General features: G+C 47.9%; 4 protein-coding genes across 4 annotated transcripts; 3 read left to right on the top strand and 1 right to left on the bottom strand.

Moving 5' to 3' along the window:
- Positions 1–34,568: 34,568 nt before the first annotated feature.
- LOC123097919 (pentatricopeptide repeat-containing protein At5g59600-like) lies at positions 34,569–36,199 on the top strand. The gene has a single exon (XM_044519768.1). The coding sequence runs from the start codon at positions 34,616–34,618 to the stop codon at positions 36,017–36,019; it is 1,404 nt and encodes a 467-aa protein (XP_044375703.1). The 5' UTR covers positions 34,569–34,615; the 3' UTR covers positions 36,020–36,199.
- A 12-nt stretch (positions 36,200–36,211) lies between these two features.
- On the bottom strand, positions 36,212–39,415 carry LOC123097921 (hsp70 nucleotide exchange factor FES1). Its single transcript, XM_044519770.1, has 6 exons — positions 39,127–39,415; positions 38,888–39,033; positions 38,445–38,495; positions 37,272–37,493; positions 37,080–37,182; positions 36,212–36,999 (listed from the first exon to the last, which is right to left on the bottom strand). The coding sequence occupies exons 1-6, from the start codon at positions 39,210–39,212 to the stop codon at positions 36,462–36,464; spliced, it is 1,146 nt and encodes a 381-aa protein (XP_044375705.1). The 5' UTR covers positions 39,213–39,415; the 3' UTR covers positions 36,212–36,461.
- A 155-nt stretch (positions 39,416–39,570) lies between these two features.
- Positions 39,571–46,333, top strand: LOC123097922 (uncharacterized). Its single transcript, XM_044519771.1, has 3 exons — positions 39,571–39,922; positions 40,072–40,265; positions 46,086–46,333. The coding sequence occupies exons 1-2, from the start codon at positions 39,632–39,634 to the stop codon at positions 40,207–40,209; spliced, it is 429 nt and encodes a 142-aa protein (XP_044375706.1). The 5' UTR covers positions 39,571–39,631; the 3' UTR covers positions 40,210–40,265; positions 46,086–46,333.
- A 2,380-nt stretch (positions 46,334–48,713) lies between these two features.
- On the top strand, positions 48,714–50,226 carry LOC123097918 (E3 ubiquitin-protein ligase RDUF2). The gene has a single exon (XM_044519767.1). The coding sequence runs from the start codon at positions 49,021–49,023 to the stop codon at positions 49,861–49,863; it is 843 nt and encodes a 280-aa protein (XP_044375702.1). The 5' UTR covers positions 48,714–49,020; the 3' UTR covers positions 49,864–50,226.
- Positions 50,227–71,450: the final 21,224 nt, after the last annotated feature.

Below are 71,450 nucleotides of genomic sequence, written 5' to 3'. Positions count from 1 at the left end.
AGGTGCCTGCTTAGCTGGTTTGGGCTGGCAGTTGCATGCAAACGGCGGTGCAGACTTGGCTGATGCGGGCCTGGCAGTGGCCCTGCTGGCGTCTTCGGCGAGAGCCTTGCCGGGGGGCCCGACAAGGGTCTTGCCGTGGCGCGCTGTCGTCCCCGGCAAGAATCTTGCCAGGGGTCTCGTGGCTCTCCTCGGCAAGGATCTTGCCGAGGATCATTGTCTTCTAATCCTCATCTGATCTTGAATATGTCTTCACAAAGATCTGCATGCCACCACAGGGGTGCCTCCCGAGCCCTGGCCCCACGTGGCCGATGGTGTTGGGGACGTGGGCTCAAGGGTGGCTCGCCCTGTTGGTGTTTGACGAGCCGCCCCGGCAAGGGGCTTGCCGGGGTCGCTGAGGCTGCCCCGGCAAGGGTCTTGTCAGGGGGAACCTGCTTCGTCTCTCTGTTCTTTGTAGGCTTGGTCTCGGCGTTGCTCTGGCTGTCTTGGGATTCAGTTTTACCTCAATTTACCTCCCCTGCTCTGCTTGGTGTGGCCGTGGGCGCGACTCCGACTGCCCGTGCATAGGTAAAGGGGTACAAAGGTGCGCCCCGTCTTTTGTACACCGACAGGAGCCCCCGGGCCTGGGCCACACACAAGCGCGACACGTTGTTGGGCCAGGCCCAAAACGGTGCGCGGGCAGGCGGGGCGGTTTTTACCGCGGTAGAACTTTTCGCGCGCTTCGCTTCCACGACCCGCGCGCGGCGTGGCGCGGCATGGAGGGGTGCGCGTGACGTGGGCGGCATGCGTGGGGCGGTTCCCGCACGCATGCGTCACATCGCAGTAAATGGGCAGCGCGACCCGCACCTTCCCCATAAAAAAGGGGGGTAACCGCGAGCGCACTGTTCCTTTTACCCTTCGCGCAATCCCAATCTCGGAAGCCTCCGCTCGTCTTCCTCTTCTTCCCCAAGCTTCTCTCTCGCTCGCCGCCGTTGTGTTCCCGCCGCCCTCTGCTCTGCCCTTCTCTCCCAGCCGCCATGGCGCCGAAATCCGTCAAGGGCAAGGGTGTGGCTAAGAACGCCGGAGCGGCGGAGCCGCCGGAGAGTGCGCTGGCGGGGCAGCGGACGCAATCCGCCTTCTTCCCCTCGACAGTCGACGTGTTCGAGCTTCGAGAAGCCTTCAGGCCCCTGTGGGGGGTGAAGACGGGGGGAGAGAAGTCGGGGCATCCATCCACACGCGTCATCCCCGCCAACTGCGCCGAGGCTGCCCCAAATTGGTACCCCTTCTTTGTTGACTATTTTTCCTGCGGGCTTTGTCCTCCCTTCTCCGATTTCTTCAGCGACATCATGCACACCTTTGGCTTCCGCCTCTTGGATTTTACCCCGAATGCGGTGTCGTGCATGGCCCTTTTCGCGCACCTCTGCGAAGGCTTCGCCGGGGTGCACCCCAACACGGTGCTCTTTCGCCATTACTTCTCCCCTCGGATCCAACCAGGGGGCGCCATCTCCGATTGCATCACCTGGATCCCAAGGTCCAGGGGGCCATATCGGGAGGGTGCCATGAAGGAGAGGTGGGAAGAATGGCGGGGCCGGTGGTGCTGGATCGAAGAGAAGGACTCGCCGGCATTCTGCGAAGTTCGCCGGGCGCCGCCGGCCCACAGAAGTGATTGGAGCGATGTCGACGCCGACGACGAGAAGCTCACGGTCACCACCACCAGGATCCTTCGGTTCACCGAGGCCGGGCTCACCCTTGAGATGATCAGGGCGGACTTCATCCGCCGCCAGATCGCTCCACTGCATAACAAGGGGAGGCCGGCCTGGCTCTTCACGAACCCCGCCGACATCATGCGGCTTCGCCCCGGCCTCGACCACAACTTCACAGTGATGGGGCATGCCCATTTCTGCCAGTGGCTCTTCCAGCTCGATGTGGGCCGCGACGGCGAGGTCGAGCGGACCGGCAAGGTCGCGAGGGCCGCCGCGAAGGCCGGCAAGGTCTTCAAGGGGCCCTTGTTCAAGCTGCCAGCGGGAGTGGTCCCGCTGTGCAATAATTCACGCCGGACCGAGATCATCGCCATGATGCCGGACTGCAACGTGCATGGCCCTGACCTGAGCTGGAAGGAGCCGGAGGACGTCGAGGTGCAGCAGTTCTTTGACACTCTGCACGAGGGGTAAATCAACGCTGACGCTGAGCGGCTGCTTGTCTAGGACACCACCCAGGCGGAACTGGACTATATCGCCACCAGGGCGAGGGAGGCACAGCTTGCCGAGGAGGCCGGCAGCGTTGGTCGCATGGAGGACAAGGCCGCGACGGCCGCGGAGGAGGAGGAGCTCGCCCGGTGGGTGGCGGCCGCCGGGGAGGCCAGCAGTGCCGGCACCGAGGCTCCTCTGGTTGAGGGAGCGGCCGACGAGTCGTCGGAGAAGTAGGCCGGGGCTGTTGACCCTCCGACCACGGGGAGAGGGCGAGTCCTGTGGTGAGCCACTTCCGGCGAGCCGGTGCGGTCCGCCAGGGCCGCGCGGCGGCCAAAGTCCCCGAAGGAGTCCGCGCGCCAGACGAGGGCCGCGGCGGCGAAGAAGGTGGTGAAGGTTGCGGCAGCGAGGAAGAAGGCATCTGCTTCTTCTTTGTCCACGCGCCCGCAGACTCCACCCTCCTCCCCTCCTCCGGCGGATGCCGACGCGAGGGTCACTTTTGACTATGGGTCCCTCAGCCCGAGGAGGAAGAGGAAAACAACAGAGGAGGAGGCGGACGGCGAGTAAGTATCTGGCTCCTTCCCGTCATCTCTGCCTCCTCAATCTGTGTCGCTTGTCTTGACTTGTTTTTATCCTGGCAGGGATGTGGAGACGCTCTCCCAAAGGGTGAAGAGGGCCAAGACCTCGGCGGGCGGCCAGCCCCCGGCTGGTACTTCAAGGGCGCCACTGGTGGTGCTGAGTAGCCCGGACAGCAGCCCCCAGCCCAGCCCCCGGCGTAAGCTCACCACCCTCCCCTTGTCGACACGTGTCAGGGGTACGATACTTTGGTGCTGACCTTGTCGGGTATGTAGGAGGAGAGCGGCAGGAGCAGGAGCCGCAGAGGGCTACTCCCAACACGCCGCCCCCATCAGCCACGCCGCCCCGAGGGGCGTCCCCAGTAAGGGCGCCAAGCACCGAGCCCACGCACATGGAGGAGGTGGAGGAGAACTTGGGTGCTGGCGGCTTTGCCTCGACGCCAAATGTTGGCGGGGAGGGGACTTCTTTTTCCCAGCCTGGCACCGGCGATGGTAAGTCGCTCGCCTCTCGTCCCTGTTCCTTTTTCTTTCTTGCTGACCCTTGGTCTTGGCCTTGCCTCACCCCCTTCTTTGGTGTCCAGATTCCTCCTCGGTGAACCCAGAGGACGTGGACGCCGTCATCGAGGACGTCGCCAAGGCCGCCGAGGCGGACGCCGAGAGGATTGCCGCCGAGGAGGCCTTCGAGGGCGCTGCTGAGGACACCGGCAAGGGGCCTGCCGGGGAGGCCGGCAAGGCCGCCACTGAGGACACCGGCAAGGGGCCTGCCGGGGAGGCCGGTAGGGCCGCTGCCGAGGAGGAGGAGGAGGTGGCTGATGACCAGCCTTCCTCCTCTGCTGCTTCCGGCTCCGGCAAGTACCTGAGGGTGAGTGACGACTTGTTCATCCACCTTCTAGGCGCGTCGAGCACCAGGGCACCCATCGAGGGAGAGGTGTTCGACGACGAAGTGCTTGCCGCCGCCGGGCTTGAGGTTGTCGACGAGCCGAGCATTGGTGGTGACGGCTCGTAGGAAGAGCGGCTCCTCCACGCCATGGGCGCCAGTTTCCGGAAGCTCCAGGCGCTCCACCGTGCCCGCCTGGACAAGGCTAAGTCCAGGACGGCGATGGTGGATAAGGCGGAGGCGGACCTCTAGAAGCGTGTCGCCGAGACGCAGGACTGGTTCCACCAGGCTCGCGACGAGCTGAAGGCCGCCCAGGGCGAGCTGGCCAAGCGTGATGTGGAGCTCACCATGAAGCTGGCCGACATCGAGAAGGCCCAGGAGACGGCGGTGGGCTTGGCCGCGGCAGCCGAGGCCGCCCAAACCCAGCACCAGGCCGCGCTGAACTCCCAGGAACAGGACCTCGCCGCGCGCAAGGAGAAGCTTGCCGCCATGCTTCGCGGCAAGGATGAAGAGGTGGAGAAGCTTGTCTTGCAGCGGACCAGTGAGCTGGAGCAGAGGCACAAAGAGGCGCTCGATGCCTAGGCCCAAGTTCACGCAGACAAGGTGAAGGAGCTGGAGGCGGAGCGGGACGGGCTGAAGGAGCAGGCCCTGAAGCTGTCCCAGGAGAAGGACACGCTCAACAGCGCCCTGACGGAGGCGTAGGGCGCGGCCATTAGCAGGGCTGGGGAGCTCTCCGAGGCTAACAAGTCCGTCAAGGACCTCACGCTGAAGCTGGAGGGCCTCGAGGGGATGCTCGCGGAGGCCAAAACCCGGGAGGGGATCCTGGCCAAGGAGCTGGAGACTGAGAAGCAACTGCAGAAGAACGAGGCCGCCGAGCACAAGGATCTCAAGGAGGGCGTGAACCGCTGGATCGGCCGCCTCGAGGACGTCGCCGGCAGGATCACCGCGCAGTTGGCTACCATGGGGATGCCAAGCGTGAGGTACGCCCCAGAGCGCAGTGGGACCACCAACGCCAAGCTGACCTTGTTCTTCGAGTGTGTTCTCGGGGCCCTGGAGCAGCTTCACGCCAACCGGGCGACCTCGCTGGCCAACGAGGCCCAGAGGCTTTGCCAGGGTGCCATGACCAAGGTTCTCACCAAGGTGGCACAATGGTACCCCGACCTCGACTTCGACGCCGCGCTGGAGAGCTTGCCGGAAGGGACCGACCACACGCTGCTCAGGGAGCGCATCAAGCCCATCATCAGCTGTGTCGGTGGAATTCTGAGGGTGGAGGGCCAGCGCCGGGATTAGGCACCCCGTTTCTTATCGCCGCTGCAGGTTCACAACCAAGACAATTGCTATCTCTAGTTAGAACCGCAGCAACAATTTGATGTAATATGACTCTGCAGCACTTTTAGTATTATGCATGTTATTTTCCCGTTCGATTTTCCTTTGTGTGTCCACCCTACGTTAACCGGGTAGGTTTGCCGGCGCGTAAACCCAGGGCGGCGTCTTGGGGACGGATCCCCATTGGCCTGCCGGGTGTGCTTGCTGCCAGGTGAACCACCTTACCACCCTTAGCCCGGCCGACCGAACTGTCGAGTTTGACTCGAGTCAGAGTCGGGAGTGTTGCCAAGTGCGGAAGGCTACCCCGCCACTCTCGACACGGCCGCTTTGAGCTGTTGAGCGGACTCGAAATAGAACAAGGGCGTTGCCAATTGCGGGAGGGCCCCTTTGTTTGCAGGTTTCTCATACATAGTCAAGATCTTCGAGGACGATAACCTTATATATAAAAGGAAGTAACTCAAAGTTCCGAATGACTTAGCTTTTCTGCTGCCGCACTGGCATCCTTCGCGTTCGCAGGCGGCGCCCTTTTTCTCCTGGCCATCTCCTTCTTGGGAGTCATGGCGATGAGGAACTGCTAGGTCAACTACTAGACCAGATTCTCACAATTGCGCCCCCTACCTGGCGCGCCAAAGATGTCGGTGTGGAACGACACCTATGGGATCACAAGAATCCCTACTACGGTTGCCGGGGCGCAGGGTTGCAAGAAGAGCAGGATCAGTAGTCAGCACAAGGATCGTTTACCCAGGTTCGGGCCGCAAGGATGCGTAAAACCCTAGTCCTGCTTTGGTGGGTGTATTTCAAAGAGTTCTTGAGCTCTCGAACTAGCTATGGTGAGTGCGTGGTTCGAAAGAGCCAAATCCTTCTCCAGTATGCCATGGGCCTCCTTTTATAGGCAAAAGGGGCTGCCACAGTGGCATACAGGAGGTGGAAAGGCGTACAGTATTGCGAGCTTATCGCTCGTATTACAGGACAAGTCGCATTTAATACGCCGCTGAGGTGTCCCCTAGCTTTATCGGGGACGGGGGCGAGGCCCGTCCCGTCCGTCGCCGCTCCTCCTTGCTTCCACACGTGCCCTGGCCAGCGATGCGTGCGGCGCCATGTAGGCATCAAGACCACAATGATTTTTCGTCAAGTGTGCTGTTTTAACCTTCAACAAGGACCGGGCATAGTCACACTCGATTCAACTAAAGTTGGAGAAACTGACAACCACTAGCCACCTGTGTGTGAAGCACGTCGGTAGAACCAGTCTCGCGTAAGCATACACGTAATGTCGGTCTAAGCTGCTTCATCCAACAATACCGCCGAATCAAAGTATGACATGTTGGTAAGCAGTATGACTATTATCGCCCACAACTCTTTGTGTTCTACTCGTGCATATAACATCTACGCATAGACCTGCCTCGGATGCCACTGTTGGGAAATGCAGTAATTTCAAACAAAAAAATCCTATGCACACGCAAGATCTATCATGGTGATGCATAGCAACGAGAGGGAGAGTGTGTCCACGTACCCTCGTAGACCGAAAGCGGAAGCGTTTAGTAACGCGATTGATGTAGTCGAACGTCTTCGCGATCCAACCGATCCAAGTACCGAACGCACGGCACCTCCGTGATCTGCACACGCTCAGCTCGGTGACGTCCCTCGAACTCTTGATCCAGTTGAGGCCGAGGAAGAGTTTCGTCAGCACGACGGCGTGGTGACGGTGATGATGAAGTTACCGACGCAGGGCTTCTCCTAAGCACTACGACAATATGACCGAGGTGGAAAACTGTGGAGGAGGGTACCGCACAGGGCTAAAGATCAAATTGTGTGTCTATGGGGTGCCCCCCTCCCCCGTATATAAAGGAGGGGAGGAGGGTGTCGGTGTCAAAACCGGCGGATCTCGGGTAGGGGGTCCCGAACTGTGCGTCTAAGGCGGATGGTAACAGGAGGCGGGGGACACAATGTTTACCTAGGTTCGGGCCCTCTCGATGGAGGTAATACCCTACTTCCTGCTTGATTGATCTTGATGATATGAGTATTACAAGAGTTGATCTACCACGAGATCGTAGAGGCTAAACCCTAGAAACTAGCCTATTGTTATGATTGTTGTTGTCCTACGGACTAAACCCTCCGGTTTATATAGACACCGGAGGGGGCTAGGGTTACACAGAGTCGGCTACAAGGGAGGAGATCTACAGATCCGAATTGCCAAGCTTGCCTTCCACGCAAAGGAGAGTCCCATCCGGACACGGGACGAAGTCTTCAATCTTGTATCTTCATAGTCCAACAGTCCGGCCACAGTATATAGTCCGGCAGTCTGAGGACTCCCTAATCCAGGACTACCTCAGTAGCCCCTAAACCAGGCTTCAATGACGATGAGTCTGGCGCGCAGATTGTCTTCGGCATTGCAAGGCGGGTTCCTCCTCCGAATTCTCCATAGAAGATTTTGAACACAAGGATCGTGTCCGGCTCTGCAAAACAAATTCCACATACCACCGTAGAGAGTATAATATTTCCACAAATCTAATCTGTTGACAAGCTTCATAGCATGACATCACGCCACGGCCCGGTCATTATTCAAACCGTTTTTCTCAACCAGCTACTGCACATATTGCGAGGCGGTTTTCTTGGCACATCTTGTCAAAGCAGAGATCGTGTCCCCTTATCACAGGATTCTCATCAATACAGGTGTGGGTAACCCAACCGCGCCATCAACCACGGCGCTTGGGGAATAAGCGAGTTTACCAGGCAAGTGGGGAGGCGCAGAATCCCTGCTGCCTTTATAAGGGGATAAGGACTCCCTTTCGCACCCACGCTTTCTTCTTCCCGATCCATTCCCCTTCGCTCGAGCTACAGCGCCCAAGCGTTCATCTTCTCTGCCCACAAAGGCCTTCCGAAAATGTCCGGAGCAGGAGGCAAGTGGATGGCCTCTACCGTCTGGGAGAAGGATATCAAAAAGCTTCGGGAGGCCGGGTATCTGGCCAAGAAAATCAGCCACCGTCTCCCGATGGCGGGACAGATCGCCCCTACTCCGGAACCCCACGAGAGGGTTGTATTCCTCCCTCACTTTGTCCGCGGGCTAGGGTTTCCCCTCCACCCGTTCGTTCGCGGCATCATGTATTATTATGGGATCGATCTTCACGATCTGTTCCCTAATTCCTTCCTCAACATCTCGACATTCATTGTCGTGTGCGAGGCTTTTCTCCGCATCTCGCCACACTTCGGCTTATGGCTGAAGATTTTTAATGCGAAGCCCAAGGTAGTGGGCGGTGAGCATGCCGAGTGCGGGGGCGCTATGGTGAGCAAGATGCCCAACGTCACATGCCCAACAGGCACCTTTAACGATTCCGTCAAGGAGTGGCAACAGCAGTGGTTTTACATCACCGAGCCGCGCGGCACGGAATGGGCCGCTACTCCCGAGTTTCGATCCGGAGCCCCTCTGCGGCTTACATCCTGGGTCAAGAAGGGCCTGAACTGGTCTTTGTCCGACGAATTGTCGGTGCTCCAGATGCGCGTTAAAGATATGGAAGACAAGAACATTGAACTAGTCAATGTAGTCCAGGTGATGTTAGTTCGCCGGATCCTGCCTTGTCAACACCGGACTTGCAATCTATGGGAATTCGATCCGGCCAAGCACCAAACCCTGCGAGAGCTTTTTGGCTCCTCGCACAAAGACATCTGGAAGGTGCTTTTCAAGTCCAGCAAATCATGGCCGGACTCCGCCGAAGACCGTGGGTACCAATTGTCCCGCCCTGCAAGTTCGGTAAGTCATCATACTTTTTATCCGCATAACCCAAAGGAAGCGCTTAATGTGTTTTCTACAACTCTCCTAGGGCTGGACGAAGAAGGCGGAGCGGATCCATTGTCCGGCCCCGCTGCCCGAAGAACCGGCCGTCCCACTTCTGACGAAGATGCTGGTGCCGGCGCCTTACAAGGTGCCGAAGAAGACGGCCGAGAATGAGGCCAAAAAGACCTGGGGCAGCCTTCATCGCCGCGGCACTTCGGACACAATATCCGAAGGCTCTAATGCCCGTTCCACCTCCAAAGAGGACGAGGAGGAGGAGGAAGATGAATCCCCTGCGGGGGGAAGAAAGAAGAGGACGGCCTCCGCACACTTGGAGGCCGAGTCGCCTAAAAGGGGAAAAGCTCCTCTTCCGGAGGAGTCCACTGCCGCCGCCGACAGCGGCTCGGCGTGGGATCCCAGGGCCCAGCCCCTGGTGAATTCATGAGTATATCGAATCCGAGTACGTTTACGCGTCCAGACTCATCATGGCATAGTATTTTAACCTGATCCATATTTTTTGTAGTCCGGCGAGGTCCCGTACCAAACAATCCTCATTAGAGGATTCGCTGAGCTCGGATGCTATGGAGAGCGGGACGCCCCCGAAGGCCCCTTCCTCCAATAGGTGAATAACACTGAGGCTTCATCCCAGAAGGACCCCGGCCAGGGAGGAGAGGAAAAGACCGTGAAGGCGGTGCCTAGAGGTCAAACTTCAGGGGCCGGACACATGGGGGAGAAAATTCCCATGGGAGCTGATGGCGGGGGCCATCTTGAATTCGGCTCCCAGCCGGATGCAATTCCGGAGACCAATACGGCTCCAGAATCAAGCAGGCAGCCTCTCTCAGCTGGGGGGCGTGCTTGTTTCACCGGCAACCTCTGTCCAACCAGAGGTGTTGGATGCTTTGTTGGTGGCGCTGAAGAGCGCCTCCATCGTCGATAAACACTGTGCCCTTATGGGTGCGGTGATTGAGAAGATTCAGTCTGCTGAGAGTGGACTGAATGAAGCCTGTATCAGCCTTATAAAAGGTTTTGAGGTATGTTTTATGAGGTTTCGAAGAGTGTCATGGTATGGATAGTAGCCCCTGATACACTGTTCGGTGAAAGAAAGAACCGGACAGAGGATCAAATTTATGTTCGCAGGAAGACTCATTTGATGACATCTATCTCTCTTCTGTTATAAGCAGGCGTCTGTAGCGGTTGCTGCCTCTCATACTGCGGAGGTCTCCGGACTGAATCAAAGTCTGGAGCGGGCCAAAGAAGAACTTGACCAATTGAAAATGCAGTTGGGAGATAAACAAGGTATGCGCAAGTCTTGTTCGCGTTTATTGCGAATGAATTATCAGTATGATAAAATATGTTTCATGATTTGCGCTAGGGATGATGACCGAAGTCGAGGCTCTTAAGAAGGTTGTGGCCGAGGCCGAGAAAAAGGCAGCCGTAGAGCACGCTCTTCGTGAGAAGCACGAGGCCAAGGTTATTGAAGCTGAGCAGGAGCTTCAAGAGGCCGTGAAGAAATGCGAGACTTTGGAGCAGAGTTTGACGGAGAAAGAATCCGAACTCACCAAGGCTCATCAGGCCACGAGCGATGCCCGGGGGGAAACCCAAAGCGCCCTGCAGGGGATCCAAGAGGCGAGGAAGATCGCGGCGGGTAAGGCTTTTTTCATGTAAAGCATATTTGAGGAGAAAATTATGTTTCTAATTTTGAATTCGGATTTCTCAGGGGTATTTGCCGAGCTGCCCCGCAGCATATCAGATGCCGCCTAATTCTACCGAGCCGAAGAAAGGAACATTGCGGATAAGCTCTTTTGGTCGCAGTATTTGGCACCGAATTATCCGGTGCCTTTTGTCGATCAACTGAAACAGCTGATCGAACTGCATAAGGCGGCGGAACCAGCCATGAAGGATCTGATTATCCGGTTATGGCCCGCCAAGCCGATTCCAAGCAGCTACTTCGGGCTCGTGAAGCGGCTTGTGAGTGCATGCCCTCGACTTGATGTCATCAAGCGGTCGGTCTGTATAGAGGGTGCGCGAAGGTGCACTGGGGGAAGATGGATGCTAAAAAGCTGATGACCGAAGGACCGCCAGAGGGGAAGGAGCACCACAAGCCCGAATTATATTATGAGAGTGTCCTGAAAGGATCCTACCTTGCAGCGGAGCTATGTACCAAGGACATTATATTTCCATGAATGCAAATCATGTTGTCCTTTGTAATGTTTGAACAAGGTCATTTATATTATTTATTGCCTGTTATATAAAAGTTTATCCTCCTGCGCGGCTGTTTTATATATTAATCCTGAGAGTTGGCCAGTCGTCGGCTTTTGCCCCCACGTAAGAAGTACGGGGGTGTTCGGGATAAACCTGATCACTCTTTATCCCAGTTTTGGGTCCTTCGAAGGAGGTGTTCAGCACAACGAACCAGGCAATCGGACTATAGGGCTTTATCGCTCTCACTTAGCCATAGGAGCTTTAGGAAGGTAGGCGCAGCCCCTGCTGTTCGGAAGACCGCACGAGGGGCTCTATAAGCACCTGATCGGAAGAAAAACCAATCCATCGCACGCTGAATTGGTTATGGCATTATGCGGGAGAAATCCTTCAAGATTTTACAACCTCTCGAACAACTGACCAGCTCCCGCCGTATCATGATAGTCAGTTTTCGGCTTTCTCTACTGAGGTGCTCGTCCGGAAGAACCGGGACACAATCGCAGTAGTTCTCCCAGTGCTACCTTAGCCGATATAGCGGAACGTAAGGTACCAAAACGTGGGAGCCGGGCAAACCCAACTATTGACCCAAGACATGATTCGGAGCTGATGCATATAATGCTATAGGTTCGGGGTGCCGAACTTCCGTGAAGGTGTTCGGACTTTATTGCCGTATTATGGGTAAAACGAAGCCCCTGGCATATTTGAAGGTATATCGCGGCGTACGGATGCCACTTGACAAAAGAATTTTAATAAGAAATAACAACAGATAAGCGTCATATGAATCCACATGTTGTATTTGAATAGTACGTCGATGCGTATGAGTACAGGTAATGTGATAAAAAGGAAATATGACTGTGGAGCCTGCTGATACCAGGGGGGAGAAGCTGTGTGCGGATCCGGAGTATAGTCGGATGGTCATCGCGGGGAATATCTAAGGATTCCCTTGCGCGTTCGAGCTGCCTCCATATCGCCCATCCTGGTCAGCGCAGAGGTGAACCTGCAAAGGAAATGTAAGAAATGTTTGTGTGCCGGAGAGCGGTTGAGCCGCTGTGTGCGGCATGTCCTGGCTTTCGCCGGAGTGTTTAATTGAGCTCCGGACGAGACGGGCTATCCTGCCGCGAAGTAGTTCGGAGTCCTTTGGCGGTGTCCGGGAGCCTGGCCGTCAACTCGAGGTTCGGCTGCAAGGTACTGTTCGTTGCTTCTGCTGTTAAGGCAGCGGTGTACTCGGTGGTGCTGAAGGAAAGTTCGGCCTTGCCATTAACCGTGATGACGTCGCGTGGACCGGGCATCTTGAACTTACGGTAGGCATAATGTGGCACCGCGTTGAATCAAGCGAACGCAGTTCGTCCGAGCAGTGCCTGATAATCACTGCAGAAAGGGACGATTTCGAAGATTAACTCTTCGGTACGGTAATTGTCTGGTGATAGGAAGACTACCTCAAGGGCGATGGAGCCTGTACAGCTGGCTTCCACACCTGGTATAATGCCTCTGAAAGTGGCTTTAGTGGGTTTGATCACCGAATGATCGATGCCCATCTTGCGCACTGTGTCCTGGTAAAGCAGGTTTAGACTGCTGCCTCCGTCCATAAGGACTCGTGTGAGGTGGAACCCGTCAATTATTGAGTCGAGGACTAGTGCGGCTGGATTGCCCTGATTAGCGTTAACCGGACGATCCGTGCGGTTGAAGGTGACCGGCCCTAGTTTATATTGTGGGACGACTAGTTCCGTTAAGTCGGCATCCCTAAGGGTGCGTATCCGGTCCGGGTTGGGAATTTGGGTGTTGTTTACCACATTCACCGTTTGGATTTGCGGGGGAAATTTCTTTTGCCCTCCTGTGTTCGGTGATCTGGGCTCTTCGTCGCCATCATCGCTTTGAGACCCCCCTTCTCTGTTTTTGGCGCCTGCCCTGCCGGCTTGTTTGAAGACCCAGCATTCTCTGTTGGTATGGGTGGCTGGCGTTCCTGGGGTGCCATGAATTTGGCATTGGCGATCGAGTATGCGGTCCAGACTGGATGGACCCGAATTGTTATTTTTGAGTGGCCCTTTCCGCTGGCCGGACTTTGAGCCACTAAACCCGGCATTAACTGTCGTATCTTCGGCGTTTTCACCATATTTGCGGCGCTTGTGTTTGTTGCGTCGTGGTTTGTCGTTGCTATCCCTGGCCTCTAATGTGCCAGGTTTGCTTGTTGTGTTGTTTCTACGAGCCAACCAGCTATCTCCGCCCGCACAAAAGCGGGTCATAAGTGTCGTGAGGGCTGCCATGGATTTTGGCTTCTCTTGGCCGAGATGTCGGGCGAGCCACTCGTCACGGATGTTATGTTTAAAGGCTGCTAGGGCTTCGGCATGCGGACAGTCGACAATTTGGTTCTTTTTAGTTAGGAAACGAGTCCAGAATTTCCTGGCTGACTCTCCGGGCTGTTGTGTTATGTGACTTAAATCGTCAGCATCCGGTGGTCGCACATAAGTGCCCTGGAAATTGTCCAGGAATGCGTCTGCCAGGTTCTCCCAACTTCCGATGGAGTTTGCCGGCAAGCTATTCAGCCAATGCCAAGCCATCCCTTTGATTTTTAGCGGGAGATACTTGATGGCGTGTAGATCTTCCCCGCGGGCCATGTGAATGTGGAGGAAGAAGTCCTCTATCCATACCGCGGGGTCTGTAGTACCATCATATTCAATGTTTACGGGTTTAAACCCTTCTGGGAATTCGTGATCCATTACTTCATCTGTGAAGCATGGGGGGTGTGCGGCACCTCTGTGTCGGGCTATGTCGCGACGCAGCTCATACGAGTCTTGTCTGCTGTATTCAACACGGCCGGATTTGCTTTTAGTATATCCGGCGTGACGATCATCGTCACGCGTTAGGGCACGCCCCCGTGATCCGTAGATCGATCTTGTATGTCCTGCTTTGTTTTCCAATACGTGTCGCAGGTCCTGCGTGTTGCCCCGGGCCTTGGTGTTTTTGTTTGACTGGCGACGGGGTGTGGGCTGGACTTCGGGTTGATATGCCATTCGGTCTCGGCCACGGGGTGGCCAATCAGCCGCATCATACGCTGGTAGTGTAGGGTTTAATGCTTCCTCCTCGAGTTGGGGTAGCAACCTACGCTTTGGGTAACTCTTGGTTGGGCGCTCAAGTTCATATTCCTCGGCCGCCAGGACCTCAGTCCATCTATCCGCTAGCAGATCTTGATCAGCTCGAAGTTGTTGAAGCGCTCCTGCTCGACGGGATCCTCAGGCACGATAAATTCTTCGTCGCTGAGGCTCACCTTGTCTTCGGAGAGAGGCATGTAACTGCCATCCTCTGATTCTCCGTCTGCTGCCTGTTCCTGAGGGCTAGCTTGTCCATCCTCCCGCTCGAGGTGTGGCTGGAGGGGATTTTCTTCGTCTTCGGCACTATCCGGAGCGTTATTGTCTCTTGTGTCGGTATCGCTGCTTTTGCTATGGCGGGACTTAGAGCGGCGCCGCTGACGCCGGTGCTTGGATTGCTTCTTGGAGGGATTATCCTCCGTTGTCTTATCGCCATCGCCTTCTTTGGGCGTGTCCACCATGTATATATCATATGATGAGGTGGCGGTCCAGCGCCCTGTGGGTGGTGGTTCCTGTTCGTCTCCTGCATCGTCGTCCATACCGTCGATGTCTTCGGAGCCGAAATCTAGCATGTCGGTTAAATCGTCGACAGTGGCTACTAAGTGGGTGGTGGGTGGGGAGCGAATTTCTTCGTCGTCCGCATCCCACTCTAGCCGGACATAGTTCGGCCAAGGGTCTCCTGACAAGGAGAGAGACCTTAATGAGTTTAGCACGTCGCCCAATGGTGAGTGCTGAAAGATATCCGCGGAGGAAAACTCCATGATCGGTGCCCAATCAGATTCGATAGGCACGGATGCAGGCGGTTTGGAGCCCGTGACCGGGGACGAATCCAAGTGTCCGGCAACACGGGTCTCATAGGAGGTGAAGTCAGTGTTCGGCTCTATCGCCGCTGCGTGCGCGGCCTCCGTGGCGGGGTCTATCCACCCGTCCTTGGACGGCATGATCTGCTCCGGATTGAGGGCCGGAGTAGCTGCAGGTGCGATCTCCCGAACACTGTCCGACGGCAGAGCTAAGTCCTGCTCGTCGTGACTGTGCAGCGCACCTGACATGGGCTCGAATCCGTCGAAGATCAAGTCTTCGCGGATGTCGGCAGTATAGTTCAAGTTTCCAAACCTGACCTGATGGCCAGGGGCGTAGCTCTCGATCTGCTCCAGATGGCCAAGTGAGTTGGCCCGCGGTACGAAGCCGCCGAATACGAAGATCTGTCCGGGGGGAAAGCCTCGCCCTGGATCGCATCGTTGTCGATGATCGAAGGAGCCATCAAGCCTTTATCGCGACGGCACAGTGGAACTCTCAATGAAAGCACCAATGTCGGTGTCAAAATCAGCGGATGTCGGGTAGGGGGTCCCGAACTGTGCGTCTAAGGCGGATGGTAACAGGAGACGGGGGACACAATGTTTACCCAGGTTTGGGCCCTCTCGATGGAGGTAATACCCTACTTCCTGCTTGATTGATCTTGATGATATGAGTATTACAAGAGTTGATCTACCACGAGATCGTAGAGGCTAAACCCTAGAAGCTAGCCTATGGTTATGATTGTTGTTGTCCTACGGACTAAACCCTCCGGTTTATATAGACACCGGAGGGGGCTAGGGTTACACAGAGTCGGTTACAAGGGAGGAGATCTACAGATCCGAATTGCCAAGCTTGCCTTCCACGCAAAGGAGAGTCCCATCCGGACACGGGACGAAGTCTTCAATCTTGTATCTTCATAGTCCAATAGTCCGGCCACAGTATATAGTCCGGCAGTCCGAGGACCCCCTAATCCAGGACTCCCTCAGAGGGGGCCGGCCGGCCCTCATGCTGCACCCCAAGGGGGGGATTCCTACTCCTACTAGGAGTAGGTTTCCCCCCTTTCCTAGTCCTAATAGGAGGGGGGAGGAAGGGGAAGAGGAGAGGAAGGAAAGGGGGCCCGGCCCCCTTCCCAATTCAGATTGGGCTTGGGGGGCGCCCCCCCACCTCTTGGCCGCCTCCTCTCTCTCCCACTAAAGCCCATGTAGGCCCATTTAGCCCCCAGGGGGTTCCGGTAACCCCCCGGTACTCCGGTATATGCCCGAACTCATTCGAAACCTTTCTGGTGTCCAAACATAACCTTCCAATATATCAATCTTCATGTATCGACCATTTCGAGACTCCACTTCATGTCTGTGATCACATCCGGGACTCCGAACTACCTTCGGTGCATCAAAACACGTAAACTCATAATACCGATCGTCATCGAACATTAAGCGTGCGGACCCTATGGGTTCGAGAACTATGTTGACATGATTGATACACATCTCCGGTCAATAACTAATAGTGGAACCTGGATGCTCATATTGGCTCCTACATATTCTACGAAGATCTTTATCGGTCAAACCGCATAACAACATACGTTGTTCCCTTTGTCATCGGTATGTTACTTGCCCGAGATTCGATCGTCGGTATCACCATGCCTAGTTCAATCTCGTTACTGGCAAGTCTCTTTACTCGTTTCGTAATGCATCATCCCGCAACTAACTCAGTAGTCACAATGCTTGCAAGGCTTATAGTGATGTGCATTACCGAGAGGGCCTAGAGATACCTCTCCGACAATCGGAGTGACAAATCCTAATCTTGATCTATGCCAACTCAACAAACACCATCGGAGACACCTGTAGAGCATCTTTATAATCACCCAGTTATGTTGTGACGTTTGATAGCACACTAAGTGTTCCTCCGGTATTCGGGAGTTGCATAATCTCATAGTCATAGGAACATGTATAAGTCATGAAGAAAGCAATAGCAATAAACTAAACGATCATAGTGCTAAGCTAACGGATGGGTCTTCGCCATCACATCATTCTCCTAATGATGTGATCCCGTTCATCAAATGACAACACATATCTATGGTTAGGAAACTTAACCATCTTTGATTAACGAGCTAGTCAAGTAGAGGCATACTAGGGACACTTTGTTTTGTCTATGTATTCACACATGTATCAAGTTTCCGGTCAATACAATTCTAGCATGAATAATAAACATTTATCATGATATAAGGAAATATAAAATAACAACTTTATTATTGCCTCTAGGGCATATTTCCTTCATTGCTCGCGTATAGCTTCCCCGTTTTATTTATGATATGTTCCTAGAGAAAAGTAAGTTGAAAGTTGATAGTAGCAATGATGCGGATTAGGTACGTGATCTGAGGATTATCCTCATTGCTGCATAGAAGAATTATGTCCTTGATGCACCGCTAGGTGACAGAACTATTGCAGGAGCAAATGCAGATGTTATGAACGTTTGACAAGCTCGGTATGATGACTACTTGATAGTTTAGTGCACCATGCTTTACGGCTTAGAACCGGGACTTAAAAAATGTTTTGAAACTCCATGGAGCATATGAGATGTTCCAAGAGTTGAAATTGGTATTTCAGACTCATGCCCGAGTCAAGAGGTATGAGACCTCTCACAAGTATTTTTGCCTACAAGATGGAGGAGAATAGCTCAACCGGTGAGCATGTGCTCAGAATGTCTGAGTACTACAATGACTTGAATCAAGTGGGAGTTAATATTCCAGATAAGTTAGTGATTGACAGAGTTCTCTAGTCACTATCACCAAGTTACTGGAACTTCGTGAGGAACTATAATATGCAAGGGATGACGAAAACGATTCCCCAATCTCTTCGCGATGCTGAAATCGGCGAAGGTAGAAATCAAGAAAAGCATCAAGTGTTGATGGTTGACAAGACCGCTAGTTTCAAGTAAAAGGGCAAGGGAAAGAAAGGGAACTTCAAGAAGAATGACAAGCAAGTTGCCACTCCCATGAAGAAGCCCAAAGCTAGACCCAAGCCTGAAACTGAGTGCTTCTACTGCAAAGGAAATGGTCACTGGAAGCGAAACTGCCCCAAATACTTGGCGGATAAGAAGCATGGCAAAGTGAACAAAAGTATATATGATATACATGTTATTGACGTGTACTTTACTAGTATTCATAGAAGCCCCTGGGTATTTGATACTAGTTCAGTTGCTATGATTAGTAACTTGAAACAGGAGTTATAAAATGAACAGAGACTAGTTGAGGGCAAGGTGACGATGTGTGTTGGAAGTGATTCCAAGGTTGATAAGATCACCATCGCACACTCCCTTTACCTTTGGGATTAGTGTTGAACCTAGAATAAATGTTATTTGGTGTTTGCGTTGAGCATAATATGATTGGATCATGTTTATTGCAATGCGGTTATTCATTTAAGTCAAAGAATAATTGTTATTCTGTTTACATGAATAAAACCTTTTGTGGTCATACACCCAAGGTGACTGGTTTATTGAATCTCGATTGTAGTGATACACATATTCATAATATTGAAGCCAAAAGATGCAAGGTTAATAATGATAGTGCAACTTATTTGTGGCACTGTCGTTTAGGTCATATTGGTGTAAAGCGCATGAAGAAACTCCATGCTGGTGGGCTTTTTGAATCACTTGATTATGAATCACTTGATGCTTGCGAACCATGCCTCATGGGAAGGATGACTAAGACTCCGTTCTCCGGAACAATGGAGCGAGCCACTGACTTATTGGAAATAATACATACCGATGTATGCAGTCCGATGAGTGTTGAGGCTCGCGGCGGGTATCATTATTTTATGACCTTCACAGATGATTTGAGCAGATATGGGTATATCTACTTAATGAAACACAAGTCTCAAACATTTGAAAAGTTCAAAGAATTTCAGAGTGAAGTTGAGAATCATCGTAACAGGAAAATAAAGTTTCTATGATCTGATTGCATAGGCGAATATTCAAGTTATGAGTTTGGCCTTCATTTGAAACAATGTGGAATAGTTTCGCAACTCACGCCACCTGAACACCACAGCGTAATGGTGTGTCCGAACGTCGTAACCGTACTTTATTAGATATGGTGAGATCTATGATGTCTCTTACCGATTTACCACTATCATTTTGGGGTTATGCATTAGAGACAGCTGCATTCACGTTAAATAGGGCACCGTCTAAAAATCCGTTGAGACGACACCATATGAACTGTGGTTTAGCAAGAAACCTAAGCTGTCATTTCTTAAAGTTTGGGGTTGCGATGCTTATGTGAAAAAGTTTCAGCCTGATAAGCTCAAACCCAAATTGGAGAAGTGCGTCTTCATAGGATACCCAAAAGAAACTGTTGGGTACACCTTCTATCACAGATCTGAAGGAAAGATCTTTGTTTCTAAGAGTGGATCCTTCTAGAGAAGGAGTTTCTCTCGAAAGAAGTGAGTGGGAGGAAAGTAGAACTTGATGAGGTAATTTTACCTTTGATACGTCCATTTTGCATCATGCTTTTATATCGATATTTATTGCATTATGGGCTGTTATTACACATTATGTCACAATACTTATGCCTATTCTCTCTTATTTTACAAGGTTTACATAAATAGGGAGAATGCCGGCAGCTCGAATTCTTGGCTGGAAAAGGAGCAAATATTAGAGACCTATTCTGCGCAACTCCAAAAGTCCTGAAACTCCACGAAAGTCATTTTGGGAATTAATAAAAAATATTGAGCGGAAGAAATACCAGAGGGGGCCCACACCCTGGCCACAAGGGTGGGGGGCGCGCCCCTGCCTTGTGGGCCCCCTGGTGGCCCTCTGGTGCCCATCTTCTGCTATAAAAAGTCTTTCGTCCGAGGAAAAATCATAAGCAAGCTTTCGGGACGAGACTCCGCCGCCACGAGGCGGAACCTTGGCGGAACCAATCTAGGGCTCTGGCGGAGCTGTTCTGCACGGGACACTTCCCTTCGGGAGGGGGAAATCATCGCCATCGTCATCACCAACGCTCCTCTCATCGGGAGGGGGCCAATCTCCATCAACATATTCACCAGCACCATCTCCTCTCAAACCCTAGTTCATCTCTTGTATCCAATTCTTGTCTCTAAGTCTGAGATTGGTACCTGTAGGTTGCTAGTAGTGTTGATTACTCCTTGTAGTTGATGCTAGTTGGTTTATTTGGTGGAAGATCATATGTTCAGATCCATTATGCATATTAATACCCCTCTGATTATGAACATGAATATGCTTTGTGAGTAGTTACGTTTGTTCCTGAGGACATGGGAGATGTCTTGCTAGTAGTAGTCATGTGAATTTGGTATTCGTTCGATATTTTGATGAGATGTATGTTGTCTCTCCTCTAGTGGTGTTATGTGAACGTTGACTACATGACACTTCACCATTGTTTGGGCCTAGAGGAAGGCATTGGGAAGTAATAAGTAGATGATGGGTTGCTAGAGTGACAGAAGCTTAAACCCTAGTTTATGCGTTGCTTCGTAAGGGGCTGATTTGGATCCATATGTTTCATGCTATGGTTAGGTTTACCTTAATACTTCTTTTGTAGTTGCGGATGCTTGCAATAGGAGTTAATCGTAAGTGGGATGCTTGTCCAAGTAAGGACAGCACCCAAGCACCGGTCCACCCACATATCAAATTATCAAAGTACCGAACGCGAATCATATGAACGTGATGAAAACTAGCTTGACGATAATTCCCATGTGTCCTCGGGAGCGCTTTTCTCTATATAAGAGTTTTTCCAGGCTTGTCCTTTGCTACAAAAAGGATTGGGCCATCTTGCTGCACTTTATTTACTTTTGTTACTTGTTGCTCGTCACAAATTACCCTATCACAAAACTATCTGTTACCTATAATTTCAGTGCTTGCAGAGAATACCTTGCTGAAAACCGCTTATCATTTCCTTCTGCTCCTCGTTGGGTTCAACACTCTTACTTATCGAAAGGACTACGATAGATCCCCTATACTTGTGGGTCATCAAGACTCTTTTCTGGCGCCGTTGCCGGGGAGTGAAGCGCCTTTGGTAGGTGGAATTTGGTAAGAAAAAATTTATATAGTGGTCTGAAATTTATTGTCACTTGTTACTATGGAAAGTAATCCTTTGAGGGGCTTGTTCGGGGTATCTTCACCTCGACTAGTAGAGCAAAGAGTTGCTCCTCAACCTACTGAACTTACTAAAAATGAAAATATCTACTTTGAAATTCCTTCGGGTATGATAGAGAAACTGCTAGCTAATCCTTTTGCAGGAGATGGAACATTGCATCCCGATTTACACCTAATCTATGTGGATGAAGTTTGTGGATTATTTAAGCTTGCAGGTATGCCTGATGATGTTATCAAGAAGAAGGTCTTCCCTTTATCTTTGAAGGGAGATGCATTGACATGGTATAGGCTATGTGATGGTATGGGATCATGGGACTATAAGCGATTGAAATTGGAATTTCATCAGAAGTTTTATCCTATGCATCTTGTTCATCGTGATCGTAATTATATATATAATTTTTGGCCTCGCGAAGGAGAAAGCATCGCTCAAGCTTGGGGGAGGCTTAAGTCAATGTTATATTCATGCCCCAATCATGAGCTCTCAAGAGAAATGATTATTCAAAAATTTTATGCTCGACTTTCTGACAATAATCGCTCCATGCTCGATACTTCTTGTACTGGTTCCTTTATGATGAAGACTATTGAATTCAAATGGGATTTATTGGAAAGAATATTAAACGCAACTCTGAAGATTGGGATCTCGACGAAGGTAAGGAGTCAGGTATAACACCTAAGTTTGATTGTGTTAAATCTTTTATGGATACCGATGTCTTCCGTAAATTTAGCACTAAATATGGACTTGACTCTGAGATAGTAGCTTCTTTTTGTGAATCTTTTGCTGCTCATGTTGATCTTCCTATGGAGAACTGGTTTAAATATAATCCTCCCATAGAAGTAAAAGTAGTTGCACCTATTAAAGTTGAAGAAAAGACTATCACTTACAATGATCCTATTGTTCCTACTGCTTATGTTGAGAAACCACATTTCCCTGTTAGAATAAAGGATCATGCTAAAGCTTCAACTGTGGTTCGTAAAACTAATCTTAGAACTTATACACCTCCTGAGCAAGTTAAAGTTGAACCTAATATTTCTATTGTTAAAGATATCTTGGCTGATAATATCGCTGGGCATGTTATTTACTTCTGTGATGAAATTGCTAGAATTGCTAAACCTGGTGCTAAAGATAAACATAGACCTGTGGTAGGCATGCATGTTATTTCTGTTAAAATAGGAGATCATTGTTATCATGGCTTATGTGATATGGGTGCTAGTTCTAGTGCAATACCTATTTCCTTATACAAAGAAATTATGCTTGATATTGCACCCGCTGAGTTAGAAGATATTGATGTCACCATTAAGCTTGCTAATAGAGATACTATTTCACCAATTGGGATTGTTAGAGATGTTGAGGTCTTGTGTGGGAAAGCTAAATATCCTACTGATTTTCTTGTCCTTGGTTCCCCACAAGATAGCTTTTGTCCCATTATATTTGGTAGACCCTTCTTGAACACTGTTAATGCTAAGATAGACTGCAAAAAGGATGTTGTTACTATTGGTTTGGGTGATATGTCTCATGAGTTTAATTTTTCTAAATTTCGTAGACAACACCGTGAAGAGGAATTTCCTAGTAAGGATGAAATTATTGGTCTTGCTTCTATTGCCATGCCTCCTAGTGATCCTTTAAAACAATATTTGCTAGACCATGAAAATGATATGTTTATGCATGAAAGAAGGGAAATAGATGAAGTATTCTTTAAACAGGGACCTATTCTGAAACACAACGTGCCTGTTGAAATCCTAGGGGATCCTCCTCCACCCAAGGGTGATCCCGTGTTTGAGCTTAAACCTTTGCCTGATACTCTTAAATATGCTTATCTGGATGAAAAGAAGATATCTTGTTATTATTAGTGCTAACCTTTCAGAGCATGAAGAAGAGAAATTATTGAAAACTCTGAAGAAGCACCGTGCTGCTATTGGATATACTCTTGATGATCTTAAGGGCATTAGTCCCACTCTATGTCAACACAAAATAAATTTGGAGAAAGACGCCAAACGAGTTATTGATCATCAACGACGGCTGAATCCTAAGATGAAAGAAGTGGTAAGAAAGGAAATACTAAAGCTCCTTGAGGCAGGTATAATTTATCCCGTTGCTGATAGTCAGTGGGTAAGTCCTGTCCATTGTGTCCCTAAGAAGGGAGGTATTACTATCGTTCCTAATGATAAAGATGAATTGATTCCGTAAAGAATTATTACAGGTTATAGGATGGTAATTGATTTCCGCAAATTAAATAAAGCTACTAAAAAAGATCATTACCCCTTGCCATTTATTGATCAAATGATAGAAAGATTATCCAAACATACACATTTTTGCTTTCTAGATGGTTATTCTGGTTTCTCTCAAATACCTGTGTCAGCTGATGATCAAGCAAAGACCACTTTTACTTGCCCTTTCAGTACTTTTGCTTATAGACGTATGCCTTTTGGTTTATGTAATGCACCTGCTACCTTTCAAAGATGCATGATGGCTATATTCTCTTATTTTTGTGAAAAGATTTGTGAGGTTTTCATGGATGATTTCTCCGTTTATGGATCCCCTTTTGATGATTGGTTGAGCAACCTTGATCGAGTTTTGTAGAGATGTGAAGACACTAACCTTGTCTTGAATTGGGAAAAGTGCCACTTTATGGTTAATGAAGGCATTGTCTTGGGGCATAAAATTTCTGAAAGAGGCATTGAAGTTGATAAAGCTAAAGTTGATGCTATCGAAAAGATGCCATGTCCCAAGGACATCAAAGGTATAAGAAGTTTCCTTGGTCATGCCAGTTTTTATAGGAGGTTCATTAAGGACTTCTCAAAAATTTCTCGGCCTCTGACTAATCTATTACAAAAGGATATACCATTTGTCTTTGATGATGATTGTGTAGAAGCATTTGAAATACTTAAGAAAGCATTGATCTCTACACCTATTGTTCAGCCACCTGACTGGAATTTACCCTTCGAAATTATGTGAGATGCCAGTGATTATGTTGTAGGTGTTGTTCTAGGACAAAGAGTTGATAAGAAATTAAATGTTATTCAATATGCTAGTAAAACTCTAGACAGTGCTCAGAGAAATTATGCTACTACTGAAAAAGAATTCTTAGCAGTTGTATTTGCTTGTGATAAGTTCAGACCTTATATTGTTGATTCTAAAGTAACTATTCACACTGATCATGCTGCTATTAAATATCTTATGGAAAAGAAAGATGCTAAACCTAGACTTATTAGATGGGCTCTCTTGTTACAAGAATTTGATTTGCATATTATTGATAGAAAGGGAGATGAGAACCCCGTTGCAGACAACTTGTCTAGGTTAGAAAATGTTCTTGATGACCCACTACCTATTGATGATAGCTTTCCTGATGGACAACTGAATGTCATAAATGCTTCTGGTACTGCTCCATGGTATGCTGATTATGCTAATTACATTGTTGCTAAATTTATACCACCTAGTTTCACATACCAGCAAAAGAAAAAGTTTTTCTATGATTTGAGACATTACTTTTGGGATGACCCACATCTTTATAAAGAAGGAGTGGATGGTGTTATTAGACGTTGTGTACCTGAGCATGAACAGGAACATATCCTACGCAAGTGTCACTCCGAAGCTTATGGAGGGCACCACGCTGGAGATAGAACTGCACATAAGGTCTTGCAATCCGGTTTTTATTGGCCTACTCTCTTCAAGGATGCTCGTAAGTTTGTCCTATCTTGTGATGAATGTCAAAGAATTGGTAACATTAGTAGACGTCAAGAAATGCCTATGAATTATTCACTTGTTATTGAACCATTTGATATTTGGGGCTTTGATTATATGGGACCGTTTCCTGCCTCTAACGGATATACACATATTTTAGTTGTTGTTGATTACGTTACTAAGTGGGTAGAAGCTATTCCAACTAGTAGTGCTGATCATAACACCTCTATTAAGATGCTTAAAGAAGTTATTTTTACGAGGTTTGGAGTCCCTAGATATTTAATGACTGGTGGTGGTTCACATTTTATTCATGGTGCCTTCCGTAAAATGCTTGCTAAGTATGATGTTAATCATAGGATTGCATCTCCTTATCACCCACAGTCTAGTGGTCAAGTAGAATTGAGTAACAGAGAGCTCAAATTAATTTTGCAAAAGACTGTTAATAGATCTAGAAAGAATTGGTCCAAGAAACTTGATGATGCATTATGGTCCTATAGAACTGCATAGAAAAATCCTATGGGTATGTCTCCGTATAAAATGGTTTATGGAAAAGCATGTCACTTACCTCTCGAACTAGAACATAAGGCATATTGGGCCATTAAAGAGCTCAACTATGATTTCAAACTTGCCGGTGATAAGAGGTTATTTGACATAAGCTCACTTGATGAATGGAGAACCCAAGCCTATGAGAATGCCAAACTGTTTAAAGAAAAAGTTAAAAGATGGCATGACAAAAGGATACAAAAGCGTGAGTTTAATGTAGGTGATTATGTATTGCTATACAACTCTCGCTTAAGATTTTTTGCAGGAAAACTTCTCTCTAAATGGGAAGGTCCTTACGTTATCGAGGAGGTCTATCGTTCCGGTGCCATAAAAATCAACAACTTTGAAGGCACAAATCCGAAGGTGGTGAATGGTCAAAGAATCAAACATTATATCTCAGGTAATCCTATAAATGTTGAAACTAATATTACTGAAACCGTAACCCCGGAGGAATACATAAGAGACACTTTCCAGAATGTTTCAGGCTCCGAAAGGGAATAGGTATGTGGTACGGTAAGTAAACCGACTCCAAAACAGTTCTAATGGCAATTTTTCTCCGTTTTGGAATATTTAGAAAAATAGGAAAATAAGAAGTAGTCCGGGAAGGACACGAGGCTTCCACGAGGGTGGGAGGCGCGCCCTACCCCCCTGGGCGCGCCCCTGCCTCGTGGGCACCTCGTGCGCTCTCCGGACTCCGTTTTCTTGCACGATACGTATTTTGGTCGGTAAAAATTCATTATATAATCTCCCGAAGGTTTTGACCACCGTATCATGCAATTATCCTCTGTTCTTGTTTCGAGCTGTTTTCTGTCAGGGTTGTCAAGGCCAGGCATCATGTCGTCCCCCTCCTCCAACAATGGTGACAACGATGCTTGGCTAATGAAGATAGAGCTGAAGAGGGAAGAACCCATGGAGATCAACAAGGATGAAGGGATCAAGAAGGCCACGGAGGACCAAGTTCCGGCAACAGAAGACATCCTTCAACTTGATCACAATCTTCTTACCCCAACTGAGATCGAAGCTTTCAAGATGATTGAGTTAGCTCGTATACAAAACAAGTATCTCACACGTGAAAATATTTTGTTGAAGGAGCATATCGCTGCACTCAAGGGCATTATCCGCAAGTTGGAGGATCTCTTACGCTCGATGTGCGACTACCCAACAACTCCACCATCTTCTTCACCAGCAAAGGAGATATAATCGGGAGCTGCCCCGGTATCGTATCACCACCACACTCCTATCTTTAACGTTTTTCTTAGTTCGATCCTTTTAGTAATATCTTGATCTAGTAGAATAAAATTATGGTATGATCTAGTTTTGAGTTTTGCTTTATGATCCCTCTATGTAATCGAGTCCGTGAGCTATATAATAAAGATTAGTGTTGAGTCAAGGGCTTGATTATCTTGCTATGATCTTACGGGATAAAATAAAGAAAGAATAAAAAGAAATAAAGGGATCATATTGATCTTATGGAGAGTAATGACTTCACATAGAAAGAGTATGATGATTAAAAGTTGTTGAGAGTTGACAAACATAGTTTTGGTCATCATTGCAATTAATAGGAAGTAATAAAGAAAGAGAGGTTTCACATATAAATGTACTATCTTGGACATCTTTTATGATTCTGAGCACTCATTAAAATATGACATGCTAAAGAGTTGATGTTGGACAGGGAAGACAACGTAATGGGTTATGTTTTCTTATATCTGAGATAAAGTATATTGTCATGGATCATCCAACATGTTGAGCTTGCCTTTCTCCCTCATGCTAGCCAAATTCCTTGCACCAAGTAGAGATACTACTTGTGCTTCCAAATATCCTTAAACCCAGTTTTGCCATGAGAGTCCACCATATCTACCTATGGATTGAGTAAGATCCTTCAAGTAAGTTGTCATCGGTGCAAGCAATAAAAATTGCTCTCTAAATATGTATGATTAATTAGTGTGGAGGAAATAAGCTTTATACGATCTTGTGATGTGGAAGAAATAAAAGCGACGGACTGCATAATAAAGGTCCATATCACAAGTGGCAATATAAAGTGACGTTCTTTCGCATTAAGATTTTGTGCATCCAACCCTGAAAGCGCATGACAACCTCTGCTTCCCTCTGCGAAGGGCCTATCTTTTACTTTTATCTTCTACCTTATGCAAGAGTCATGGTGATCTTCACCTTTCCTTTTTACATTTTATCCTTTGGCAAGCACATTGTGTTGGAAAGATCCTGATATATATATATATATCTAATTGGATGTAAGTTAGCATGAACTATTATTGTTGACGTTACCCTTGAGGTAAAAGGTTGGGAGGCGAAACTATAAGCCCCTATCTTGCTCTGTGTCCGATTAAAACTCTGTAACCACAAGTATTGCGCGAGTGTTAGCAATTGTGAAAGACTAAATGATAGTTGAGTATGTGGACTTGCTGAAAAGCTCTTATATTGACTCTTTTCGATGTTATGATAAATTGCAATTGCTTCAATGACTGAGATTATAGTTTGTTAGTTCTCAATCAAGTTTCTGATTCATACTTGACATTGTGAATAGATTATTACTTGAGCATAATAAATCATATGACAATATCCATATATGTTGCTGTTATAAGAATGATCATGATCCCCTCATGTCCGTATTTTATTTTATCGACACCTCTACCTCTAAACATGTGGACATATTTAGCGTTATCGGCTTCCGCTTGAGGACAAGGGAGGTCTAAGCTTGGGGAGTTGATACGTCCATTTTGCATCATGCTTTTATATCGATATTTATTGCATTATGGGCTGTTATTACACATTATGTCACAATACTTATGCCTATTCTCTCTTATTTTACAAGATTTACATAAAGAGGTAGAATGCCGGCAGCTGGAATTCTGGGCTGGAAAAGGAGCAAATATTAGAGACCTATTCTGCGCAACTCCAAAAGTCCTGAAACTCCACGAAAGTCATTTTGGGAATTAATAAAAAATATTGAGCGGAAGAAATACCAGAGGGGGCCCACACCCTGGCCACGAGGGTGGGGGGCGCGCCCCCTGCCTCATGGGCCCCCTGGTGGCCCTCCGGTGCCCATCTTCTGCTATATGAAGTCTTTCGTCCGAGGAAAAATCATAAGCAAGCTTTCGGGACGAGACTCCGCCGCCACGAGGCGGAACCTTGGCGGAACCAATCTAGGGCTCTGGCGGAGCTGTTCTGCCAGGGACACTTCCCTCCGAGAGGGGGAAATCATCGCCATCGTCATCACCAACGCTCCTCTCATAGGGAGGGGGCCAATCTCCATCAACATCTTCACCAGCACCATCTCCTCTCAAACCCTAGTTCATATCTTGTATCCAATTCTTGTCTCTAAGTCTGAGATTGGTACCTGTAGGTTGCTAGTAGTGTTGATTACTCCTTGTAGTTGATGCTAGTTGGTTTATTTGGTGGAAGATCATATGTTCAGATCCATTATGCATATTAATACCCCTCTGATTATGAACATGAATATGCTTTGTGAGTAGTTACGTTTGTTCCTGAGGACATGGGAGAAGTCTTGCTATTAGTAGTCATGTGAATTTGGTATTCGTTCGATATTTTGATGAGATGTATGTTGTTTCTCCTCTAGTGGTGTTATGTGAATGTCGACTACATGACACTTCACCATTGTTTGGGCCTAGAGGAAGGCATTGGGAAGTAATAAGTAGATGATGGGTTGCTAGAGTGATAGAAGCTTAAACCCTAGTTTATGCGTTGCTTCGTAAGGGGCTGATTTGGATCCATATGTTTCATGCTATGGTTAGGTTTACCTTAATACTTCTTTTGTAGTTGCGGATGCTTGCAATAGGAGTTAATCATAAGTGGGATGCTTGTCCAAGTAAGGACAGCACCCAAGCACCGGTCCACCCACATATCAAATTATCAAAGTACCGAACGCGAATCATATGAATGTGATGAAAACTAGCTTGAGGATAATTCCCATGTGTCCTCGGGAGCGCTTTTCTCTATATAAGAGTTTGTCCAGGCTTGTCCTTTGCTACAAAAAGGATTGGGTCGTCTTGCTGCACTTTATTTACTTTTGTTACTTGTTGCTCGTTACAAATTACCCTATCACAAAACTATCTGTTACCTATAATTTCAGTGCTTGCAGAGAATACCTTGCTGAAAACCGCTTATCATTTCCCTCTGCTCCTCGTTGGGTTCGACACTCTTACTTATCGAAAGGACTACGATAGATCCCCCATACTTGTGGGTCATCAACCTTCTCTCGAATTGGAAAGTAGCTCATCACTGAAATCAGTTCCAGTGATGCCTACACCAATTAGTGAGGAAGTTAATGATGATGATCATGAAAGTTCAGATCAAGTCACTACCGAACCTCGTAGGTCAACCAGAGTACGATCCGCACCAGAGTGGTACGGTAATCCTATTCTGGAAGTCATGTTGCTAGACCATGATGAACCTACAAACTATGAGGAAGCGATGATGAGCCCAGATTCCAACAGATAGCTTGAGGCCATGAAATCTGAGATAGAATCCATGTATGAGAACAAAGTGTGGACTTTGGTGGACTTGCCCGGTGATCGGCAAGCCATTGAGAATAAATGGATCTTCAAGAGGAAGACGGACGCTGATAGTAGTGTTACTATATACAAAGCTCGGCTTGTCGAAAAGGGTTTTTGAAAAATTCAAGATGTTGACTACAATGAGATTTTCTCACTCGTATTGATGCTTAAAGTCTGTACGAATTATGTTAGCAATTTCCACATTTTATGAAATCTGACAAATGGACATCAAAACTGCATTCCTTAAAGGATTTATTAAATAAGAGTTGTATATGATACAACCAGAAGGTTTTGTCAATCCTCGGTGCTAACAAAATGTGCAAGCTCTAGCGATCCATCTATGGACTGGTGCAAGCATCTCGGAGTTGGAATATATGCTTTGATAAGTTGATCAAAGCATATAGTTTTATACATACTTGTGGTGAAGCCTGTATTTACAAGAAAGTGAGTGGGAGCACTACAACCTTTCTGATAAGTATATGTGAATGACATATTTTTGATCGAAAATGATGTAGAATTTTCTGGAAAGCATAAAGGAGTGTTTGAAAGGAGTTTTTCAAAGAAAGACCTCGGTGAAGCTGCTTACATATTGGGCATCAAAATCTATAGAGATAGATCAAGACGCTTGATAAGATTTTTCAATGAGTACATACCTTGACAAGATTTTTGAAGTAGTTCAAAATGGAACAGTCAAAGAAGGAGTTCTTGCCTGTATTGCAAGGTGTACAGTTGAGTAAGACTCAAAACACGACCACGGTAGAAAATAGAAAGAGAATGAAAGTCATTCCCTATGCCTCAGCCATAGGTTCTATAAAGTATGATATGCTGTGTACCAACCCTATTGTGTACCTTGCCATGAGTTTGGCAAGGGGGTACGATATTGATCCAGGAGTGGATCATTTGACAACGGTCAAAATTATCCTTAGAAGACTAAAGAGATATTTCTCGGTTATGGAGGTGATAAAGAGTTCGTCGTAAAGAGTTACGCTGATGCAAGCTTTTACAAAGATCCGGATGATTCTGAGTCTCAATCTGGATACATATTGAAAGTGGGAGCAATTAGCTAGAGTAGCTCCATGCAGAGCATTGTAGACATAGAAAATTTGCAAAATACATACGACTTTGAATGTGACAGACCCATTGACTAAGCTTCTCTCACAAGCAAAACATGATCACACCTTAGTACTCTTTGGGTGTTAATCACATAGCGATGTGAACTAGATTATTGACTTTAGTAAAGCCCTTTGGGTATTAGTCACATGGCGATGTGAACTAATCACATGGTGATGTGAACTATTGGTGTTAAATCACATGGCGATGTGAACTAGATTATTGACTCTAGTGCAAGTGGGAGACTGAAGGAAATATGCCCTAGAGGCAATAAAAAAGTTGTTATTTATATTTCCTTATATCATGATAAATGTTTATTTGCTAGAATCGTATTAACCGGAAGATTAGTACATGTGTGAATACATAGACAAAACAGAGTGTCCGTAGTATGCCTCTACTTGACTAGCTCGTTAATCAAAGATGGTTATGTTTCCTGACCATAGACATGTGTTGTCATTTGATGAACGGGATCACATCATTAGAGAATGATGTGATGGACAAGACCCATCCGTTAGCTTAGCATAATGATCGTTTAGTTTTATTGCTATTGCTTTCATCATGACTTATACATGTTCCTTTGACTATGAGATTATGCAACTCCCGAATACCGGAGGAACACCTTGTGTGCTATCAAACGTCACAACGTAACTGGGTGATTATAAAGATGCTCTACAGATGTCTTCGAAGGTGTTTGTTGGGTTGGCATAGATCGAGATTAGGATTTGTCACTTCGTGTATCGGAGAGGTATCTCTGGGCCCTCTTGGTAATGCATATTGCAAGCAATGTGACTAATGAGTTAATCACGGGATGATGCATTACGGAGCGAGTAAAGAGACTTGCCGGTAACGAGATTGAACTAGGTATGATGATACCGACGATCGAATCTCGGGCAAGTAACATACCGATGACAAAGGGAACAACGTATGTTGTTATGCGGTTTGACCGATAAAGATCTTCGTAGAATATGTAGGAGCCAATATGAGCATCCAGGTTCCGCTATTGGTTATTGACCGGAGATGTGTCTCGGTCATGTCTACATAGTTCTCGAACTCGTAGGGTCCGCACGCTTAACGTTCGATGACGATTTGTATTATGAGTTATGTGATTTGATGACCGAAGTTTGTTCGGAGTCCCGGATGAGATCACGGACATGACGAGGAGTCTCGAAATGGTCGAGAGGTAAAGATTCATATATAGGACGATGGTATTTGGCACCAGAAGTGTTTCGGGTGATACCGGGTCACCGGAAGGGGTTCCGGGCAACCCCCGGCAAAGATATGGGCTTAATGGGCCAAGTAAGGGAACACACCAGCCCACAAGGGGCTGGTGCGCCCCCTATAGGGCCAGCCACGTGGGGAGAAAGGGAAAGGAGAGGAGGAAAAGGATAGTATGAAGTAGGACTCCTACTTCCTTCCCCTCCCCCCTCCTTCCTTTCCCCCTTGTCCAAATATGGTAGGGGGGGCGAATTGGACTAGGGGCCCAAGTAGCATTCCTCCTACTTGGGTGCGCCCTAGGCTGCCTCCCTCCCTCTCCCTCCTTTATATACGTGGGGAGGGCACCCCTATAACACACATCAGTTGTTCCTAGCCGTGTGCAGTGCCCCCCTCCATAGTTAACACCTCGGTCATATCGTCGTAGTGCTTAGGCGAAGCCCTGCGCCGGTAACTTCATCATCACCGTCGCCACGCCGTCGTGCTGGCGGAACTCTCCCTTGTCCTCAACTGGATCAAGAGCTCGAGGGACGTCATCACGCTGAACGTGTGCTGAACACGGAGGTGCCGTACGTTCGGTACTTGGATCGGTTGGATCGCGAAGACGTTCGACTACATCAACCGCGTTACTAAACGCTTCCGCTTTCGGTCTACAAGGGCACGTGGACACACTCTCCCCGCTCATTGCTATGCTTCTCCTAGATAGATCTTGCGTGATCGTAGGATTTTTTTTCAAATACTACGTTCCCCAGCATAAACATTTATCATGATATAAGGAAATATAAAATAACAACTTTATTATTGCCTCTAGGGCATATTTCCTTCATAAAGAGGGGCAAGCCGCCAACCAGTGCTAGAAGAGACTGCCGGGAGTGATTGATATGGTGTGGAGAGGGTAGGGGAGGATGGAATGACCCAATAAGGAAGGGAGAGGATCCAGAGACGAGGAACGGGATGGGAATAGGGGGCAGAGTAGGCGGGGAGGCAAACATGAGAGAAGAGCATATGTGAGGTGGGCGAATGTGGAGATCAGCCGCTGCCGTTGGGATAAGAGGAATCGGCAACCAACAACCCAAATAGGGAAGGAAGGCCCTTCAGAAAATATAGGGAAGGAAGGCCACTCTAGGAGAGTACAGAAGCAAAGATATGGGGGAGGGATCGGAAGGGAGAGAGTGGGAGAAGGAGAACTGGGGAAGAGATCAGGAAGAGGGGAATTAGGGAGGAGATCATTGGAGGGGAGATCCGGAGGAGGAAGACAGCATGATGTCAGTCATTGGCATATTGCCAATCGACAAGGGTAGTTGTTGGAGGTATTTACCAAGGTCCAAAACCCCAATAAAACGGTTATGCCCTACAATAAAGTTGTTGTTTTTTTCATGGTAATACGTGTCTCACTATATCATGGATCATAGTATAAGTCATGTATACACCGACCTAGTAAAACCGAAAAGACAACAGAACACTAGCATTTGCACAAAAGAATACCAGCCAAGAAGTAAAATTACAACCAAGACCAAAGAATCCCCTGAGCTTGACACCAACGCCGTCATCTGCCTCTGGCACCACCACAACAACAACCAAAGGAAAAATGACGAATCACCTTGGCACCAAGCTCGATATGGCTCCATCGCTGATATGCATATTTGCGGACATTCAAGGTGGCTCACCAAAGGCAAAACCATTACCGTTGAACGATTCAGACCGGGGCAACACCCCGGACACGCCATCAAACTCCAGATCTGACACCCTCACACGACTAAGACTTCGGAGGAGAAAACCATACCTGTCATCCACGAACCATGAACCCATCACACGGTCCACCATCTTTCAAATGTCGCCGATGCAGACCACAATCTGCATCGGCTCCTGAACTAACTCCCAAGCTTCGCGCCGACGTTGGAGCAATTGTCGTCGCAGCGGCAGAGCCCGATGACAGAGGTCCACCACGAGGATGCCAGTAGCCACCACACCATCCTTCCGAAGAAACTTTATTCAGAGCCGCCACCGAAGCCAAGCCGATTAACGAAAAACCTAAACTACGATAGTAAAAAACGATCCACTAGCGTGGATCTGGTGCCCCCCCCCACACACACACACGACGAGGAAGGGAGCCGCCGGAGGACGGCGGCGGGGTTGACTCATGGCGGCGGTGAGATCGCCTTTTAGCGAAAATAAAGCTGCTGGTTGAGATGGACGAGGATTTGAAGCTCTCATGTGCTCCGCACCCCCATACGAACATTTCGTTCAAAAAAAATACCGAGAATTTTAAAAAAAATCTGGAATTTTGGGATATCAAACCTGGGTTCCCGATCTATCCCCGTGTGAAATTTCGTGAACAAATACCAGAAAACGTATTCGTGGCAAAAAAGACAAAAATTTCCTATGTATAAAAAACACTGTTTGGATGGATTTTTGTTCGGACAGTATTTTCTTTGCCACGGATATGTTTTTTTGTATTTATTCACAAAATTTCACATGGGAATAGATCGGGGACCCAGGTTTGGTATTCTCAAAATTCAGATTTTTTTGGTATTTCTTATGATTAATTTTCATATAGGGGGTGGGAGCACCCAAGAGCACCTAATTAACGTTACCATCTCCCAAAGGTATACTACGGTCTGGAAGTACGCGTGTGTACTTCGAGTCGGCAGCAAATGCGCGGAGCCGAAACTAGCTCATGGATGAAGCAGCTCACGAGCTCTTCCCGGCAAGGTCGCCACGGCCACGCGCTCCACCTCTTTTTCACCGGCCTGAGCCTCCAGGCCAGCATCGGCGGCACGGTGGACCCCTACCCTGCTTCCGTGCCCACCGCTCTCCGCGCCTGCGCGCACCTCGCCGACGCTACCTCCGGCCGCCTCATCCACGCGCTCGTGCTCACGCGCCCCGCCCTCGCCTCGGACAAAGTCGTCGCGACCGCGCTGCTCGACATGTACGCCAAGTGCGGCCTGATCGCAGGCGCCCGCAAGGTGTTCGACGAAATGCCGGCGTGGGACCTCGTCGTCTGGAATGCGCTGCTCGCGGGCTACGCGCGTCACGGGCTTCCAGAGCACGCGCTGGCGCTGGCTGTCAAGATGCGGGGCGTCGGCCTGAGCCCCGATTTGGTCACCTGGAATGCTGCCGTGTCGGGCTTTGCCATGGCCGGCGATGGCAGAATGGCCAGCGATCTGGTCGGCGCCATGCAAGAGGACGGGTTCGGGCCAGATGTGGTGACATGGACATCGCTCGTCTCTGGCTCGGTGCTGAACTTCCAGTACGACAGAGCGCGCACGCTGTTCCGGGAAATGGTAGCCGGTGACGCCCGTGTCCTGCCAAGCTCGGCCACGATTAGTAGCATCTTGCCAGCATTCGCCGGAGTCGGTGACACAAAGCATGGCAAGGAGGTCCACGGCTACGCTGTCGTGACCGGTGTCGAACAGGAGCTCACGGTGAGCAGCGCACTCGTCGACATGTACGCGAAGTCCGGGCTTGTGCAGGAAGCATGCCGCTTGTTCGACAAAATGTCAGCAAGGAGCACGGTGACATGGAATTCCATGATCTTCGGGCTGGCGAATTCCGGCCATTGCCGGGAAGCAGTCAGCCTCTTCGACCGGATGCTGGGCGAAGAAGCGACGCCGGACCACCTGACGTTCACCGCCGTTCTGACAGCTTGCGGCTACGGTGGCATGGTCGAGACCGGGAAGGCATTGTACCAGCGCATGCGGGAGGAGCACGGCATCGTGCCGAGGCTGGAGCACTACGCCTGCATGGTGCATTTGCTGGGCCGAGCCGGGAGGCTCGTCGAGGCTCACGATTTCATCAGGGCGATGCCCATGGAGCCCGACTGCTTCGTGTGGGGGGCGCTGCTCGGTGCCTGCCGGAGCCACGGGAACGTCAAGCTCGCGGAGCTGGCGGCGTCCCGCGTGCGCACCGTCGAGCCAGAAAACGCCGCGAGCTACGTGCTGCTCTCGGGAGCGCTGGCAGATGCCGGCAAGCAGAACGACGTTTTCAAGATCAAAAGGTTGGTGAAGAGACGGCGGCTGAAGAGGCTTGACGGTTGCAGCTGGCTAGAGACGTCCTAGCTATGGTGACGATAAGCAGGCTAACATCATGTGCACTGTCGAGCAGTAGCACAATTGTGTGATCGTGGCGTGGGAAGAATAGCAGCAGCATGTGCACTGTCGAGCTCTGGTTAGTTCATTTGCCCCGTCACCTCCTTTCCACAAAACCTACATAATGACTTCTGCAAGATTTATTGGTAATTATGGTTCATATAGAACATACGACTGTCAATATTTAGACAACACATTACAATTACATACACATACTCGAGCATAGGGTGACATTATTGCAGACTGCAAATTATACACAACACTCAACAACAACATACCACTTCAGACTCGGATTATTGACTCGAATTACACACTTGATAGAACTAGCCCTGATATTTCTAGCTATACATAAAGGACATCAAACTCCTAGTCTCTCCTCTTCACGCGTAGGTGCCCAGTTCAGGATGATAAATTACTCCGAGTTACCTGGTGCTGGACCTAGAAGCAGCATAATTCCTCCCAGAGTTCCATTTCCTGGATCTGATCTCTCATCAGGACTAGGAGCTGCCCTCTGCAATGGAGCTCGGCGCAGTGGCTCGAAGAATCTACCAGCCACATCAGGAGGTTGTTCAAAAGATTCCTCTCCAGGCAGAACGACAAGTCCTTCCCGGTTGAGTGTGGATGGCTCATGGTAACATGCAATCCACAATGAGTCAACGAGTTGCCTTTCCTCTCGTGCAGCATCAAGATCTTCAGGAGCCATCATCCTTATGCTCTGTATACGCCCCCAGAGAAGCCGTCGTAGCCTGTCCTGGTCTGCTAGTAAGCTCCTATTTCCCAGTGTTGTGTCCTTTGCAAGCTCAAGCAGGCCTCCTAATGCCGCTTCTCGAACACCAGAGTCATCACTGGATACCAAACGCATCATAAGACGAGGAAACCCAAGCTGTGCAAATACCGAGCAATCGGAATGGCTTTCACTGAGTAGATAATGAGTCAGGCTTAGTGCTTTCCTGTCAGAGAAGACACGTCAGCCACAAGCATGCTAGCGAGACATTTGGCGAATATACTCAAGCTAAGTCAATTATGTTACCTCTGAAACCTTGCGCTCTCTGAATTTAAAGCGTCTCTCAGTCCTGCGTATCCATTGGCTAGACGAAATGCAGCAACTCCTGGTTTGTTGTTCCGAATCAAGGCTGAACATGATGAAAGGGAATTGTCAAACCGGAAACCTAACAAACACATACTAGTTACAGCATCTAAACAGAAAGAGAAAAGTACTTACAGGATAGTGCACCAAGAGCCTTTATGCGTGCAGTGAGATCAGGATCTGATGTAAAATTGGATACAAGTGGCTCAAAACCACTAGCTTCCATGACCAGCTGCTGGCTAGTCGGATTGTTTTGAACAACCGTTGTTACCACATCAGCTACTTTGGCTCGAATGCGTGCATTAGTATTTCTGAGGTACCTAATAACTGGAACCAAGCCACCAACAGAATGCAGATCTAGCATACCAGAGGAACAAATGGGGAAATCAATACACAACGACCTGTGATCATAACTGAAAAGCTCACACAGACAATATATTCACAGTGCTTTGGTGATTGCATGACCCTTGTTTCTGCATTTCAAGTTTGTTATCGATCTATTCATTCATCAAACAATTCTGGGCACGCAACAATCTTTTGGACCCTAACAGATCAGCTCCCCTTGGAAGTTGTAATACTAGCATAGTGGAAGGGGAAGCTGAGAATTCACCTGAAGAGCAGTGTTTTATTGGCAAAAACCACTACAGTTGTCTCCATCCATTTGTTAGCCACCTCAAGAGAAACTACATATGCCTTTGAATCATCCAGTAGCGTGAATGTTTTCAGTTTGACACCAGTAAAGTATGTCTTCCAAGTGCTACCTTTGTTTCCTACAGATGGAACTGTAGGTTTAACTCAAGGTAATAAATCCGAGTCCACGTCACAGAAATGCAATAATAATAATAACAATACATCTGCAGAACTTTAGTGCTTTCATCGATTACTAACCCATAGGAGTGGAGTTCTAATGATGAGTTGCAGAAACCAGAAATTCAGTCGACATTTGGGGCTTCAATGGTTTCGAATAGTAAAATGTTGTGCAAGGACATTGCTTGACTGAGATATCTGCGGACTGCTTAAGTATCCCGAAAGGACGTCAAAATGATATGGATTATGCCTACCATGCTAACACAACCCATACACCATAGTTGGACCATGGTAATCCAGGAGTAGCAAGGAATACAAAAATATAACAATGAAATTGTTGTGCACGCAATCTTTCATGCACGATTTGCACACAACATCATTTCGAAGCCACACAGATTAAAAAAGGAGGCAATCCAATGGTGTAGGTTACATGTCATGTGTGGGTCGTGTGTGAATTCGTCGTCTGCATAGCAGTGCTCATATAACAATGATCAGACATACCATTTGCTATGTCGATAGACTCGACATGTACTTGCAGCTCCGCGAGCAAATCTGCAATGATCACAAGTAATTAATCAGTACCAACTGTGAGTTGAGCAAACAAAATACTCAGGCCTATAATAAATGACAATCCTCAAAACAATGCATAACATCTGGAAGGACGAGACAAAGGGTTTTATTCCCGTTGACCTGAAAAGCTTGGGTGAATTACGAATATTCAGAAGGCTGGGAACATTCCTAACTGCCGCATTATGTTTCACCTAAATTATTCAGAACCATCCATATTCCAATCTTTTCAAGGGCGGGCAAATTGCTACCAAGATTCCAGACATCTACATCCTTACTCAACCATCAAAACTCTCAAATCCACGGTAATACTACCAATCGACCACCATGATCGCCATTTGCATGCCAACCGGTAACTGTGGGCAACTGATCCGTACCTTCGATGTCCTCGGGCGTGATGCCCTGCGCCTCCAGGACGGAGAGCGGGGTTCTCATCAGCAGCGCGATCTCCCTCAGGCGGCCCACCACGTCCTCCGCCATGTGCCGCTCCACCGCCTCCGCCAGCCACCTCCGCTCCTCCTCACTGCACAACACAGCACACCACAAGCTTGCCTCAGCCGCAACCCAAATGAAAACAGCAGAAGAGATAACAAGCCTCCATTTCCCTTCGCCCCACCTGATGTCGCGAGAAGGCCGCGCGCCGTCCATGTAGGAGAGGCTCCATTTGAGCAGCCTCGCCCAGCTCATCCGATCCCCGGCCATCCCGGACCTCTCCCGCTCCCGAATCCCAATCCCACGACGCCGCCGGCGAAGCGAGGCGGAACCACCACCGGGTCGCGGTGTCGCGGTTAGTCGAGTGCGGTGCGGTGAGCGCTCGTTCGTTGGCTTTCTCTTCTTCGAGTGCGTGTCACAAACAAACTGGCGAATGCAGACAGGTCCGGCCGCGCGGACACAGCGGTGGCGTCCTCATCGGTTTCCTTCGTCTCGATGGGGATCGATTTCTCTGGAATTCTCTCGGCCGCCCGGCGCGGGCCCGCGCGCACGGCGACGCGGCAGGCCTCGGCCCATCCACGCTGCCCGGTACGGGCCCATTGCGCGCCGGATTGGCCCATCCATTTCCCCGTTCGTTCCGACCGTTCATTTGCATCCCCTTTCCTTCCGCTGGCGCGAGGGACGGGATAATGGCGGCAGCGTGCTCTCTCCCCCTCCTCCCTCTCGCGCCACCCACGATACCCAGGCCAGCGCTCTTCTCGAGGTGCGTCGCTGCTCCGCGCCGTGGTAGGAATGCCGGGGGAGGCACCGGGCGCTTGCGCCTCGCCAGGAGGCTGCGCCCGCCTGCCGCCGCCATCGAAGAGGTGGAGCAAACCGAGGCCATGATGAGGGTGGCTGCCGACGACGACAGCGTCACCGCCACCGTGGTGTCGGTGCTGCTCACGGTCTCGTTCGTCGGGCTCTCCCTCCTCACAATCGGGGTGCGTGACGCCTTTGTTCTTTGTTGTCTGTCGAATCAATTCGCTCCTCCTTGAATAGTAGCGAATTGCGTTGATGGACAGTATTATTTTTGGATTTCGGAGCTGATTTCGAAGGTCTTTTCTGGTTCTTGCTTTTGCTGGAAATGCAGGTGATCTATCTGGCGGTGCAGGACTTCTTGCAGAAGAGGGAGAGCGAGAAGTTTGAGAGGGAGGAGGCTGAGAGACAGAAAGAGGAGGCGAGGCAGAAGAGGGCCAAGGCCAGGGGAAAGAAAAGAAATCGACGATGACTGCTTCTTCAGTGACCTCGCTGTGAGAACTCATGGCTGCTTCTTCTGTAACCTCGGTGAGCAATTCTTAGCTTTTCTGCCTTTGCTTCTTTGGAATGGCAGTAATATTAGATCCAATATTACAAATTTAGTATTGGTGAGTTTGTCTCATTTTCTACCAAGCACTAGAATATGACTAGCAAAATTATTCGACCAGACCTCCCAAAAAAACATATTCAGCCACCGTATATGCTACAAGCAGAATTTTGTACTTTAGCGCGGGTACAATGCTTACGGTGTGACAGCAAAACTCTATTACATGTTTTACCATCAGATGCATTGTCATACTGGACCAAAGAAACATCTCACACTCACATTTGGAAGTTTTTCTTTTGAAAATATCTCACAAAAACATGTTTTTAGATGGAAGACGCGCCCAGCTTTACAGATATAAAGCCCCAAACCGGCCATCAAGATAGCAAAACAGGATAAACTAATAGTACCAATGTTCTATGAGTTCATCATTTTTACAAGAAAACTCTAGACAGAAGACAAATACGAAAGAACCAACACATCGAATTTTGTACTATGGATACAAAAGAACCAAGACACTCGCATATGGAAGTATTCATGCACACCTTAAAAAATAGTATTCAACCACCGTATATGCTACTATCAGAAATTTGTACTTCAGCCAGAGAGCAGAAAAATGGAGAGAGGATTTGCTGACCCATGGTTCAGCTGGTCCATACATCATTTTTACAAGAAAACTCTAGACAGAAGACAAATACAAAAGAACCAACACATCGAATTTTGTACTATGGATACAAAAGAACCAAGACACTCGCATATGGAAGTATTCATGCACACCTTAAAAAATAGTATTCAACCACCGTATATGCTACTATCAGAAATTTGTACTTCAGCCAGAGAGCAGAAAGATGGAGAGAGGATTTGCTAACCCATGGTTCAGCTGGTCCATATCTCTAAACCGTAGGATGCAGATTTTGGTATCTCGAGATCCATACAGCATTATTAACTCAATGTGTATAGTGCACAATATCCAAAGTCTAATTAAAGTGCGTAGTATCCAATATTTACATTTTTAGAGCACCAGTTTTGTGCTTTTTTATCTCCCAGAGCACAAAACGGATCATTTCTTCATAAAATTTTGCACCCATACAGAAGACATGAACACATACAATGTCAAAAAAAAATACAGATTTTCTTTTAATGTATTTTTAACGATTTTACCATGTGTTGTGCTTTCCGTTCGCGTGCTAGGTGGGAGTAAAAATATGATAAGCTACAGTAGCCTATGCTGAAAAGTGTGTATCCCCACACGAATAAACGGTAGATAGCCATAGTTCAACCAACTATTTAAAAAAACAATATTTATGGTGTCACAACAAGCTTTATTACGTGTTTTGCCATTAGATGCATTGTCATACTGGATCAAAGGAAGAAACATCTCACACAAACATATGAAAGTTTTTCTTTTGAAAATATCTGACAAACTACATGTTTCTAGACTGAAGACTTTACAGATATAAAGCCTCAATTCGGCCATCAAGGTCACAAAACAGGATAAAAATAACTGGAAAAAAATGGTATACTGAGTCCATTAGTTTTACAAGAAACAAACAACAACAACAACCAGGTTGGGGTAGGCTAGAGTTGAAACCCATAAGATCTTGAAACCAAGTCATGGTTCTGGCACGTGGATAACTAACTTCCACGCACCCCTGTGCATGGCTAGTTCTTTGGTGATATTCCAGTCCTTCAGATCTCTTTACAGACTACTCCCATGTCAAGTTTGGTCTACCCCGATCTCTCTTGACATTATAAGCACGCTTTAACCGTCCGCTATGCACTCGCACTTATGGAGGCCTGCATTGTGTATGCGCAAACCATCTCAAACAATGTTGTGCAGCGATCTAATTGCTTTAACCGTCCGCTATGCACTAGCGCTTCTTGTCCTAAGACTTCACCGTCGGCATTTACATGACATTAGATGGATGCTCTAGCCAAAGCTCACCCCATATAACACATTTTTATATGCAACACACTTTTATTTTGCCATACAGCTAATTTTTTGTTCAATTGGCCTAGTCTGCTTATCTTTCTGAATTCAAGAAAGCTAAACCCTGGATTGTGCATTAGAAGTGAGCATCATGGCTATACAATACTGCTCAAGTGCCGATAAGCATGTTAATTACTTTTTTATTGCTACACTTGGGTTCCACCCTCAGAGAATTAATCTGGTGTTTTCTCCTGTTACGGTGCTTCCATGCCACGTCGACTAATGCTTACATGCACACTCGTCGAAAGTCACATATGCATTTCTCTTAAGATGATTATTTTGTTGACAAGGGGAATGTGGACAGCGTCAACAATATATGATTACTGCTCTATACAACATCATTTTCACCACCTAATCCGCTTACATTCTCATAATCATTCACAGATGGCTATACCAGTTGGCTGATGTTAACACATCAGCTAATTTTGCATAAAACATGTTTCTCGAAAAAAAAATGCACAGAATACATGTGGGCCTCTATCTTTTCTTTGTGACATTTTGGTATATAACAGGAAGGTAGAGAGAACATTTCAGGTCCTGCCACCCTATGGAAAATTATACAATTCTCTGTTGAAAATTCCAACAACATTGACATAGAATCAATCTATCATGTCATATATTTGTTATTTGAATCTGACATAGATTTCCAAACATAAAAGACAAATTCACCACCCAATCTTCTTACGTTCTTGATCATTCAGAAATGGAAGGATGGAGGTGATGCCAGCTGGCAGATGTTAACAGAGCAGCTAAATTTGCATCGAGCGCATGTGGGCCTCTGTCTTTTTCTTTGTGACTATTTTGTGCATAACAGGAAGGTAGAAACATGAGAACATATCAGGTCCTGTCACCCCTCGAAAAAATTCATTGGAAATTCCGACAACATTGACATGGAATGGATCTATCATGTCATATAATTTGTTAGATGTTATGACCGGGATATTAGGGGCTTAGCCCAGTGGGTTGTGGCCCAAGTGATCTTATCGTTATTAGGGGCTTAGCCCAATTATCTTATCGTTATTAGGATCGTTTTCTTAGGAGTCAAGTAAACCTCTCTATATAAGGAGATGAGATGTATCAATCTAATCAAGTAAGAAGCAATCATTATTTGCTCGGCTTCCCTTAGGGAGCCGGGAGACTTAACCCTAGCCGCCTCTTGCGTCGCCGCCGCCCTGCCGCCGACGATCGCGAACAGCTCCACGCCCAGCCCCCTCCTTCCCCTATAACCTACGTCCTAGACCCGGTAGGGTCCTAGCTCCTACCAATTTGGTATCAGGTAGCTCGGTTCCGATCATGTCTGCACCACCACCCAACCCGCCGCTGCCCGTCACCACCGCGCCGCTGGCTCTCCCCACCGCGCCGCTGGACTCCACCGCCGTCGCCTCCACCGGCCAGACGCCGCCGCCCTCCACCGCGCCGCCCGTCGCCATCTACTCGCCGGCGGAGATGACCGGGGTCCTCAACGACCTCGTCACCACCGTCCAGGGCATACGCCTCTACCTGGCCGGGCCCTATGGGCAGCCGCCGGCCGCCGCGACCGGGCCAGCCGCCCTGCCCTGGTACTCGGCAACCACGGCGCCGATCGGGCCTCTACATCACCACTGGCCGCATCAGCCGCCGCCCGCCGTCGCGACCGGGCCAGTCGCCCTGCCCTGGTACGCGGCCACCACAGAGCCGATCGGGCCTCTACACCACCACTGGCCCGGTCAACCGCCGCCCGCCGTCGCCCCCCACTGGGCGCAGTGGCCGGCTCCGGCAATCGCCGCGCCCCCGACGCCTCCCGGGTCCGGGCAGCCACAGCCCCAGCTACCGGCCCCACCGCCGCCCGCTGCCGCGCCTCAATGGCCACAGTGGCCGGCCCCGACCCTCGCTGCGCCCCCCACGCCACCCGGGTCCATGCCGCCGCAGCCCCAGCTGCCGGCCCCGCCACCGCCCAGCACGGGGCCTGGGTCACCCTTGCAGGGAGGCGTACCGATCCAGCAAGTGCGCTTCCCGCCGTCGCCGTCCCCAATACCGGCCTGGCTGACCGGATCATCGCCGCCACCCGTCTACACGTCAGCTGGAGACCCACCGGCACCCACTCTGCAGTTCGGCGATCCCTCCGGCTCGGCGGGGCACTCCACGGGCCGCGGCCATACTGACCAGGCGCCCCAATCCTCGCTGCTTCGCACCTCCGAGCCAGTCGGCCACGGCGCTCCGACTCAGACACCGCCGCGGTTTGCCAAACTGGACTTCGCCACCTATGACGGCACGGAGGACCCCCTCAACTGGCTCAACCAGTGCGAGCAGTTCTTTCGCGGGCAGCGCACCCTCGCCTCGGAGCGTACCTGGCTCGCCTCTTACCACCGCCGCGGCGCGGCACAGACCTGGTACTACGCCCTCGAGCAGGACGAGGGCAGCATGCCCCCTTGGGAGCGCTTCCGCGAGCTCTGCCTCCTTCGTTTTGGGCCATCGATCCGCGGCAGCCGCTTGGCAGAGCTAGGCCGCCTTCCCTTCACCTCCACGGTTCAGGACTTCGCCGACCGTTTCCAGGCCCTGGCATGCCACGCGTCGGGCGTGACGGCGCAGCAGCGGGCCGACCTCTTCGTCGGTGGACTTCCGGATCACATCCGCGTGGACGTGGAGCTTCGGGGACCCCAGGATCTCCAGACGGCCATGTACTATGCCCGCGCGTTCGAGCGCCGCGCGGTGGCCATCCAGCAGGCATCACCGTCCCGGGCCGCTGGGCCGCTACCTTGGCCGGATGTTTCCGCGCAGGTTCGGCCTGCTCAGGCTTCCGTGGCACCCCTCGCCGCGACCGCTCCTTCCTCTATAGGGAGCCGGGAGACTTAACCCTAGCCGCCTCTTGCGTCGCCGCCGCCTCCTCTCTCGCGCACGACAGCGCCCTGCCGCCGGCGATCGCGAACAGCTCCACGCCCAGCCCCCTCCTTCCCCTATAACCTACGTCCTAGACCCGGTAGGGTCCTAGCTCCTACCATTAGATGAATCTGATATAGATTTCCGGACAAAAAAGACAAATTCACCAGAGTCTGCTTACATTCTTAGCATCCTTCGAAATGGAAGGATCGTGGTCATACCAGCTGGCAGATGTTAATAGAGCAGCTAAATTTGCATCAAAAACACATGTGGGCTTCTGTCTTTTCTTTCGGACAAATTGGTAACTGGAAGGTAGAATCATCAGAACATGTCAGGTCCTGCCACCTCTTGGAAAATGATACAATTGTTCTTTGAGAATTCAAATAACATGGATATAAAATCAATCTAACATGTCATATAATATTTTATAGAAATCTGATATAGAAATCGGTGAGCCAAAATAGATTTTTTTTAAGATGTATATACAAAAGTAAAAAGGGGTCCCCCGCAAAAAAAAGTAAAAAGGGTGAAAGGATAAACATAAAGCTACTATTACCTATGGTTTTTCCTTTTTGTTTCTGCCAATATTTATAGTTTTCTCTTTATAATTTATGCAGGAGACTTGATTATATAAATGATTTATCTAAAGTTTTTTCTCGAAATTTTTGAATGACCACTCACATCGCTTTCGGAGGGGCAGTAGCATGGTAGGCTGGTAGCACCATAATGTGATGGCAATGGATATGTTCTCCACAAAAACAGAAAAATAATGTTACTTGACCTTTCAAGCTGGTCGTCGTGTTTGCCTCTTGAACTCGGAGCATGTATTTAGTCGTCCGTATTGTATCTGTGGCTAGAATCCACTGTGTCCTTTAGTAATTCCTGATGTTCAAAATTCCATTCAGCTATACTTTGAGTTATGCATTCACTCACGGTGTTCCATTCGGTATCAATGCAGATCATTCTCCGGCATGTGATTTTTGTGCTGGTTTCGCGTCATTCTGATGTTGCGGCGGCTCCTTTCTCGTGTTAGTTCGGTTCAAATGAGCTCCGTGTCCTATCAGTTATTGAGGCTGTGAGTCGTGAGTAAGAGTGTATGTACTGCAAATGCATGGTAAATTATATCTCTCGGTGAGTTGACTCGTCAACACGTTACACACGTCATTTTTATTTGGATACGAATCAGATGATATGCTTTTGATGATATAGACCACATTTTCTTCCTCATTTCAAAAAGGAATATATAACACATTTTCGTTAGTTCGAAATGGGGACCTGAAAACCGACGCCGACCCTATAAACCTGATGCGTGCGGTCTTCCGTCCTGAAATGAGGCACCCTGCCTTATTGCTGTGGAGCCCAACCAACAGTTTGCTGAGAAGTTTGCATAATCCCAAAATACTTGCATTGAAATCAAAGGCCGAAGCATTAGGCATCAAAGCAGCCTTTCTGTTGGTTGAATGATGATTATTTCAGATGTCCCGTGGCTTGTGTGGCGACGCTGGATTCGGGCAGGTTTGGCAGCGCCCTTTCTCTCGTACGCGCGAACCCTGAGAACGACAGCCAGCGCATCCATCCATGTTCGTTGGGAGTTGCTTTCCCTTCTGGAAGCGCGGACCATCGGGAAGAAACTTGGTCCGTCTATTCTGAGATGCGCCGTACGATGCCGAGGGCCCATGTGGGCAAAAGGTCCCGATGAAGCCCCCGCAGCTGGATACTGCTGGTCCGCTGGATGTTCGTGGAGGATGGTGCATGGACATGTGTAGCCTCAGCGGGACCTTGGAAAAGAAAGCAGCTGTACAATGATGGATGCATCATGGAGCATATCATATGCGTGCACGTTGGATGCTGGATTGAACCAATTTTTTTTGTTCTCCTAGACAAGGCATCTTGATAGGTAATTTTGATGTAATATGATGGTGAATTGCGAGCAATCTTCTAAGCTTACACATCATCCTCGGATAGGATAGGCACATGAACCGAACCAATGTGTATATGTATGCGTATATATACTGGTAGTGGGAGTTGAAAATTGGAATTCTTCTTTTGTTTGTGATAAAGTAGTAGTACATCAACAGCGATCATGGCCCTATGCATGACCGTAAGGTATGGGGATGAAGCTTCTTGTCAGCCCTCTCTCCTCCAACGGCAGGCATGGAGTAGTGTAGCGTGTCTTGTGTTGATCATGACGTACATCATCTGAAGTTTCTTTGTTGGTTCTACTTGTACAGATCTCACCCCCTTTCCTGACATGGACTTGAGCACATGTCAAACCTCCCTCTTTTGTTGACACCTGGACTAGGTGTGCCATGCTGATTACAGCCACTAGAAGCAGCTGCGGTTAAGTATGGCCACCATTTTTCCAGTGAGTGGTTGAGAAACTGAGGCGGTTATCACAGCAGCAGGAGGCCTTTGACCTGAGCACTGAGCCGGGAGCATCTATCTACCGCAACCGATGAGCCGTGTCATCTTTTTTCTCCTGTGAAAGTGAAACAAAAGTGAGCGGAAGAGTTGTTACTGTAATGGTGACCACTCGCGAAAAAAAGCACCGGGGCCGGCCGTGAATCGTCTCTGGCCCGGGCGACAGAGCTAACACAGGCCATACGACGAGACGAGCAACGGTGGGCATTCTAGTTTACCGAAAGACTGGAAGAGCGCATCGGAAAGGGGAATCGATAAAGGGAGCCTGTGCTGTGCTCGTTCCTTCCTTGAATTTTACATACAGGACAAAGTCTTATTTCTCCACGTCTTAAAACTGAATTCGGTGTGATTCTTTGAATGGCGCCACTAGTGCGTGCGTACGTACTTTTGTGCTGCCAAACCTACGAAGATGTGGCTGGATTGCTCGATGATCGGACAAAAATAACGTGTGGGCACGTCAACGGTAGAGTAGTATACACCGGGCGGCAAGCCTGTCAAGCAATTCCAAAAAAACAAACGATGGAGTAGTACGTCATCGTGTAGCGGTATTTATAGAAGGAAAAGAAAAAGGCCTTGAAGAGCGGCTAAATGGCTCCCGATAATTAAAAAAACTAGGTTTCTTTCTTTACACGAGAGATGTTTGAGTGTGTAATGACTGTGTCAATTTTTAGCGTGTTTGCACATCCGAGTAGCTCTAAGAAATAGGGTATGTGAAAAAGTTTACTAGTTCATGCACTAATCGGATCTATTTTACTTCTTTTGCTCAGAGCTATCCAGATGTCCGAGCACCCTGAAAATTGATACGGACCTCACGCACCCAAACATCTTCCATTCAAGTCTTTTTAGTGTTTCTATTATTTTTACTGCTCACCAAGATCAGATAAGTTCGCGTCCATAAATGGATATTCGAGGACCTTGCTGCTTTTCACTTCGAATAATCAGAAGGGATCCCCAACCGCAAAAAATAAAATGAAAAATCAGAAGGGATCCCGCAGAAAAGAAAAGAAAATACAGAATAGAATTGCCTCTCCAGCGGCGGAGCCGATCCGGGCGGCGGGCAGCGCCGAACCATCGATCCCGCATCTCCCTTGCTCGAGGCTGACCGGTCAACGTAACGCAGCCGCTTAACTAACGCCGTGACACCACGCACTGGCGTCTCGCGGCAGCCCGCGTGGCGTCGCCGTCACCAGCGACGTCACCACCGCGAGCGAGTGCGCCGTCCCGTCCCGTTCCACATAAAAACGAAACCACCCACTCACCCACCACGCAATTCCCCTCCCCTCTCCAGGTCTCCTCCCGAAACCCCCAATTCGAAAATCGATTTGGGGATTTCGGCGTCCCAGATCCGCTCCTCCGGCCGGTTCGCTCGGCCGCACGTCCGATCCGCGTTCGCGGCCGCCGTCGGAGCTGCTGACCGGCCCGCGGCTCGATTCGTCCGGGGGATTTGTTGCGGGGGCTCTCGCTTGCTCCCGATGGCGTCGTCCCCGGTCTCCTACTGGTGCTACCACTGCAGCCGCTTCGTGCGGGTCTCCCCGGCCACCGTCGTCTGCCCCGACTGCGACGGCGGCTTCCTCGAGCAGTTCCCGCAGCCTCCGCCGCCGCGCGGCGGCGGCGGCAGCGGCCGGCGCGGGGCCATGAACCCGGTGATCGTGCTGCGGGGCGGCTCGCTCTCCGGCTTCGAGCTCTACTACGAGGACGGCTCCGGCGACGGGCTGCGGCCGCTGCCCGGCGACGTCTCGCACCTCCTCATGGGGTCGGGGTTCCACCGCCTGCTCGACCAGTTCTCGAGGCTGGAGGCTGCCGCGCCGCGCCCGCCGGCGTCCAAGGCCGCGGTGGAGTCGATGCCGTCCGTGACGGTCGCCGGGGGAGGCGGGGCCCACTGCGCGGTGTGCCAGGAGGCCTTCGAGCCCGGCGCCGCGGCTCGGGAGATGCCGTGCAAGCACGTCTACCACCAGGACTGCATCCTCCCCTGGCTCTCCCTCCGCAACTCCTGCCCCATCTGCCGCAGCGAGCTTCCGGCGGCAGCCGTGCCTGAGGCGGAGGCGGATGCCGGGCTCACCATCTGGCGACTCCCCCGCGGCGGATTCGCCGTTGGAAGGTTCGCCGGCGGGCCCAGAGAGCAACTGCCGGTTGTCTACACGGAGCTGGATGGTGGTTTCAGCAACGGCGTCGGGCCGAGGCGGGTGACATGGCCAGAAGGAGAAGGGCAGGTGGACGGCGGCGAAGGTCGGATTCGCCGTGTATTTAGGAACCTGTTTGGGTGCTTTGGCCGGGGCGGCCGGCCTGAGAGTTCCTCGCAGTCCCGTAGTGGCTGAGCAATGTTCTTCCTGGTAACTCACTTTCAATTGATGATAGTGGTGAATAAGTAGGAGTTAGTATAAGGAGGAAACCCCAGGTGGTGAGTTATTGGTTAGTTTGATGTAAATGAAGGGCTTGCATTCCCCACCTTTTGTCTCGTTTTAAGAATTCAGAGTTGGCCATGAGCAAACTACTCAGAAATGAAATTTGATAGCAAATCAGGAAGAACAAGCCCAAGCCTTTAAGAATGGGAGAGCAGTGAATTATGGGGGAAATCAGTCACTGGCAATATTCTAGGCAAAGAGAACAATTGGTGTTCTCACTTCTGTATTGTTTGTGCATATACTGGATTCGTTAAGATAAATTTCGATTTTGCATTATGTTGGTCCCATACATGAAATTTCAATATACTTGGGTACTTCTATTTTTATTGTATTATTCCTCTGGCTAAACCTCTTTCTTGTTTCAACATAAGATATCCTTAGTTCTGTCATAAGTTGTAACAACCGCCGTCGATTTACTTGTAGTTGGTTGAATCTAGGGCTGCTAAGTGATGTTTTGATTTATTTATTTTTTGGATGTGCTTCTACATGCTGGACTCTATAATGTTTTCATTTGCACTGCTAAATAGACAAACAAAAGAAGTCCATTACAGGGTTTTGAAGCTCAACCGATTCAAGTATTATGTCTGTAACATTGGGATACCGATCTAGATTGATTTCTTCCGTGAATTGAACTAGTGTGAGGGGTCATATGAGTGTAGTGATCAATGAAGAAATGTCTACCGTATTAGTACGATGATATTCTGTCCTTATATTTCTATCACAGCAATTAGCAGTTTGTGGTATGTATAAGAGATGTTGAAGTGGAGTTTTTTGGAGTGCAAATCCAAATGGAGTTCTCTGTTCCTTTCTTCGTATATGTATAAAGTTGCTGGGAATACCATGTTATTGTTTTCCAAGTTCATGTTGGGCTGGATTCCGAACAATGTTAGTCATCTTGCAGTAGGCATGACACTCGTTGTCTGTATGTTCATCATTGTAGTTCGTTTCTCTTGTTTGATAGTCATACAAGTTAGCGCATAGTGGTTGGCCTAATTTTGATGTTCTACTTCTCATTTCTTCTGTACATTTGTATAAAATAGTGGCAGGATGATCTTCAGCAGAACCAATGGAATTGCTATCTATTTCTCTTTTGAAACTCACCCATAGTGAGTTCCGTTGCTCATGTAGGAATATATCTACAGTAATTCTCTAGTTAGTTGTGGCATTGCACATGAATGATTTGCTAAAGCTATCAAGTCTGTATGTTCAATAGTCCATGTTTTAATGCTATTCAAGAAAAAGGGCCTTGTCCATTCTGTTTTACATAGCTGTAATCCATTTTTGCCCATGGTTTGGATTTGCTTGTGACCATTCTCTTATTTGCCTTATATTGTATCATCATGTGTTTGTAAATTGCATTACTTCTAAACCGACCATGTACTCAAGTTGTTATTGTTTGGACTTACTGGTAATTTCTAGGTTGCTTAGAGCAGAAGGCTGTCTGACAAACCACATATGGTCTCTGCTTTGCTCACTAACTTATTTTGCTTGCATTTCCTTGACATATCTGTTCTTGGATTTGTTTCTAAATGTCTTATGAATACTGAAATATCCTATGCTCATTTGTGTTGCCTGCAGCCTAGAGCTAAATATCAATTGCATGTCTTCACGCTTCGTACCGATGATAGAAAAGAAGGGTTCAATTATTAGAAGCTAAAACTTGGATGGCAGTCCCCAGTTGGTAAAATATCTTTCTAGTTTTGCTATCTGCTACTTTGGCTCCATCATGATATAGCTGTGCTTCATAGCTTCTCATGGTCATCTACTGTTTGCTCCTAATCTCTATCCAGTTGGCTAGTAACCGAGGACATGTGACTATAGTTACTTCCTTCGTCCGGAATTATTTGTCGCTGAAATGAGTGTATCTACACGTTTACGTCTCCTCTTTCAGTTGCTGCCTCTGAGTTGTCATTTAGTGACCGACATGTTCTTCCTCTTCAGTTGTTTTCTTTACCCTTTACACCATACCTCTTTTATCTTGGTGTTTTCTTCTTGTTAAATTATTCCGGGCATGCATGTCTATGTTCTATTACTAATAATACTGTCTCCTTTTTTTTGGAGTGACTCCCAGATGAAACTGATACCATTTTGATGTGATTTCTCGTTCGCCTCCTTCCGGGAAGACTTGTTTGTATGATGTTCCGTTGGTAGTATGATGCCATGTTTGATTTTGACACGGTTCTCCGAAGGAGTGGGGAACATGTTCAAGGTGGTGTCCATTTGTTTCATAAGGTTCTGACAGTACATCCTCGGAAGGGATATGGTTATATTAAAACATACTACTCTGTCTCAAAATGTAAGACGTTTTTTGACACTAAAAAAACGTCTTACATTATGGGACGGAGGGAGTAGTATGCTTCTATAACATATTGGATTTTTATTGCCAGATTCAGTTACAGCTGCAGCCGACCTATTGCCTGCACTGCATCTAGACGAAACGCGCTCTATGGTTCGCTGGACTCTCAGCATCAACCAATGTCGGTTGGCTGGACAGCTTCTTGGAGCATCCACCGCTATGTGCTGCATTTCTCCTGTCGATGACAAAAACTGGGGGTCCGCCTGAGGATCGCAACATGAGAGCCTCTGGCCAACACTGGGAAACAGTTGTCAGGTCAAGCGGGACTGGACCCATTCTAGGCCATTTGTAGCGAGCAAATCGCTTTCGCTCCCTCGCTCTCTCTCGGCCTTGTGACTCGTGAGTGATCATCTTCGATTGAGGTGGGCATCTTCTCCGTTAGGTGGCAGATGAGGAGGTAAAGTCTGGCCTTGATGCTAATCGGGGAAATGTTTGGCACTGTTAGAAATATATTTGGGATACTTGTATTTGATAGTCTAGGATTTGTAATCCGTCTCCTACCTTATTCCAGGAGAGGCGTCTTGCCTTTCAAGTCTTGTACTCAATATATACCTGCCCTCGAGGCTCAATAATACATCCATCATATTCCGCAACAATCCCTCTCTCTCCCTTCTAACATGGTATCAGCGTAACCGATCCAAACCCTAGCCGCCCCCGGGGCGGTCGGTCTCCATGATCGCCGCCGGGGGCCGCGCCGCCCGTAACTAGGGTTCGTCCGCCGGCCGTGTTGGCCGGCTGCCCTAGAGAGTCTTTTTCCTGATCCTTTGATCCGGGTTTTCTCTCTCTCGCCGGTCGCTTTGATCGGCGTCTTTTTTGGGTTTTCCGATCTATTCTTGATCGGTTTGCGTCCCCCACCGCCGCCGTCGACCCCGAGCGCCTCTACTCCGACCCTGGCGCGACCAGCCGGCCTCTCCTCCGACCCGGCGGCCACGCACGCCGAGACGGCCCGTCAGGGCTAGCCACCGTCCGCGCGTCGGTCCGTCCGTCGCCCTGCGCCGGCCGTCACCGCCCTGCTTCGACCGGGACACCTGCATCGTCCCGACCCGGCGGCCTCGCGCCATGCGACGGCCAATCATAGCTGTCGCTCGCGCGCCGGCCCGCCCATCGATCCACATCACCCGACTCCGCCGCGTCTGCACGGCGGCCCGGCGGTCTACCTCGACGACCTCGTCCTCAGCTGCGTCGGGACGGCTGGCTGCGTCAGGCTCGTCGGCTGCCTCAACTTGGGCGTCGCTGCTCCGTTGGTCGCTCGGGCCTCGCTGCCCGGGCGCCGGCGTTGCTTTGGCAGCCCGGGTGCCGGTGCTGACATGCTCGTCCGCACAACGTCCCATGCCGTCCATCGTCGCCGGCTTCATCTCGGACTCCGCCGCCACCACGCCTCCACCGAGCGGTGTCCCCGACCTCGCGCGCGATCGGCTTGATCACCCGCTCGCCGCTGCGATCCGCCTCATCTACGCCGCGCGACCGACCTGGCCCGTCGGTTACGCACGCCTCCGCAGGTCCCGTGAAGATCGTCCCCGAGTTCAGCGCGCCTCTCCACCGATCGAGCATCGGGCTGCCGCTGCGTCGCCCCGTCGGGCCGCAGCGCCGCCGCCCCGTGGTTCTCCTCGCGGCTGCATCGACTCGTGCGTCGCCGCTGCGTCGCACCTTCGGGCCGTAGTGTCGCGATACGCGGTCCCCGCCGCCGCCCCGAGGCCGTTCCCGCAGTTGCACCGACTCGTGAACCGCCGTTGTGTCCCTCTCTCTCCCTTCTAACAGACACGATGGCTCCAGGTTTGGGAATGCGTTGCTGGACCTGGAGCTATGCTGGGGACATAATTGCGGGTTGCTGGGCGAAAGGGACTTGTTCGGAACAGGGGTGCTAATTGCAACGCATACTGTTGTGCAGTGCGATTTGTGCTGTCGTACGGGAATCGGCGGATGGTAATAAAGAGCAGTACGAACTTTTCGATATTCTAATGGTTTTTTTGCTTCAGGACTCAGGAGCGGTTGTCCGTGTGTAGTGGTGTCTTTGTAGTGCTGCTTTGGGGAGGCTCCATGTTTTCTGAAAGTGCCACCTCACTTTGTTCGCCTGGTTTTCTCTCTTCCCGATGTGCCGACCATCATCTTTGCAGCAGCATCCCCATCTTCGTTCATCCTTGTTCGCCTCCGATCACTGTTGCCGCCAACAGCACGGCGCGGCCCAACTATTGCCTTGGCGATGTGCAGAACTTTTGTTTTTCTCGGCGACATGCACAGCTACGCAGGTACTTTCCCCTTAAAAAAAACTACGTAGGTACTTCCTCCGTCCCGTAATATCTGAGGCATTTTCCGGTTTCCTTTTTCTCTAAGTCCCGGAATACTAATATTTATTTCATTTGTTTATATAATTTGGTTAACGATAAGGTTTCTTTTTATGTTTCTCAGGGTGTTAGTGTATTTTGAAACATATTGATCTAATTTTATAAAATGTTCATTTAATTTTAAAAGTATTCGCCTTTTTGCACAAAAGGAATGAACGAGTTTAGCAAGATGACTTCGGTTAATGTTGGTGTACTTGGAGAAAGTGAGCACATTTTATAAAAAAATTATAATCTCAAAAACAATTCACTCGTTTAAAAAATATTTGTGTAGCTTTAGAAATTATTCATGCCTAGTGCTTATGTAATTTCAAAGAAATATTCACGCATTTTCAAACAATCTCCATGTAACTTCAAAAAGTGTTCTGGCATAAAAATTGCTTGTGTAAGTATTCTCCCATTTAAAAGATGTTCGTGCAATTTTAAAAATATTCATCTAATTTTTGTAAATGTACACCATTTTTAAGAGTGTTAGGATATTTAATAAAGATGCTCATGTAATTTTAAAAGGGTTCACAGATTCAAAATTAATTTTCATGTAATTTTATAAATGTTTGATATATATTTTATTGAAAATATCGAATTAAAATTAATAAGCCCGAAATTAAACCAACAATAAAGAAAATATAAATAGAGAAAATAAAAGGAAAGAAAAATGGAAAAAAATGTAAAACAAGAGAGTGGAACCGGAATGCCACATAAAACCACATGCACTATAAAAGATGTAAGCAAAACCCGAAAAAAGCGGAAGGTAGGAAAGGAACGTGGAGACAATTATTGCGTTGCCACTCCCATACTACTCGACCCACTAACTGCACGGCATGGGCGATTTATTGTTATGGTCCATTATAAGCGGTGTATAGCAAATGAGTGCGGTGAACACTCGGAGAGATCCTGTCACGTAGGTGACCCCTACATGGACTATGGGCGATGAAGAGAAACACAATGAGAAGGCCCACAGGGAGTTGGCTGCGTCCAACCGCAATGGAAACGAACACAACTCTGTGCTTGAAGGTTGCGCCCCCTCTCACTCTCTTTCTCTCGAAATAATTATCTCCGTCACAAGGCTGCTACACCCCACCTCTAGTCTCCGGTAGTTCTTGGTTCTGGACAACTAAGCTCTGATGGATCGGTGACTCCGTACGCGTGGGTACACGCAGGGGATCGTAGCTTCGATGCTCAATCGAAAAAATTCCCATGACTGGGAGGTATAACCTACCCGTGGGAATGTGCAACAATCTTGACCAACCTCTTCTCTTTGTTGTGGTCGTTGGTAAAGATCTGATCAAACATATTTTCATCTTCATAGTGATTTCCCAACATGCGCCCCTTCCAACGGTCGTGCACCAACTATAAATAGCCCCTACCTCTACCCATTTGTGGTTGGCTGCTCGAGTTGAATTTCAAACAAGTGTTGTCTTGAGCATCCTCCTCACATCATTTCAGTCAAGAAATCCTAAGTGAGGAAAACCACCCTGAAAGGGCATTTCCCCCGTAAGTGATTTTGGTCTAGATGACAACGCAATTTGCGGTATAATCGTGTGCTTGAGTTATACATGTATATTCGAAAATGCCACAAGACGGTTAGATACCCCTCTAAAACGAAAAGATCGAAGATGGTTTTCGACATTTTCATTTTGTTTGAGTCATAGGAAAACCACACTACTAAGAGGGGGTCCGCTTCAGAAGGTATGGGTGGAATCAATCACAAACACAAAAACAAACTTCACCCCCTTAGCCTTCCCAACATTCAAGTAGTTCCCCATCCTTTTTGGTGTCCCTGAATTTTCCTACCCGGTAGTATCGCTCCTTCAGAGGAGCAGTACTACTGCTACATGCCTTCAGACCGGTAGTACTGTACTCCCCTGTTGGAGTAGAACTGCCAAATTAAGTGTTGGACCTACTATCGCAGGGGCTCATTCCCCTCCGTCTTGGCCCACGGTACTAAGGCGACACTGTTACAACAGTACCGTTATTTCATAATAGCTAGTACCACCGGTGTCTTGTGTGGTAGTACCGCTTGGGAACTTGCAGTGCAACCCGTATGGGACTGTGGTAGTACTGTTGTCCGCACCGGTAGTACCGCTCAGTGAAAACTAGGGCAATGGTTGGATTTGGAGGGGGCATATAAAAAGGGGGCCTTCGTCCCCAAGATGACCTAGCTCTTTCCTCTCGCTCCTCCATTGTCGCCCAAAGCTTAAACTCCTAAACCTCTCTCCCTAGCCACCAAAACTTCTTGATCTTCTACGACTTGGGAGAGAAGACCTAGATCAATCGCTCCACCGTAGAAAATTTGACATCCCCTTGTTTTTCCTACTGGATCTTGTTTTTGTTTTTTTTTGTGTTTGGGCAGCCTAGACAGAAGAGGTCACCTCAAAGCTCAGTCATTGTGGTGTAAGGCTTCATGGTAGTGTTGGGAGCCTCGAATTAAGTTGTGCAGATTGCTCGAACCTTGTTTGTGAAGGTCCGGTCATCGCCTCCAAGGGCACCGTGTAGTGGATCCTGACACCTTAGATTGTGCGAGGACATGCAGAGAATAAGGTGAGCCATTATGGCGCTTGCTGAGCATTGTGTTGTCACACCTCTCCGACGGAGACGTACCTCCCTCAAAGGAGGAAACTCCGGGAATAACATCATCGTCTCCATTTGTGGTTTATTTTCTTCTTCACTTACTTATTACAAGCTATCTTTAGGACTATTTTGTTTGAGACTAAGTTTGCCTAAGGTTGCCACACCTAAGGTTAGGCAAGTTTGACCAATTTGGATGGGCGTTTGGTTCAAGCCACACCTTAGGCAAGCCACACTAGGGTCCCACATCACATACACTCAAAAAGTGTGGCAAGATTCCCTTAGGCTTGCCAACTTGTGGCTCTCATTTTGAAGAACTAACCTTAGGCAAGTGTGGCAATATTGTATGGCAAAGTGTGGCATGGTTAGGCCTAGAACCAAACAGCCCCTTTATTGTGTGTCTTATCTAGCTTGTTGTTATTCGTAAGTTTGCCAAATAGGTTGTTGACCTAGTTGCATATATCTAGATAACCTATATTCTTGTTGTATCCCTTAAAATTGGAAAAGAGACTAAAAACTGTTAGCCACACCTCTGCGATGGAGACGTACCTCCCTCAAAGGAGGAAACTTCGGGAATAACATCATCATCTCCATTTGTGGTTTATTTTTCTCTTCACTTACTTATTGCAAGCTATCATTATTGTGTGTCTTATCTAGCTTGTTGTTTTTTGTAAGCTTGCCAAATAGGTTGTCGACCTAGTTGCGTATCAAGATAGCCTATATTCTTGCTGTATCCCTTAAAATTGGAAAAGAGACTAAAAACTGTTAGTCGTCTATTCACCCCTCTCTAATCGACTATATCGATTCTTTCACACACAAAATCTAAAATGGTTGTGATTAAGGATCACCAAAGAACAGGCCATGCCAAGCTTCTGACTTGTTACACTTGAGAACAACTTCATTGTGGAACTTGTGAGGTTTGTGTCCTCCTCAGTTGTCTTGCTGGAGTTAGAATTATCTTATGTCCCTCCTTGGTGCCGGCTCCTTTGGGACAACGATCTATCCAGTTTGCGGTCACCGATGTCTTCTGATCTACATCAACTACCTGCTCATGGGTTTCAACAAGGTTTGCCCTGGTGAGATGGAGGCCCAGAGGTGACAACGAGCTTTACTTATGGCGCGTCACCAGTGGTGCAGAAAGAAGATGGTACTGATTTTTGCAAGGACTTGTCTGTAAAAAAAATTATTCTCATAAGAAAGTTCTTATAAGGTCTGATTTTATTTCATATATGGCCTATGGCCTTTTCGAAGAAGAAAAAAGACACCCATGGTCTTACCCATCATGCTCATGTATGAATCAAAACCTCCATTGGATTTATCACTACCATTGTACAAAGCAGTTTTCTAGTGCATTGGTAGCCCATGGTACATATTTTAGATCACAAAGATCTGCTAGAGTTGCCCCCGTCCTCACACCTAAAAAACAACACGTTTCTCGGTAGCACGGTTCTCTTCGCACGATGCATTTGGGGCAAAATTTTGTGTTTTGACCCTTTTCGCATACAAATTCAGGATCAGACCCCGGTTGGAACGAATTCTGGGATTTGACCTTTTTGCTACCGCTAGGGGTTCTAGCGGTAGGGTTAGACAGGCTACTGCCAGGGGCCCTGGCGGTAGGGTGCGACGGAGGGGGACGACGGCCGTTTGCCCGAGCTGACGTGGATAAGTACCCTACCGCCAGGGACCCTGGCGGTAGGCCGTCTGACCCTACGTGGCTGGGTTTTTGCCTCGGAAAGTTTCTGTAATGAAATATCAAAGTGCCATGGCGGTAGGTTCACCCTACCGCCAGGGGGGTGACGGGAGGCTGTGTGACCCTACCGCCAGGGTCCGTGGCGGTAGGGTCCTATGTTTTATGGTTTCAAGCTTAATTGCTTGCTTCTTTTCAAAATCAATATCACAGCAGTATGATACGTCTCCAACGTATCGATAATTTATGAAGTATTCATGCCATGTTTACTATTGTTTTATATGATTTTGGTATGATTTGATTAGAACTAACCCGGACTGACGCCGTTTTCAGCAGAACTACCGTGGTGTTGTTTTTGTGCAGAAATGGAAGTTCTCGGAATGCGTTGAAAATCAACAGAGAATTTTTCTGGAAAATATAAAAAATACTGGAACAAAAATCTACCGGAGGGGAGTCCCGTGGGCCCCACGAGGGTGGGGGCGCACCCACCCCCCTGGGCGTGCCCCTGTGCCTCGTGGACTACCCGTGGGGCCCCCTGACTTGTTCTCGACGCCAACCTCTCCTATAAATACCCAAACCTCCAGAAATTAACCTAGATCAGCAGTTCCGTCGCCGCAAGCCTCTGTAGCCACGAGAAATCAATTTAGGCCCTCTCCGGCACCCTGCCGGAGGGGGCCATCATCACCAGAGGCAATGGAGGAGGATCTCGGAGGGGCCATCATCGCCATGAAGGCCAAGGACCAGAGGGAGAACCTCTCCCCATCCAGGGGGGAGGCCATGGAGGAGGAAGCACAAGGGGGCGAACCTCTCCTCCTCTCTCTTGGTGGCGCCGGAGTGCCATCGGGAGGGGAATCATCGCCGCGGTGATCGTCTTCATCAACATCCTCATCTCTTTTACGCGGTCCACTCTCCCACACTCCACTGTAATCCCTACTTGAGCATGGTGCTTTAAGCCACATATTATGATCCAATGATGTGTTGCCATCCTATGATGTTTTGAGTAGATATCCTTTGTCTTTGGGTTGATTGATGATCTAGATTGGTATGAGTTGTATGTTTTATTTTGGTGCTGTCCTATGGTGCCCTCCGTGTCGCGCAAGCGTGAGGGATTCCCGCTGTAGGGTGTTGCAATATGTCCATGGTTTACTTATTGTCTGCGTTGCTTGAGTGACAGAAGCATAAACATGGATAAGTGGGTCACGACGTATGGGATAAAGGGGACTTGATGCTTTAATGCTATGGTTGAGTTTTACCTTAATGATCTTTAGTAGTTGCAGATGCTTGCTAGAGTTCCAATCATAAGTGCATATGATCCAAGATGAGAAAGTATGTTAGCTTATGCCTCTCCCTCATATGAAATTGCAATAGTGATTACCGATCTTGTTAACAATTGCCTAGGAGAATTCCGCACACCGACCCATCATTATTCCACACTCGCTATTTATAATATTTAGTAATATATTCTAACTTTATGATAACAGCACCTACTTTTATATTTTAGCTGTCCGATATCATACAAAGTTATCCTCTTTATACCCACAACGTAGTTTTATTTCTCGTTTCTAGTTGGAAGCAAACATTTGGTGTACGTAGAGTCGTATCAGTGGCAGATAGGACTTGAGAGAATATTGATCTTACCTTTAGCTCCTTGTGGGTTCGACACTCCATACTTATCACTTCCACCTTTGGGAATTGCTACGATGATTCCCTGCACTTGGGGATTATCAAGCTCTTTTCTGGCGCCGTTGCCGGGGAGCAATAGCGTGGGGTTGATATTCTCGTGTGTGCTTGTTTGCTTTCTTCACTAAGTAGATTTTGCTTTTCCTTTTTGTTTCCGTTTAGTTGTGGTGAAGCATACAATTTTTTTAAAGAATGAAAATGCAAAAAAAATTACTTGCCTCTCATGCCTAAAAAGTTTTTCAATAAGAGAAGTGATTGGAAAGTTATGCATTGAAGAAGTGAGGGTCGACCTTGAGCACTTGTGTTCATGCTCATGGAAACAATGTAGAATTTTTCATGGAAGTTTCTCTGTAAATAATTATCCCCTTGTGTATCCATTATATTATAAAAATAATGTGCCAAGCTTTGGTTTTAGGATGATTAGATTGCTTGTTTACTATGTGCAGAACAAAAACAAAAACTTTGGCTGTAGCGCGTGATTTTACATTTTTTTACTGGAAGTTCAAATGAGTCTGAAACTTTTTGCACATTACTTCTGTACGAATTGTTCAAATTTTCAAATTTATTTCACAATTTTGGGAGTTACAGAAGTTTACTAAACTTCCAGATTACTACAGACTGTCCTGTTTTTGACAGATTCTGTTTTTCGCGTGTTGTTTACTTATTTCGATGAATCTATGGCTAGTATCGGGGGGGGGGGGTATGAACCATTGAGAAGTTGTAATACAGTAGGTTTAACACATATATAAATAAAGAATGAGTTAATTACAGTACCTTAAAGTGGTAGTTTGCTTTATTACACTAACGGATCTCATAAAGTTTTTGTTAAAGTTTTGTGTGGATGAAGTGTTCGAAGATCGAGGAGCTATAAATATGAGAAGAATAAAGAGAGGCAAGAGTTCAAGCTTGGGGATGCCCAAGGCAACCCAATTAAATATTTCAAAGGATACTCAAGCATCTAAGCTTGGGGATGCCCCGGTTGGCATCCCATCTTCCGTCTTCAAAACTATCGGTATACCTTACTCGAAGCTATATTTTTATTCATCACATGATATGTGTTTTGCTTGGAGCATATTTTCAATTTTACTTGCTGTTTGAATAAAATCATTGGATCTGAAATCTTTAATGAAATAGAATCCTCCCATGGCTAGCTAATTATTTGCCTACTCAGTGTTCTTCACTTATATCTTTTTTGAGTAGTTTGTCATTTACTCACGTGCTTCACGCATATCCTATGAGTAAATGGTTGAATGAATTGAATATCATAAATCTGAATTTATATATGTTTCATATGCTTATAACATGGGGAGTAATGACTTCACACAGAATAAGTATAGGTAGTAAACTTATTGAAAGTTAGCAAACGTAGAATTGGTCACTTGAACAATTCATGAAAGAATATTGAAGGAAAGGAGATTTAACATATAAATATACTATCTTTGACATGTTTTGTAATTGTGAGCACTCATTAAAATATGACATGCTAAAAAGTTGATGTTGGACAAGGAAGACAACTTAATGGGTTATGTTTTCCTATATCTGAAACGTTATATTGTCTTGGATCATCCAACATGTTGAGCTTGACTTTCCCTCTCATGCTAGCCAAATTCTTTGCACCAAGTAGAAATACTACTTGTGCTTCCAAACATCCCTTAAAACTAGTTTTGCCATGAGAGTCCACCCTACCAACCTATGGATTGAGTAAGATCCTTCAAGTAAGTTGTCATCGGTGCATGCAATAAAAATTGCTCTCTAAATATGTATGATCTATTAGTGCGAAGAAAATAAGCTTTATACGAACTTGTGATAGGGAAGAAATAAAAGGAACGGACTGCATAATAAAGGTCTCTATCACAAGAGGCAATATAAAGTGACGTTCTTTTGCATTAATATTTTGTGCATCCAACCTTAAAAGTACATGACAACCTCTGCTTCCCTCTGCGAAGGGCCTATCTTTTATTCTTGTCTTATACCTTATACAAGAGTCATGGTGATCTTCACCTTTCCTTTTTTACATTTTATCCTTTGGCAAGCGCATTGTGTTGGAAAGATCCTGATATATATATATCCAATTGGATGTAAGTTATCATGAACTATTATTGTTGACTTTACCCTTGAGGTAAAAGGTTGGGAGGCGACTCTATAAGCCCCTATCTTTCTCTGTGTCCGATTAAAACTTTGAACCCATAAATATCACGTGAGTGTTAGCAATTGTGAAAGATTAAATGATAGTTGAGTATGTGGAGTTTGCTAAATCAAAGCTCTGACATAGACCCTTCCTGAAAATAAGATGAATTGCAATTGTTTGATGACTGAGAATATAGTTTGTTAGTTTCAAGAAAGTTTATGATCTATACTTTAACATGTGAATAGCTTGTTACTTGATCATGAAAAGTTTTATGAGTTGAGCTACTGTTATGATATATAATGATGCTATAAAAAGTGTTTGAAACTATCATTGATCAAACTTAATAACTTGCTAGAATTCACACTTCATAAATTATTTCTTTTATCATTTACCTACTCGAGGACGAGCAGGAATTAAGCTTGGGGATGCTGATACGTCTCCAACGTATCGATAATTTGTGAAGTATTCATGCCATGTTTACTATTGTTTTATATGATTTTGGTATGATTTGATTAGAACTAACCCGGACTGACGCTGTTTTCAGCAGAACTACCGTGGTGTTGTTTTTGTGAAAAAATAAAAGTTCTCGGAATGCGCTGAAAATCAACGGTGAATTTTTCTGGAATATATAAAAAATACCGGAACAAAAATCTACCGGAGGGGAGTCCCGTGGGCCCCACGAGGGTGTGGGCGCGCCCACCCCCTGGGCGCGCCCCTGTGCCTCGTGGACTACCCGTGGGGCCCCCTGACTTGTTCTCGACACCAACCTCTCCTATAAATACCCAAACGTCCAGAAATTAACCTAGATCGGAAGTTCCGCTGCCGCAAGCCTCTGTAGCCACGAGAAATCAATCTAGGCCCTCTCCGGCACCCTGCCGGAGGGGGCCATCATCACCGGAGGCCATGGAGGAGGATCCCGGATGGGCCATCATCGCCATGAAGGCCAAGGACCAGAGGGAGAACCTCTCCCCATCCAGGGGGAGGCCATGGAGGAGGAAGCACAAGGGGGAGAACCTCTCCTCCTCTCTCTTGGTGGCGCCGGAGTGCCATCGAGAGTGGAATCATCGCCGCGGTGATCGTCTTCATCAACATCAGCATCATCATCACCATCCTCATCTCTTTTATGCGGTCCACTCTCCCGCACCCCGCTGTAATCCCTACTTGAACATGGTGCTTTATGCCACATATTATGATCCAATGATGTGTTGCCATCCTATGATGTTTTGAGGAGATATCCTTTGTCTCTTGGGTTGATTGATGATCTAGATTGGTATGAGTTGTATGTTTTATTTTGGTGTTGTCCTATGGTGCCCTCCGTGTCGCGCAAGCGTGAGGGATTCCCGCTGTAGGGTGTTGCAATATGTCCATGGTTTACTTATTGTCTGCGTTGCTTGAGTGACAGAAGCATAAACACGGATAAGTGGGTCACGACGTATGGGATAAAGGGGACTTGATGCTTTAATGCTATGGTTGGGTTTTACCTTAATGATCTTTAGTAGTTGCTGATTCTTGCTAGAGTTCCAATCATAAGTGCATATGATTCAAGATGAGAAAGTATGTTAGCTTATGCCTCTCCGTCATATGAAATTGCAATAGTGATTACCGATCTTGTTAACAATTGCCTAGGACAATTCCGCACACTGACCCATCATTATTCCACACTCGCTATTTATAATATTTAGTAATATATTCTAACTTTATGATAACAGCACCTACTTTTATATTTAGCTCTTCGATATCATACAAAGTTACCCTCTTCATACCCACAATGTAGTTTTATTTCTCGTTTCTAGTTGGAAGCAAACGTTCGGTGTACGTAGAGTCGTATCAGTGGCAGAGAGGACTTGAGAGAATATTGATCTTACCTTTAGCTCCTTGTAGGTTCGACACTCCATACTTATCACTTCCACCTTTGGGAATTGCTACGATGATTCCCTGCACTTGGGGATTATCACAGTATCACAATAATATCACAGCAGTATCACAACAATATCACAGATCTCAAACAATTAAACTTGGGCATCACATACACATTAATAAAACACCAAGTAAATAGACATGTCAAACGAAGTCCAACTAATTAGTAAACGGAGTTCCACATAGTTTCACAAATAGCAAAGACAAAGTTCCACAAATAGCAAACACAAAGTTCCACGTAGTTTCACAACCACTAGACAACCCAACTACAAGAGCCATGTATCCAAGAGCAGAATTACTTGCTCCTTCCCCTCTTGGAGGTACGGTCCTCGTTACTCTTTGAACGAGTCTCTTCAGTCTTCTTCTTGGGCCGTCGAGTAACCGGTCTCTAGAAAGGGTCCGGACTCAACAAATCCTTCTTCTGCGGATTCCTCTTCGGCAGCTGAGATGGTTGAGATGATTGAGTTGGTGGAGGTCCATAATCTTCATCGTACTCCTCCTCCCCATTGCTCTCATCCTCCTCCTCCTCCCCTTCTTCATGTGTGGCCTCCTCCTCCTCCTCCTCCTCAACCAACCTAGACGACGAGGGAACATTGCTCGATGAGCCGATGTGTCCCTGTGTGGCTACAGGCTGATAAGCTTCAGCCGACCCAACTCCAGCACACCCAAGCAGCCCTACCAGCTTGCGACAACGCTTCACGAACTTCTGCACTCACAATGAAACAAGGGCATAATAAGTATCAGATTTATGATTGCAAGTGAACAAGATGCATATGTTCCGAGGAGGCTAAAATTGTACCTTCATCGTTCCCCTCATTTTGTTCTCAGATTGTACGCTCCCGGGGGCATCACCTAGTGCATCTGAGGCTTCAAAGATGCATCTGTTCAGCTCACCGGACTATAACGGCATAAGTCAGTCACGATGACGAATAAAATAATTTAAATACAACCGTCGGTTCAAACTTACCACTCTGTTGATGAGGGGTGCAAACTCCCTAAATCCACTATGCATGTCTCTGATGCCGGTCTGGTAGGCCTCTTCCTCGGGGTCATCCCTCTCCAGCTTCGCGATGTCTTCCGCCGTCCACCAAGGCCTGAGACTAAGACGGTGCTTCTGGCCATCATTGTACCATCTCATGTGTCGGCCCAGGTAAGCATCCGAGTCAGTCACTTTCCTCTCCCCATCTTTACGGTACCTCTGTCGGTTCCACTCCGTCACATGAGTTTTATGCTCCTCTCCCCAGTCTGTGATCGACTGATTCTTCTGCCGGCTCATCCTGCAAGGCATAGGCCACAAGAAACATCATAATAAAGTCGAACGCAATGAAATCGTGGGCACGAAGAACAAGCGCACTCACATATGGAGCGCGTGGCCGCCTGTATCGGTCGGCGGGCCCGGTGGGGTATGCTGATACATCCCAAACTGCGTGGCCACGCGGTGTGGCAAGTGCCACTCGACGTCGTACACACAATCATGGGCACGATGCACCGCCAAAGACCACTGTCCGCATTGCAGATCACGTTCAGATTGAAGTCCCACTCTCAGTCATGATACGTCCACCAGTTTACCTATTACATATACATTGGTAAGTTCCCACTCTCGGTCAAAAGTTGAATCAAAGAGAAAGGTGGTGAGCGAGTTCATATACCTGCGTATGCATCAAAGCGTCCAACTCATTGGTGTAAGTCTTGTACGAAGTCTTGTTTAGGCCCGTGTAGAGTTTGACAACGTCCACTCGTAAGCTACGGTGGGGTGTTGAGTCTCGTCGCCGTCTTCGCTATAGGCACCCCATGGACATCTTGGCATCTTCTCCGGACACCCCACCGGCAGCCGCTCCCACATCCAAATGGAGAGGGCCCAGACAAAGCCACCCATATTGGACTTGTCTCCCGTCCTCTGGGTTGCGTTGTCAAGCTGCAAAACATCAAATGAGGATCAGATATAACAAAATGTCATGGACATACTTTCGTAGGTAGGCAATTAGATACTCTCTTACCGAACGGTATAGGTAGGCGAGAGATGCGGTCCCCCAACTGTACCCTTCATCCCAGTAGGCTAGGAAGAACAGATACGACTAGTTGGCAGAGTTTCCGGAGCTGTCTGGAAACACGACCTCCGTGAGAAGATACCACAGGTAGGCCCTCGCGTACCACTCCACAGTCGCCTCATTGGCGTCTTTGGGGCATGTCTTCCGGTGCTCTGAGAGCCAGGGCAACGATACACCGGATGTACAGTTACCCTTAGCACCGGGGTGCTGGAAATATGCCCTAGAGGCAATAATAAATTGGTTATTATTATATTTCCTTGTTCATGATAATCGTTTATTATCCATGCTACAATTGTATTGATAGGAAACTCAGATACATGTGTGGATACATAGACAACACCATGTCCCTAGTAAGCCTCTAGTTGACTAGCTCGTTGATCAATAGATGGTTACGATTTCCTGACCATGGACATTGGATGTCGTTGATAACGGGATCACATCATTAGGAGAATGATGTGATGGACAAGACCCAATCCTAAGCCTAGCACAAGATCGTGTAGTTCGTTTGCTCAGAGCTTTTCTAATGTCAAGTATCATTTCCTTAGACCATGAGATTGTGCAACTCCCGGATACTGTAGGAATGCTTTGGGTGTACCAAACATCACAACGTAACTGGGTGGCTATAAAGGTGCACTACAGGTATCTCCGAAAGTGTTTGTTGGGTTGGCACGAATCGAGACTGGGATTTGTCACTCCGTGTAAACGGAGAGGTATCTCTGGGCCCACTCGGTAGGACATCATCATAATGTGCACAATGTGACCAAGGAGTTGATCACGGGATGATGTGAGTTACGGAACGAGTAAAGAGACTTGCCGGTAACGAGATTGAACAAGGTATAGGGATACCGACGATCGAATCTCGGGCAAGTAACATACCGCTAGACAAAGGGAATTGCATACGGGATTGATTGAATCCCCGACATCGTGGTTCATCCGATGAGATCATCGTGGAACATGTGGGAGCCAACATGGGTATCCAGATCCCGCTGTTGGTTATTGACCGGAGAACATCTCGGTCATGTCTGCATGGTTCCCGAACCCGTAGGGTCTACACACTTAAGGTTCGATGACGCTAGGGTTATAGGGAATAGATATACGTGGTTACCGAATGTTGTTCGGAGTCCCGGATGAGATCCCGGACGTCATGAGGAGTTCCGGAATGGTCCGGAGGTAAAGATTTATATATGGGGAGTCATGTTTTGGTCACCGGAAAAGTTTCGGGTGCTATCGGTAATGTACCGGGACCACCGGGAGGGTCCCGGGGGTCCACCAAGTGGGGCCACCAGCCCCAGAAGGCTGCGTGGGCCAAGTGTGGGAGGGGACCAGCCCCAGGTGGGCTGGTGCGCCCCCCACCAAGGCCCAAGGCGCATGGGAGAGTGGGAGGGGGCAAACCCTAGGTCCAGATGGGCCTTAAGGCCCACCCTAGTGGCGCCCCCCCTCTCCTCCCCTTGGCCGCCCCCTAGATGGGATCTAGGGCTGGCCGCCACCCCTTGGGGTGGGAACCCTAGAGGGGGCGCAGCCCCCTCCCCCCCCTATATATAGTTGAGGTCTAGGGCTGCCCAACACATGAGTTTTCCTGTCTCTCTTGGCGCAGCCCTACCTCTCTTCCTCATCCTCTCCCGCGGTGCTTGGCGAAGTCCTGCGGGATTGCCACGCTCCTCCATCACCACCACGCCATCGTGCTGCTGCTGGATGGAGTCTTCCCCAACCTCTCCCTCTCTCCTTGCTGGATCAAGGCGTGGGAGACGTCACCGGGCTGCACGTGTGTTGAACGCGGAGGCACCGTTCTTCGGTGCTCAGATCGGAATCAACCGCGATCTGAATCGCTACGAGTACGACTCCCTCATCCGTGTTCTTGCAACGCTTCCGCATCGCGATCTACAAGGGTATGTAGATGCACTCCCCTTCCCCTCGCTGCTAGATTACTCCATAGATTGATCTTGGTGATGCGTAGAAAATTTTGAATTTCTGCTACGTTCCCCAACAGTGGCATCATGAGCTAGGTCTATGCGTAGTTTCTATGCACGAGTAGAACACAAAGCAGTTGTGGGCGTAGATGTTGCCAATTCTTCTTGCCGCTACTAGTCTTATCTTGTTTCGGCGGCATTGTGGGATGAAGCGGCCCGGACCGACCTTACACGTACGCTTACGTGAGACAGGTTCCACCGACTGACATGCACTAGATGCATAAGGTGGCTAGCGGGTGTCTGTCTCTCCCACTTTAGTCGGAACGGATTCGATGAAAAGGGTCCTTATGAAGGGTAAATAGAAATTGGCATATCACGTTGTGGTTTTACGTAGGTAAGAAACGTTCTTGCTAGAAACCTATACAAGCCACGTAAAAACTTGCAACAACAATTAGAGGACGTCTAACTTGTTTTTGCAGCATGTGCTATGTGATGTGATATGGCAGAAGATGTGATGAATGATATATGTGATGTATGAGATTGATCATATTCTTGTAATAGGAATCACGACTTGCATGTCGATGAGTATGACAACCGGCAGGAGCCATAGGAGTTGTCTTTATTTTTTGTATGACCTGCGTGTCATTGAATAACGCCATGTAAATTACTTTACTTTATTGCTAAGCGCGTTAGCCATAGAAGTAGAAGTAATCGTTGGCGTGACAACTTCATGAAGATACAATGATGGAGATCATGGTGTCATGCCGGTGACGAAGATGATCATGGTGCCCCGAAGATGGAGATCAAAGGAGCAAAATGATATTGGCCATATCATGTCACTATTTGATTGCATGTGATGTTTATCATGTTTTGCATCTTATTTTCTTAGAACGACGGTAGTAAGTAAGATGACCCCTCACTAAAATTTCAAGAAAGTGTTCCCCCTAACTGTGCACCGTTGCGAAGGTTCGTTGTTTCGAAGCACCACGTGATGATCGGGTGTGATAGATTCTAACGTTCGAATACAACGGGTGTTGACGAGCCTAGCATGTACAGACATGGCCTCGGAACACAAGCAAAACACTTAGGTTGACTTGACGAGCCTAACATGTACAGACATGGCCTCGGAGCACAAGAGACCGAAAGGTCGAACATGAGTCATATAGTAGATGCGATCAACATGGAGATGTTCACCGATGATGACTAGTCCGTCTCACGTGATGATCGGACACGGCCTAGTTTGACTCGGATCATGTATCACTTAGATGACTAGAGGGATGTCTATCTGAGTGGGAGTTCATTAATCAGATGAACTTCATTATCATGAACATAGTCAAAAGGTCTTTGCAAATTATGTCATAGCTTGCGCTTTAGTTCTACTGTTTAAGATATGTTCCTAGAGAAAATTTAGTTGAAAGTTAATAGTAGCAATTATGCGGACTGGGTCCGTAAACTGAGGAGTGTCCTCATTGCTGCATAGAAGGCTTATGTCCTTAATGCACCGCTCGGTGTGCTGAACCTCAGCGTCGTCTGTAGATGTTACGAAACATCTGACATACACGTTTTGATGACTACGTGATAGTTCAGTGCGTATTGCTAACGGTTTAGAATTGTGGCACCAAAGACGTTTTTTGAAACGTCGCAGAACATATGAGATGTTCCGAAGACTGAAATTGGGATTTCAGACTAGTGCCCACGTCAAGAGGTATGAGACCTCTGACAAATTTCTTAAGCCTGCAGACTAAGGGAGAAGAGCTCAATCGTGGAGCATGTGCTCAGATTGTCTGAGTGCCACAATCGCTTGAATCGAGTGGGAGTTAATCTTCCAGATGAGATAGTGATGGTTCTCCATAGTCACTGCCACCAAGCTATTACAGCTTCGTGATGAACTATAACATATCAGGGATAGAATGATGATCCTTGAGCAACTCGCGATGTTTGACACCGCGAAAGTAGAAATCAAGAAGGAGCATCAATCGTTGATGGTTAGTAAAACCACTAGTTTCTAGAAGGGCAAGGGCAAAAGGGATACTTCATGAAACGGCAAATCATTTGCTGCTCTAGTGAAGAATCCCAAGGTTGAACCCAAACCCGAGACTAAGTGCTTCTGTAATGAGGTGAACAGTCACTGAAGCAAAACTACCCTAGATACTTGGTAGATGAGAAGGCAGGCAAGGTCGACAGAAGTATATTGGATATACGTTATATGAATGTGTACTTTACTAGTACTCCTAGCAGCACCAGGGTATTAGATACCGGTTCGGTTGCTAAGTGTTAGTAACTCGAAATAAAAGCTGCGGAATAAACGGAGACTAGCTAAAGGTGAGATGACGATATGTGTTGGAAGTGTTTCCAAGGTTGATGTGATCAAGCATCGCATGCTCCCTCTACCATCGAGATTTGGTGTTTGCGTTGAGCATGATTGGATTATGTTTATCGCAATACGGTTGTTCATTTAAGGAGAATAATGGTTACTCTGTTTATTTGAATAATACCTTCAATGGTCTTGCACCTAAAATGAATCTCGATCGTAGTGATACACATGTTCATGCCAAAAAGTAATGATAGTACCACATGCTTGTGGCACTGCTATTTGAGTCATATTGGGATAAAACGCATGAAGAAGCTCCATGTAGATGGATCTTTGGACTCACTCGTTTTTGAAAAGATTGAGACATGCGAACCATGTCTATTGGTGTATGTGCATGAAGAAACTCCATGCAGATGGATCATTTGGACTCACTTGATTTTGAATCACTTGAGACATGCAAATCATACCACATGGGCAAGATGACTGAAAGGCCTCGTTTTCAGTAAGATGGAACAAGAGAGCAACTTGTTGGAAGTAATACATTTTGATGTGTGCAGTC

This window comes from Triticum aestivum, chromosome 4D (assembly GCF_018294505.1).
Source record: "Triticum aestivum cultivar Chinese Spring chromosome 4D, IWGSC CS RefSeq v2.1, whole genome shotgun sequence".
Lineage (NCBI taxonomy): Eukaryota > Viridiplantae > Streptophyta > Magnoliopsida > Poales > Poaceae > Triticum > Triticum aestivum.
Note: the sequence above shows the minus strand (reverse complement) of the source record. Positions and strands in the feature narration are given on the sequence as shown.

Excerpts from the sequence above, each read along its gene's own strand:
- LOC123097919 (XM_044519768.1), top strand. The coding sequence starts at position 34,616 with ATGCGCGGAGCCGAAACTAGCTCATGGATGAAGCAGCTCACGAGCTCT.
- LOC123097921 (XM_044519770.1), bottom strand. The coding sequence starts at position 39,212 with ATGGCCGGGGATCGGATGAGCTGGGCGAGGCTGCTCAAATGGAGCCTC. Across the intron at positions 39,034-39,126 it reads CGGCCTTCTCGCGACATCAG|TGAGGAGGAGCGGAGGTGGC; the intron begins GTGGGGCGAAGG and ends TGTGTTGTGCAG. Across the intron at positions 37,183-37,271 it reads GGCTCTTGGTGCACTATCCT|CCTTGATTCGGAACAACAAA; the intron begins GTAAGTACTTTT and ends CATCATGTTCAG.
- LOC123097922 (XM_044519771.1), top strand. The coding sequence starts at position 39,632 with ATGGCGGCAGCGTGCTCTCTCCCCCTCCTCCCTCTCGCGCCACCCACG. Across the intron at positions 39,923-40,071 it reads TCTCCCTCCTCACAATCGGG|GTGATCTATCTGGCGGTGCA; the intron begins GTGCGTGACGCC and ends CTGGAAATGCAG.
- LOC123097918 (XM_044519767.1), top strand. The coding sequence starts at position 49,021 with ATGGCGTCGTCCCCGGTCTCCTACTGGTGCTACCACTGCAGCCGCTTC.